Here is a 72,089-nt window from a genome sequence, read left to right as displayed (position 1 = left end):
GTGAAGTTTAAGGGACTTTATGGTGTTGTGAATGACATATGTGTCTATTTATACATATATTGTCAGATGTATTCTATATGTGAACCTGATTGTTTTGGGTCGTAGTAGAGAAATCCTTTAGTTGTGCTGTCTTATTCTGTTGCAGAGGTTGTGATGTCTTCTAAATGAAGGAATTGTGCAGTGTCAAACATAGCTTTGCAATTCAATAAAAAAATTCTTTATTTATAGATGAGAATATTTGTATATAATTATTTTTATATAAAATAATTTTTAGAAACTTTTTTAACTTTTATTTTATTCAGATATTCTCCATTATTAGTGAGAAAGATTCAGTATGACAAGAAAAGTTCAAAAGAAAAGACAAGAAAGAAACAGTAATATTTAAAGGAGAGAGAAAAGTAGAAATTAGATGAAGTTCAAAATGTGACATTGAAGAAAACTAAAGAATTTGTTAAAAGACTTTTAAAGAACGTAATGAATTTTCAAAATGTGGAAAAGAGAAAGAAAGGTCGTACAACCAATCAGAAGGAAATGAAAAAAGGACATATTAATGGAAATCAAGTTATGGGAAAACAAACCATGTTGAAAGAATATAGACATTAGGAAGAGAATGTATAAAAGTAGAGTACTACAACATTTATTGAAAGATTGTAAAAAATATAAAAGATCAGTAGCTTACAAGAAAAAACAACAGATTGAAAGTGTAGTAGAAAAAGCTTTTGAATTGAAAAGAAAATTATTTATATTGGTATTGAAGAGAATGAAAACATTGAATAAAACAATGCACTTTATGAAGGAGAAAAGCAAAAGAAAAAGAGTGGTTAATAGAAATAACTTTTGCAAAAAGATTTCAGGTGAATGGAAGCATACTTCTATTATTGATCCTTTTTTTAATGAAGAAAGCTATTTTCAACAAAATACATTAGTTCATGCAGTTGATTCCAGTGGTCGTTGTTATGAGATAAAAGATGGTTGTACAATTGAAAAACAAAAGATGGTTCCTAGAAGTGTGGAAGAAGTAATAGCTGAAGAAGTTCAAGGGAGACGTGCAGAAGCTCCAGTGTATAAGTGGGATTGTGGGATTGTAGTAGTATTTGTAGTAAACAACAGGAATCTATTGATATATTACGAATTTTCTTACGAGAGTATGCAAAAAAATTGTTTAACAGAGGATTAGGATGTTTGCAAGGAAAAGATCCTTGTAAAATGAGAAAATATATTAAGTTGCATGGTCATTCTCTGGCTTGTCTTCCTAGAAAAGTGTGTTGAAGTACTTTTCATCATTTAAGAATGTTAGCAGTACATCATTCAGAAATGCGAAAGTTAGTAAGAAGATTGTACTACGTAAAAAGTCCTGCATTATATTTAAGTTAAAGAAACACAGCTCTTTTGCATGGTTCAGTATCGGATGTAAAATAAGTTTCTGATGATATACAGTTTTGTTTCTTTGGTTCACAAGAGGAGTGTAGAGAAAGGGAGAGCTTGATAAGTGTAGGTGTTGAAGAACAGGTGGAAGATATTAGTACTGACAAGTTTGCAGAAGAAATTACAAAGTTTAAGATACTTTCATCTGAAAAAGCAAACTATGTTTGTATTTGTTGTCGACATACTCACTATAGAAGTCAAACTAGGAATGTTGATCTATATTCAACAAGTGAAAAGGAAAACAATGATAAGTGGGAACAATTTGGTGCCCATTTGTTGGTGGAAGGTGGTTTTGAGTTTGGTACTGATCAACGTGTTTGTAAATATTGTTACAACAAATTAGAAGGTTATAGTTCGTATGGAGCCTAAAACAGGTAATCTGCCTTCAACAGATTTACAAAGAGGTCTGAAAGGAAGAGTTGTGTATTTACCTTTACAATTTAAGAAAAATATTAAAACTGTTGGTATAGAGAGAGAGGAAAGTGAACCTGTAGGTATTCTAGTTACTGGTGTACCAACAAAGAATCGGAAAATATGGCAAGAGTTAGTAGATGTCACCAAACTTCAAAATGCTACATTATATCTTGTACAAAACAATATTTATTATAAACTGTAAATGTGGAAGAACGGGAAATATATTTAGAAGATGAAGCAGAAATTTCAACTGGCCAAATAGAAAAAGTGGACAACTCCAGGAGTGAAGAATTTTATGAACATTACAATATACATCCTCTACATTCAAAAGAAGAGATAGGAACCACTATTGAATTATTTTGAGTAAAGAAAGCAAAGAGAACTCCCATGAGTGTATGGGAAAAAAGTTTAGAAGCTTGTTGTTTTCCACAGCTCTTCCCTACTAGAAAAGGTGGACGATATGATGAACGACCAGTACAGATTCCTTCTTCAGAATACCGTTCAACAAGATTGTACTCAAAAGATCCAAGATTTCGACAGTGTATTCCATATATATTTCATCTTCTGTTTGAAAGTGATTTGTCTGGACTTACATATGCAGTGAACCACATATTAAAAACAGGAGTACATCTAACACATGTTAGGAAAGGAATTTTTGGACAAAGTTCAACAAAGAGACGATCATTTAGAATTTCAGTTAATTAATTTGATGGCGTGTCAACCTCGTACTAATGAGTATTGGTATCATCGTCATAGAGAACTTAAATGTGTGTCAAGAAACTTAGTTACCCCTACGTGGTTTGTTACACTTAGCTGTGCTGAATATGTATGGGACGATTTACTTGGATTTCCATGACAAGCAAATTCAAATGTAAAAAACATTGAATTGAAGACAGCTGAAGAATTGTATTAGTTGGATCCTGTAAATGTGTGCAGATATTTTAATCATAGGTTTCAAGCTATGATGTCTTTTTTCTGCTCTTTTCTGCAATAAAAATAATCAACCTCTTGGAGAAGTTACTGATTTCTTTTGGAGAAAGGAGTACCAAGCTAGAGGTGCTACTCATAAACACATGCTATTATGGATCAAGAATGCCCCTAAATTTGGAACCGATTCTGATTAAACAGTTTTGTCTTTCATTGAAGAATATGTTACCTGTGCCATTCCAAAAAAGAGAGGAAAAAACAGATTGAGACAACAAGTTTTAGAGTTTCAAAGTCATCGATGTGGAAAATATTGTCGACGAAAATACAAGTCAAAGGGAAAATTGTATACAAAATGTCGTTTTGGATTCCCACTTCCAAAATTTCAAAGGAAGAGTCAATAGTTTTATGTCAACAGTAAGGCATACCATAACTCGAAAATCTCCAAAGAATACATGCATCATAAAAAGAACTGAAGGTTCAAAGTATATTAATGACTACAAACCAGTGATTTTGACAATTTGGAATGCAAACATGGATGTCCAGTATGTTGCAGATAATTCAATTGCTGTTGCTCGCTATGTTACGTAATATATAACCAAATCTGAAAAGACGGAGTTGAAAGAAATGTGAGAAGACATTTCACAAGAGAAGAGTCTTAGTACCAAATTGTACAGCTTTAGTTTGAAAATGCTTTCCCATTGAGAGATTGTATCCTATGAATGTTCGGATCGGTTGAGCTCTGCCAGTTTATATTCAAAGTCAAGAGGAATCATTTGGGTAAGTCTAGGTCTTGCGGCAACATGAAATATAGTATTGAAATGTCTACAGGAAATTGAATACTTAGCATTGAATGAACCAGAAAGTACAGATATTGTTAAAACTAATATGTTGGATACGTACTATCCCAAAAGGAGTCCACATCTGGAAACCCTATGTCTCTATGAAGTACTGCAACATTACAGCTTTAAGAGAAATATTACAGAAAATATATAAATGAAGAAAAATATGCAGTAATTGGATGTGATGGATGTTTGGTAATTATGCCAAAGGAAATCTTATTAACCACAGAAAACCCAGTATCAATTAGTTAATTATCTTATGTCCTTATATATTAAGCTTTTCTCATCATTTCTTGATTTATTTTTTATTTTAATTTCCTCCCTCTCTTCCCTCTCCCTTTGCCATTACGCTTTCCTTGTTCCTGTCTTTCCTCCCTCCCCTACTCTGGCTCTACTCTCTCTCACTATTCTTTCATTCTATTCTTCAAAGTTTCTATCTTCCCTTCTTCTCTTCTTCCTTCCACTTTTCATACCAATTTTTTATTATTTCTTAAACATTTGCGTCTTAATCTTACTAAAATTTCTATCTTATATAAAGTTATTCTCTCTTATTTACATTTAGATTTATTTATATTTTATATCAGTCAGTCAGTCATATTAGCTTTATTTCGATAAAAACATATCTTAAAAGCTGTGGAACACAAGTTAAAAAGCTATATTATAAAAAGTACAAAACATTTTATCAAGTAATAAATGTACCCTAAGTGACTAAATAACATAATTCATCAAAAAATCCTTGTGATGGAATAATTGACAGTAACATTAAAAATAGTATTTACAAGATAAAATATATTTAAAAAATACAGTTCACAGGGTGCAGGTAGCTCATAGCAGCGACAATACTTAGAGATTGGCTTTCAGGGCTCTCGATCTGATGTTCCATGCCCAACTCAGGAATTTGGCCAAACCACACACATGTAGGGCTCGTGCATAAGATCTTAGGATGCGCAACGCCACTAAGTGGCTATGAGTACCCAACTCCCTGCAAAGTGGTTTAAGCCATCATTCCCTTGGCGCTTTATAAGCTGGGCACATGAACATGACATGAGCTATTGACTCAAGATTGGCTTCGCAATTCGGGCAGGAGGCTGATGTCTGATGGGGAGCCTTCCATCGAGCGGTCATTTCACGGGTGAGGAGCGAACCAACCCTGAACTCAAAAAACAGAGCTCTGTCATAAGGTTTTTGTATGACATCTAGGTATGGTTCATAGTAGGTGATATGTTTATGTTGCATGAACTCCTCTGATAACCTGCCTCGTTTAGGTTCAAGAAAACCCTTATTGCGGACCCAGGGCCAATAAGCTTTCTTAAGTTCTGCCTTTGGTGGAGCAGTTCTGTTTATCCACGCCTCTTTAAGGTCAAGGTCCTACAGCAATGTTTTTAGGTCCTTAAGCCATTTGATTCTATGCCATCCATCCATGTTCATTATTTCACTTAACACCGCTGCATACTTTACTAATTCTGGGGTCCGCCACAAGCGGGCCAACAACAGAAGGGGGCGAAGTCTGGCCAGATCTCTAAATGAGTGGCACCCTAGATCCTGCAGTAGGGGCCTAGTGGGGGTCCTCAGGGGCAGCATCATAAGATCTTTTAAAAATGTATTTTCTGACCTCACAATTTGATCTAAGTTAGAAAAACCACAGAGTTCAGCACCATAACGTGCTGAACTCACTCCTCTGGCCTTATATATATCAATTGCGGGAGCAATAGGTTTGCTTGTTGAAGTACGATGCTCTTTGAGTATTGCCCCCACTACCCTTTTGTGGTTCAAAAGCATTTTTTGTATATGGGTACTCCAGAGCATGGAGTCAGAGATGCGGATACCCAGGTAGTCAATTATGGTGACCCTCTCTAACGGGACAGAATTTAATACAGGTGGAGTTCTAAGATTCTTAGGGGGATTCAGCACCAAATACTTGGTTTTCTCAGAGTTAATGATCAACCCTCTATTGGTGCACAATGACTGGAAGCTGTCCAACAAACTCTGCAAGCCCCTCGGGGTCTTGGAGATAAGAAGGGTGTCGTCGGCGAACAGGAGGGTGGGGATTTTTTCGTCTGCCAGGACTGGTGCGTCAGATGGTATTCGCTGCAGGTGCTCCACCACCCCATTCACGTACAAAGAGAATAGGGTGGGAGCTAAAACACAGCCCTGGCGGACACCCCTGTTCACCGGTATTCTCTCCGTCTTCTGCCCCTGGGAGCCCCATCTGACCTGGGCGTAGTTACCTTCGTGGAGACACACCAAAAGATGTAAAATATACTTGGGAACCCCCTGGTCAGCTAGGACCTTCCACAGGCGCTCTCGAGGGACTAGGTCCAAGGCAGTCTTTAGGTCTATAAATGCAAGGTAAAGACTGCCTTTGCCTATCTTGACCACCTTCCAGTAGAGAAGACTTAACCTAAACACCTGCTCAATTGTCCCTGTACCTGCCCTAAAGCCTGCTTGGTAGTCGGAGAGGATCCTATTTTCATCTGCCCATTCCAAGATTCTCTCCAGCACCACCCTCCCAATAACCTTTTGCACTGAATCAATTAGGCTTATTGGGCGATAATTAGCAGGGTCGTCCCTAGCACCCTTTTTATAAATAGGGACCACCCCTGCTCCTTTCCAGGAATCTGGTATCGGAGAGCCGGTATCAATGGCATCAATAAGAATGGTAATGAATTTCGCCCATTTAACGGGATCTGCCCGAAGAAGATCTCCGGGAATGCCATCTGGGCCTGCTGCCTTAGCTGGGACTATACGCCGAATGGCGGTTTCCACTTCCAGTTCGGAAAAAGGATAGCTGTTAAAATCCCCCGAGCCTATTCTGGGATCTGTTGATGTGTCTTCCAATGAGAGATCCTCAGAATTAGAATAAAGTTTCTGAAAGTGGTCGTACCAGATACGACTTGAGATGTTACAAGTGATTGATTCGCTATCAGGCCGTGTCTTGATTCTAATGAGATTCCAAAACCGGCTAGCGTCCTTCTCCAGACTGGCTGTTTTTAAATCTTGCCAGTGCTGCTCTTCCCACTCTTTTTTGGCACTGGACACTGCCTCCTTATAGTCCCTTCTTGCTAGCTGGATCGTAGGGAGCGATTTACTTTTAACTGCCAAAACCAGGGCGTTTTTTTTCCGTCTACAAGTTTTCGTGTACCACGTGTTATTGCTATTGGGCTTCTCGCACATTGGACGGTGACCTGCTCTAGTAGTTGAACAAAAGAAATTCTGAAGAGTACTAATTGTTTTTTCATAAATTTTAGGGATTTTCTCAGTAACATCAGGGTCCATAGAAACCCCTCTCAGTTCGTCTAGAGCCTCTGCCACAGTTTCTCTAATACCACATAATTTCTTGTTGTCCAGAAGAACTCTATGCCATTTCAAATACCTATTACAGTTAGAGGGAGTTACTTCCCTTGTTGGCATTAAATATTCTAGACCAAAATAGGCAGAATTAGGCAAACATGAAGATTTTAAAATTAGAGATAGTGGATTGTGGTCGCTGTCAACTGTCGATGTTATCACCATATCTATTAGGTGCTGCCACAATTTAGAATTCAGTAAGATGTAATCGATTCGCGAGGAGGAACCTACCCTGTTATAGGTATGTGCCCCTTTTACATCAGATAGTGACCTGCCATTGGTTGCCCTTAGCCAGTGTTCTACGGCTAAAGAATTCAACAGGACAGCCAACTCGGTCCATCTTTTTATCGGCGGGATACTCAGCAAGGGAATTCCCCTCTTTGCATCATCCTCTTCAATGCCTAGCACATCCTCGGCAGCGAGAGGCTCAAAAGTGCAGTTGAAGTCTCCCACTACCAGGATGTGCGAGTCATGGGGGCAATTGGAGAGCTCAGCTTCCAAGGATGTGATTATGGGAGATTCTGCTCCTCCCTTTGTTCCCCGGACATAGATATTAAAAATATCCAGAGTTCTACCTCCTTGGTTCTCCCGGATGGTTAATCTTAAGAGATCAGGAGAGATACATTGGATCTGTTTAATTGAGCAATCCAGGGATATGCTGATCCATACCAGTAGCCCACCCGATGGGCGCCCCTTCCCTGTTTGCGCCGGTACCGCTGGGACATAGTAAGACACAAAGCCTACTTTATGATGAGCAATCTGGCTCCACGTCTCTTGGAATATGCAAATGTTATAGCCTTCAATAAACCTGTTCCAATCTAGGAAAGATAGTTTCCTAGAAAGGCCGGCTATATTCCAGGAGAGGATCTTCAAGCTTGCGCTATCCACTTTTAGGGGCCCCTGCTCCCTAGGTAGTTGGGTATGGGCACACTTAAATTCCAGAGAGGAAGTTATGATGCTGGGGCTTATTGCTACCTGGGTAACCAGGGTTTTTTTGGGGGGTGTAGGATGGTTCGGATTGAGGTAATCTAACCTGGTTATGTGTGCTCTGTGGAACAGTAGTGGTGATAGGGACACTATACATAAGCGGTGGTACAGGGTCGCATATGTAGGAGATTGATGATTGGGAGATTCCTGTCAGTCAATCGTTATTAAGATGCGACCCTCTAGAAAGCTCAATGGTTTCATCCCCCATAATTGCATTCCCTGCCAGTGGAGAACATCTAAGTTTAATATCCGAGGTAGCGGGAGGGCAGGTCCTATACTCTAAAGTGTCGGCGGCCTTTGACACCGTCCCCCATGAGGGCCTGCTTGCAAGACTCTTTGAGATCGGCCTGCGGGGGACGGTGCTCAAATGGTTTTCTTCCTTCTTGGCCGGCCGCCGGCAAACGATCTGGACATCATCTGACACCGCTGTAATGCCGCCGTTGGGAGTCGGGGTCCCGCAGGGCTCTATATTGAGCCCGACCCTCTTTAATATCTATATGACCCCTTTGGCGGCGGTGGCGGAGTCTTTCGGTGCCCGGATCGTGTCGTATGCCGACGACACTCAGCTCCTCTTCTCATGTGAGAGGGGCGCTGACTTTGACGGAGAGAGCATCCAGAATTGCCTTGGGGCTGTATTCTCATGGTTCCAACTGCACAGCCTCAAGTGCAATTCGGATAAATCGGAGGTTCTCTTCTTTGGGTGCGACGCGGAGCCTAGCTGGCAGGCCTGGTGGCCCATCGGCATGTTCCCCCCGTCCGGTTCTTCTCCCATGGCTAAAAACCTGGGGGTTAAGATGGACAAGGGGCTGACGATGAAAGCCCAGATTCTTGGGGTAACGGGCATGTGTTTCGGCCTGCTAAAAATGCTGCGGAAGTTTCTGCCCCTCTTATCCGAGGAGCACAGGAGGCTGACGGTACAGGCCCTGATAGGTTCCAGGTTGGATTATGCCAACAGCCTGTACCTGGGCCTGCCAGAGTATCTGCTGCAGAGGCTTCAAGTGGCACAGAACGCGGCGGCCAGGGCCGTTTTTGGCCTGAGCAGACGCGCCAGCGCCTCGGGGTTGTTGGTGATGCTACATTGGCTACCCATCCGCAAACGGATTGCCTTTAAGGCTTTGACTTTGGCCTATAAGGCTCTCCATGCGGTGGGAGCTAAATACCTCCATAAAAGACTCTGTTTTTACCACCCCACTCGCGCGTTGAGGTCGGAATCTTTACTACTGGCGGCTGTCCCGCGTGTTAAGAGGGCTCGCCTTGGGGGCCGCTCCTTCAGCCTGTTGGCCCCACAGATGTGGAATTCCTTACCGCTCGCCCTGCGAGGGGCGTCTACTCTTCTTGATTTTAGGAAAGGCCTTAAAACCTGGCTGTTTTCTCAATAGGTTTGCGTGTTTCCCCGTTTTTTTGTGAATTTTGGAACTGTTTTCTCTTGTTGTGTTATTCTGTAATCTGGTCACCTTACCAAAAGCGCCGGGATTCTCTTTTTGAGTAACCGTTGCGCTATACAAAAACACAAATAACATAACATAACATAACATAAAGCCAAGAGTCCCTCTGCTAAGTGAGGGGATAGCAGGGTAAGCTCAATAGTGTCTAATCGTTGAGCTGGATGTGAATGTCTAGTAGCCTTCACAATATCCTCTCTTATCAGTGAGTAGCAGCCCCTAACATATCTAATCCAGTGTGTAGCCTTGTTAATTAACGAATCCCCGTGTTCACGACCCACCGCCTTAGGAACAATAACCATAAAAACTGTCCGCTTTGAAGGTATAGGGCAGGGAAAGCATCCAGCAGAGGGTACACCTGGCGCTAATCTGTTATATGTGTTTACCTGGGGTGTAGGAAGAATTAAAGCAGGTAGAGCGCTAGTTTGCTTCCTACACTGTGTTATCACCACAGACTAGCTTGGCGGCCCTACCTTATGGTTTGGGACAATGCACGCTGGTTGATTAGATGCGGACAGTGTCCTGCCAATTTGTTTGGGGGTTTTTGGTGATAAATTTGGGGACTTTTGTGAAGTATGGTGCGATGCTAATATTTCCAGAGAGGCTTTTAAATCTATGACTAAGGCTTTTAGATCCCTCACCTCTGCTGTTAATGAGTTAATGGTCGATATCAAAGCCGAAGTCCCGCTACTTATATCCAATCCACCCTCTATTCGGACACCATTAGAGGCTTCCACTGGGCCATAAGTTGTCAAATTGTCTAGGGGAGCTGATTCATCGGCCAAGGCCGCAAACCTATTGGAGCACACTAAAACAGTAGGCTCCAAGTGGCTCGGCCTATGCTGTACCAAAGACTGAGCTGGTGTCTGGGGGGGTGAAGTAATTTCTGGAGGAGGAATATTCTGTTTACTGCTTGGACCAGGGGGCCCGATTCACAGAACAAACTTAAGACAAAATCCTAAACTTAGTACCATTTTGGTATTCACAGAATGCACTTACTACTTCTGGTATTTACAGAATGAACTTACTACTTTTTCGATTCACAGAATAAACTTACTACTTTTGCTATTCACAGAATGGATTTACGACTACTAAACTTACGTCCGCACTCGGGCCGGAAATTCCGGCCCGGAGGCGGAGCTTCCGGCCGGAGGCGGAGCTTCCGGGCCTGAGGCGGGGCTTCCGGGCCGGAGGCGGAGCTTCCGGCCCGAAGGTGGGGATTCCGGCCAGTGGCGGAGATTTAGCCATGGCCAAAATCTCTGCCTCCGGGCCGGAAGCTCCGCCTCCGGCCCGGAAACCCCGCCTCCGGGCCGGAAGCTCCGCCTCCGGGCCGGAATTTCCGGCCCGAGTGCGGACGTAAGTTTAGTAGTCGTAAATCCATTCTGTGAATAGCAAAAGTAGTACGTTTATTCTGTGAATCGCAAAAGTAGTAAGTTCATTCTGTGAATACCAGAAGTAGTAAATGCATTCTGTGAATACCAAAATGGTACTACGTTTAGGATTTGTCTTAAGTTTGTTCTGTGAATCGGCCCCAGGGAGTTTGCGGAACATCTCCGGTATATGTATACGGGCTAGCTTGGAGGATTTACACTGTTCGTCCTTCTGTGATATATTTGTTTCCAAATCTACAGCTGAATCTCCTAGCAGTATACTTTCACAATCCTCAACAAGAGTTTCTATACGGTCCATTACATCAGTTTTAGGCATCTTCTTACTATTTTTCTTTACTTTCTTTGCTTTCCTAGGGCCCTGCATTATATTCGTTCCTAGGCCCCCCCCCCGCCCCCTCCATGGCTTTCCTTTTACCCATAGAGAGACAATGTAACAGATCCGAAGTCCTTCTGAATTTACGAAAGAGTACCTTTAAACACAATCACAGTCTGTTTGTTGCAGTCCTCGATTCGATCCCCCCGATAGCCAATGGCGGACAAGACGTAAAGGGGGTGGCCCTGCCCTGGCTCTTCCTGGCTGTGACGGGCTTGGACGGGCCCACCCTTTGCTCGGGCTTCGCCCGGCGCCTGCCCGCGCTTGTCCCGCGACGCGGGAATTGACAGATGGTTAAATACCTCTGGTGATGAGAGGGGAGGGGCTGCCGGTCCTGTCACGGCCCCTGCTGGCTCCTGGGGCTTCGAGTCCTGCCCCCAACTGCTTGGTGTGTGGCCGCCGCAAAACGCCACGTCTTTTATATATATTATAATATGTGTAATATCAATTTCTTATTCATGTTATTTCTACTATTTATCTATTCATCTATTTAAATATTTAATACATATTGATTCCTTATTTATTAGTTCAAATTCATGATTAAAATATTTATTTCATGTTTTTCTTACCCATATAATATTTCTTAAGTGCTTATCAATGATCCATTGTTTTACTAATTTTGTATTATTATATCTTTTATTGTAAAATGTAATAAAAATGTCAACCCCCAAAAAAAACCCCAGTAGTGAAACTCCAGATAAAAAGGACTTTTTCTATTTAGCACTTTTGCAACTCTTCAAGCCTTGGCGTAGCAAAATGGAATTACCTGGGAGATTTTGACTTCTATGAAGATTCTTTTAATGCATATAAAGATAACATTCAATGCACAATTTTCCCTACTTATCTACAAATGTTAAATGAAGAGATTGACCACTAAACTACTATTGCAGCTGAAATAGCTAGAGACAGCTATCAAGATAGTCAAAGTTCTGCTCCATTAAGTCAAGATCCACTAGGACAACCAGTTATTGAAAATGAGGCAGCAATAGCCATGAATGAAGTAGAAACGGCAATGCAACAAGCACAGCAGGATATTATTGAGTTGGGAAACTTGGGAGAAGAAATAAATATTGACCAAAAAGAAATATATCAGCAATTGACACAACAGATAGAGCATGCTTTGCTGCAAGAGAAAAAAGAATGCCAAAGCACATCATTTAAACCTATTCAAATGTACATCAGTGGTCAAGCTGGAACAGGAAAAAGTTTTTGAATTAAATATTTTGACCAGTTATCTACACAAAACTACTGAATCAGTTCAGTTCAAGTAACTTTATTCGATTCATGTGAATCATAAAAGTATACCATACATACATAAAATAGTTAAATAGTCATAAAAAAGTTTTATACAACAATTAGAATAAAATACATATATTGATTGACAGTTTAAAATGTTCAAAAAAAAATTCTTACATTACAAAAACATTTCCACCTCCAGTACTCTCGATTCCCCTGCACAGATTTTAATGGTATACAACATCTTCTCAGTCTATCCCAGGTTTATGTAACACATATAAAACCTAAAATCACTCGAGACCTAATTTCCATATCACAATTCATACCGTTTCCTAATTACTAAGGCAGTTCTAATGAAGTTAAGCACAGCGCTGCAAATAGCAGCAGTAGACAAGGCTCGTAAATAATTAAAACCTTCATGATAAGAGCAAGGGCAAATTTCCTTCAAAAGAGGCTTAATAAAGCGGGCCCTCGTATCTTTATAAAGTGTGCAAAACAGCATAAAGTGCATTGTGCTTTGTTGGGCTAAATTATTACAAGGACAGGTAGTCAGTCTGTCACACCAACTTGCCTGTTTAGGCCACAAGAAAGAGCAATGTGCAAAGACGAAGCCTAGTCATAAGGAAACGTGATTGTGTATGAATAGTAAAAGACAAGTAAAATTGCTGATAGCATAATGACCCATAAGTTAATATGTCATCGTCCTGATTGGACGTTCTTAATTCATTGTAATATGCATTTTTTATAATCAATTTCATATTAAATTGTATGCCATCAGGATTATCGTATTAGTGTCCTAAACCAATCTTATTAAAAGTATCTTTGACATAGCAAAGCCAAGGAATAGATAGAGCCTTTTCCAAATTAATGCAATTTCTAATAATCACCCTAGAGAATAATAGCTCCTCTGGGGTCCACACTTTTCCCCATAGAATCAGTGGGGCGATATTTACTCTATCTTTAACATAGTCCAGCCCCAATTCCGAGTGGCAACATTTTGTGGGAGAATTTATGGGAATCATCAACAATCTTTTTAAAAATGTATTTTCCAAGATTTGTATCTGGCTGCTTTTTTGATGACCTCATACTCCTGCCCCGTGAGTTGCTACTGACCGGCATTTTGATTTATATAAAGTAAAAATTTCTGCCACTGGCTTATGTCCCAACTTGCACATAAAGCCGAACAGTTCATTTATGATTCTACTGGTTTTTTAACCCTGGCTACGATCAGATGATCCCAATTCAATTTGTTGTTAAAAACATTCCCCAGATATGTAAAATTGGGCACCTTGTCAATGATCTTTTCTTTTACCACAAATGTTCTCGTTTTAGTCTGTTTAGGACCACATACCATGATAAAAGATTTACTCAAACTTACTTTTAGGTCCAGTGCCGTCATAAAATCAGTAAAAGCAATCAATGCTTTTTGGAGGCTCTTGGCCGTTAGAGCCATCAAGACCGTATCATCAGCATATTACAATAAGGGGACCGACTTACCTCCTATACTAGGGAAATCCAACTGCTGCTCTAACAAAAATTTCTCCAACCCATTTGTATATAAAAGAAATACAAATGGGGCCAAAATACAGCCCTGTTGAATGCCCTCTGTAGAGACAATGGGCCTGGTCTTCTCTCCTCCGGGGCCATAACAAATAGAGACAGTGGTGGACGCATGCAACCTGTGCAACAGGGTAATAAAGGCTTCCTCAAAGTCAATTTTTTCCATAAGTGTCCACAACTTCTCCCTGCTAACTATATCGAAAGCACTGGATAAGTCCATGAAAGCCAGGTGGATTGATTGATCCCCCCTTGGCCTTCATGTACTTACCCATGATTAGAGACAGATTAATATAACAAAAAAACTGCTAGTACTGCAACTATACTTCAATCTCAACTTTTTTATGAGAAGACATTGTAAGATGAAACAAAAAATGTAGAAGATCTTTGTTTTCTTTGAATTAATCAAAATGTTTTTTATTTTTCAATTATTTTAAACTTCCATCTAAAAGAATTAATTTGAAACTGCAGTCGTCTATTAATGACTAGTTTTTGAAGAATTTTTTCCACACCATTCAGTGAAACATATCAATTATACTTCTCAAACATCCCATTCATTCATGAAGTGTTATTGTGCGCATACGTTCCTGACACGTTCTGAACAAACAAACATATACTATGACAATTAAATGAACAAATGATCAAATCTTTCTAATTGGACCACAGAAAAAATTGTTTGACCAATTAATCTCAAAGTTGTTTCATTTTAAAGTTATTCAAAATTTAATGTGGTCTCTTGGCGAGGTCTACGCGTTTCGAGACCCATTCTTTTCTGGGACTCTCATCAGGACCTGTGAAATTAAAAACAGATCCATACTCCAAAAGTAAATCGGGGTTAGAAAGAAGTACAGTATCTTCGCCCGAGTCACCATATAATGCTCCAAAATGGGATTCCCACACTTGGGATGCTATGTTTGCAGCTGGGGTTCAGCCTCCCACACCAGAACTCACAATGGCCCAGAACGCCTTAGAATCCCTTCGAGAGAGAGCTAATCTAAGTTCCTCCCATCTATGTTCCTCCCAGTCCTTCTTTCCCCTGAGGATGGCCTTTTTATACTCTAGGCGGGATTTCTTGATATTGACTCGATCTTCATCTTTTATTGCGGAAAGCAAAGCTTTTTTTGCTTTTCTACAGGAGGCATCATACCAGGGATGTGTCCGATCCAACTGGCATTTTGCCTTTCCCACTGGATTGAACACATCCGTCAGCATGACAACCAGCTGCTTGTGGATTTCAACGGGAATGCCCTGGGAATCCACACCTAGATTTCCTACGCTAATATCCCCCATATCAGACAGAAATGGTATGGCTGTCTGGTATATTTTAGCAAGTTTAGAGGGGAGTTCTGAAGATGGGGCCATTTAATCCTCTGCCTATTGTTAGATATCGACAGGGGAAGCGGTGGACCAATGGGATCAGAGGCAGGATTAATTAGCCCAAAACTTCCCGGTTTAAGAGTTAAGACAAGGGCGTTGTGGTCACCATCTTGTCTGGGATATACCATAAACTCCAACAACTTATCCCAGTGTCTGGTTTCAATCAGTATATAATCAATAATGGAGGTTTGCCCGGGTCTATTGAACGTAGCTGACCCCGGGCAATCTGGATTCAGCCTCCCATTACAGGCCCTTAAAGACATTACAAGGGAGAAAGGCTTAAGTTGGAGAGCCAGAGGGGTCCAGGCTCTAATAAAAGGAATTTGAGGATCCGGAACATGCCAGAACTGATCCTCATCGTCCAACTCTCCCTTGTCTAAGCTCTCAAGGGGCTCAAATTGACAATTAAAATCGCCTCCAACCAACAAAGCAACTGAGGGGTCAAGTGTCAATATAAAATGCTTTAGTATTTCAATAGTACCCGATTCTTGACCATTCTTAACTGGTCTAGAATAGATGTTTATTATGGCTACCTGTGACATATCTTTAAGTGTTAAAAGTACACATTGGACGTCAGGGGAGCTAGTTGGTATTTGAACTGCCTGTACGCCCAAATGCGTACCCACCCATATTGTCAAACCACCCGAAGGCCTCCTCCTACCCTTTGTAGTCGCCAATATGTCAAAAGTAGCAAAACCAGTCCATACATTCTCCTCCAGTGCCCAAGTTTCCTGCAGCAGACAAATATCATGCCTGCGTATAAAGTTGCCCCACTCAGGTATTGATAATTTATTCTTAATCCCAGCCACATTCCAGGACAAGATCTTTATTTTCCCATCTTCCGCCCTAATACTAGCCGATAAATCACCCTCATTTTGATTGAGACTAGTTCTTCGTGTTCGCATATTAGATTCTAATATCGTTTCCCTAGCCTCATCACTTCGCAGCACATCAGATGAAAGGGAGGCCCCCGGATGTTCGGTAGTTTTTCTTGCTAAAATCCCTCCCTCGTCCGTACTCGGAGAGAGGGGTGTTAGTATATATTCAGGAGTACTACTCCCACCATTACCCAGCACTGTCACTATTTGAGTGCTCAAAATGCTATCAATGTGCGATACAGAACTCTGTCGCACATATGGTCAATCAATCTCTTCTAACATACTGAACCTATTCTTTTGGGGAAATAGTGAAAGTAGGGGGGTAGTTTGCCACCAGTCCTCCCAAGTTGACTGTCCCTGTTGTGCTCTGGCCTGTAAGGTATTCTTGCCCCCCACACACCAAACATCTCTATTCAGCCCTGTTCTTGTTTGGGATGCCGGGTAGAAATATGACAAATGTAGTGGAATAATTTGGGTGTTAGACCTAATCGGTGCCCTGCTGCAAATATAATCTACAGCAAGTGTGTGCCTAAAGTTGATAATTACACAATTTCCTGCGATGGTTTTAGGTGCGGTCCCAATCCAGTCTACTCTTCTTACACCCAATATTTCACCAGAGATGTTGGAGGGAAGAGGCCTATTGGAATTAAGCCAGTGTACACATTTGTTTTTTAATTCAGAATAGTCCTCCTTTTTTCCTTGATTTAAGGGAGGAACACCAGCAAACACCACAACATATGGTAAGGACTCTGGTGGGAGATCTATACAGGGCAAAACAGTTTGAGACCCCTCCCTAACAGTATTTCTGCTCACTTGTGGTTGCTTGTTGTTGGACCCGGCCTCGTGGCGTGGTCCTTACCCCCGTGGATTGTGCCCGTTCCCCGCCCCGGCCTTCACGGGCCACCCTTCCAAACTGCACCGAGACCCCTCATCCCGAGCCGCACGAGGTCGCATACCCCTCGGGGCTCCGCCATCTTGTTGGCATCCACGTGACTCTGTGCGCCAGCCGGCGCGACCCCGCTCAACCCGGCCTCGGCCCCAGCGAAGCCCCGACATCGAGGCACCAAGAAGTGGCCAGGGGGTGCCACATGAACCATTCACCGCCCCCGGCGGAGGACAGTATCGATGAGACCCCCAACTGTCCTCCCATCCCTAGGTGTGATCGCCCTGCAACTCTCTTGGGCCTGGCGCCTCTCTTGCTTGGCGTCTGGCCACCTCCACCCGGCCTCTCCGCCCCCCCGGGCGCAAGGGTCCGGACATCAAAGGGCTCCAGACCTATATCTGGGGCGACCCCGCCACAGATCGGCAGTTGTATCCCGGAGTCGAGAGCCCTGCTGATCGAATCGCGGCCGACCCTATGGAGAAGAACTCTTGCTTGAACTACCACGAGCCCTGCAGACTGCGTCGCGGCTCCTTCTTGTGGAAACCTTGAAGCCCCCCGGAACATCGGGGCCCTGCTGACGCTGTCGCGGCCCAACCTCGCTGAAACCTCCCTCGGAGCCCTGCTGACGACGTCGCGGCTCGAGCTGAGCAGAAACCATCTTGAGAGCCCTGCTGACCTGATCGCGGCTCCCCACGAACTGAACGCCAGAGCCCTGCTGACGCCGTCGCGGCTCGACCCCTTCGAGATCCGGAGGTCCTCCAGCTTGAGGATAAGAACTGGGCCCCAGGTACCCTCGTACCGAGCTCCTGCCAAAGACTGTCCCGCTACCCCTACCCTTCCAAAGAGACACTGAGACTTTTGGTGGATCCCTCGATCCCTTTTTCGTGTAAATATTGATTCCGTAACCTTTAAGTGCTGATAAAGAATTGCTCGTCTTGAGACAACCTCCTTGAGTCCTGTGTGGTGGTGTTACTGTGCTAGTACGTGATAGGGGAAGGATCTCTCAGGAGGCTTCTCTGCAGCGCTCGGCTACTTCGTGCAGTGTGAGGGCCCCCCTTGGTGGTCTCGCCGACTCCTCAGGGTCCGCCTTCCAACATTTGGTGGCCAGCGACGGGATCCGAGCCGAACGCAGTACGTACCAGCCAGTACCCACTAGCTACCCATCCAGTCAAACAGTAATCCTGAGCAACCAGGAAAATAACGCGACCATGGAGTTCCAGCCCGAACGGTTGGAGGAATATACGCACAAGGAATTAAAACAGTTCTGCAAGGACAAAGGCATTGCAACCACCGGCCTAGGTACCAAAGAGGAGATGCAGAAAGCCCTGAGGACCTGGCTGGAGGCCGAGGCAGGCTACTCCCAGGAAGAAGGTCCCTTGCCCCTGACTGAGGCCACATCAACCGCACTGACTCCGGCAACCGGAGGAAGAAAGAGCCTAGAAACCGGCCTCTCCGAAGAAGAAATACGAGAGCGGGAGAAGGTCCGGAACCACGAACTAGAGCTCGCACGACTGCGGCTGGACGGCGCACTCCAGCTGGCGGAAAAGAAACTGGCCCTAGAGCAGCTACGGCTACAAGAGGGGATAGAAGAGAAGAGACGGCACCGAGAGTTGGAGGAAAAAAAACTGACCCTTGAGCACGAGCGAAGTCTCAAAGAGCTCGAAATCAAGGCCAAGAACGGGGGGACCAACACCCCCAGTACTAGAGACACCCTACCGCCTGCCGAGGCCAAGGTACATATCCCGAAAGAGGTCGTCAAGGAGTACTATAAGAATGACGACATTCAACAATGGTTCAAGGCCTACGAGGTGGCCATGACCTCTCATCGGGTGCCCCGAAAGGACTGGGGCGCCGGCCTGTGGGGGCGGTTCCTGAGTGAGGGTCGAGACACACTGCTCCAGCTGCCGGAGGAGGTGATGACCTCCTACGACCACATGAAGGAGGCCCTGCTCACCCGCTACGGGCTAACCGCGGAAAGGTACCGCCAGCGGTTCAGAGACCGCAAAAAGATCCCGGGTACCACCTGGGTGGAATATGTGGACTTTTTCAGTCGGGCCCTAGAAGGATGGATCAAGGGTAGCAAAGTCACCACCTACGGGCAGCTGGTCGACCTCATCGTGTGGGAACATCTCTCCAACAATTGCTTCGTGGAGCTGAGGCAACACCTCCTCGACAGCAAGATGACCGACCCACGAAGACTCGCCGTCGAGGCCGATCGATGGGTCAACTCCCGAGTCCCCCGGAACTCAATGGGGGAGTACCAGAGGAACCCCACCGGACCCCCCCGCCAACGCGGTGGAGGGGGAGGGCCGAACAGGAACTGGGACCCCCCCGCCGGGGCCCCCAGGAGCTCCCCTCGAGGGCCACCGCAGCAACACCTCTCCCCGAGCCTAGCCCGAAGGGGGGCGACCCCGGCCAGACCCGGACCTCGGCCACCAGTAACATGCTACGGCTGCCAACAAACCGGACACTATGCCAGCGACCCGGTCTGCCCCCTGAACCGAAGAAGCGGGGCCGGCGGGCCCCCGCCCCGACAGCTGGCGGCCGCCGCCCTGGGAGAGGGAGAAGAGGAAGAAGAAACCCTCGACCGAGGGACCACCGAATGGGAGCCGGCAGCCATGTCCCTGGTCTGCCTGGGTAGCCGAGAAATGGTGCCCCGCACCCCCATCCCAAGCAACACCCAGAAGTACAGGCAGCAGGTCACTGTCAATGGACAACGGGCCGAAGCCCTTCGTGACACCGGCGCCAGCGTCACCGCTGTCCGCTGCCACCTGGTGACCCCCGAACAGATCCTACCCAATGTGCTGTGCCCCGTCCGGACGGCCGACAACAGCGAAAGCCTGTGCCAGATGGCCCTGGTCCCCTTCGAGTGGGGAGGGGTGACCGGCCTGCTAAAGGTGACGGTCCGCGACGACGCACCCGTAGACTGCCTCCTGGGGAACGACTTGGAGAGTTCCCCCTGGGCTCAAGTAGAGCGACGAGAGCACCTCCGAATGCTGGGACTATCAGAATGGGCCTGCGCCATCACCCGGTCCATGACCGCCCCGGCCCCCCGCTCGTCCTTGGCTCCCGGTGCCGCCCAGCCCGAGGGGCTCGCACCACCCCCCGCCGGCGGCGAGGGGGAGGTGGACACCGACCCTGGACCTAGTGAATCCTCCCCCGAGGAGATTGCTTCCCCGTGCGCCCTACCAGAACTTGCACAATGGCGACACGAAGGGGGCCCCACCCGGGAGCAGTTCCAGCAAGAGCAGCAGTCCTGTCCCTCTCTCGAAGGGGTCCGACAACAAGCGTCCGCACAACTCAACGGGGACCAGACCGGCACCCACTGGGTCTACTGGGCCGAGGGCCTGTTGTACAGTGAGCAAAAAGTGGCAGAACTCGGGGCCAGCCGCGTGTTGGTGGTCCCCCTCCGCTTCCGGGAGTTCCTGCTCAACCTGGCACATGACGTGCCCCTCGCCGGACACTTGGGGCAAGACAAAACTTACAGCCGTCTGGTGACCCACTTCTACTGGCCCCGGATGCGGAGAGACGTGGACAACCACTGCCGGTCCTGCCAGACCTGCCAAGCCAGCGGGAAGACGGGGGGTCGGGTCAAAGCCCCCCTCCAGCCCTTTCCAGCCGTCAGCACCCCGTTCGAACGGGTCGGAATCGACATCGTGGGGCCCCTGGACCCCCAGACCGCCCTGGGCCACCGCTTCATCCTGGTCCTCGTGGACCACGCCACCAGGTACCCGGAGGCGGTCCCGCTAAGAACTATAACGGCTCCCGTGGCAGGCCGGGCCTTGATGGGGATCTTCTCCCGAGTGGGATTTCCCCGCGAAGTGGTGAGCGACAGGGGCACGAACTTCATTTCCAAATACATGCGGTCCCTGTGGCAGCAGTGCGGGGTCACGTACAAATTCACAACCCCCTATCACCCTCAGGAGAACGGACTGGTTGAGCGGTTCAACAGAACCTTAAAGGGAATGATCCAGGGCCTGGAAGAACCCCTAAGGCGGAGATGGGATGTCCTGCTGCCGTGCCTCCTGTTTGCCTATCGGGAGGTCCCGCAGAAGTCCCTGGGGTTCAGCCCGTTTGAACTATTGTATGGACATCCGGTCCGCGGACCGCTCAGCCTGGTCAAGGAGGGCTGGGAGACGAATCTCCAAGGCGCCCCTCCTGACGTCTACTGATACCTCCTGACCCTCTGAAACCAGAGCCGCAAGTTCCGAGCCATGGCCGAAGCCAACCTCGAGGCCAGCCAGGAGGACATGAAGCGGTGGTACGATCGGAACTCCTCCACCATCGAATTCGAGCCAGGCCAGAGAGTCTGGGTCATGGCCCCGGTTGAACCCGGCGCCCTCCAGGACAAGTGGACCGGGCCCTTCAAGGTGGTGGAGAAGAAAAGCCCCGTCACCTACCTAGTCGACCTGGAGTCCCCCCGGAACCCCCTCCGGGTTCTACATGCTAACAGGCTCAAACCCCACTTTGCCCGGACCGAACTGAGCCTGCTACTGGCAACCAAAGGACCCACACCGCGGGGGGAGAGGCAGCGCTATATGCACGTTGACACGCCTCCCCCTCACTCGCGTCAGCTGGAGCTGAAGGGTGACACTCTGGGAGTTGTAGTCCTCCTCCCGAGTGCTAGCAGCAGCAGTGCGGGGATTGTAGCCCTGGGACCTCGTCCCACCAGGGTGTTATGGCCAGCAGAAGTTGTGGAAGGCAGTGCAGCAGAAGGAAGACCTTATCGGCAGCGGCAACCAAAGGACCCACACTGCGGGGGGAGAGGCAGCGCTATATGCGCGTTGACACGCCTCCCCCTCACTCGCGTCAGCTGGAGCTGAAGGGTGACACTCTGGGAGTTGTAGTCCTCCTCCCGAGTGCTAGCAGCGGCAGTGCGGGGATTGTAGCCCTGGGACCTCGTCCCACCAGGGTGTTATGGCCAGCAGAAGTTGTGGAAGGCAGTGCAGCAGAAGGAAGACCTTATCGACCTTATCGGCAGCCTTTTTTATATGTCGGCACCACCACTGGCTCTTTGCATGAACTAGGGATGCTGCCCACTATTACTGCTTTAAAATCATTTACCATCAACGGTGCCCATAATTGGGGATTTCCCTTAAACAAATCCAAGGGCACCCTGTCTGGGCCTGGTGAATTTGAGGGAATACCCTTTGCCAATGCATCTTCAACCTCACCAAGAGAGATGGATAAACTAAGTTGGTTCGCAGATTGTGGATTAATTTCTATGTTATCTATTTGATCTTGGGGTGAAACACCATTCAGGTTGAATATATTTGAGAAATGAGTTTCCCAAGCTTCCCCTGTTATTATCGATTCCATGTTCCTTACATCATTTGAAAAAAGGGGACGATTTATAACTTCCCAAAAGCCCTTAGAGTGCTTGAGCGCGCTAGCTTTTTCAAGATCTTCCCAGGCAAGTTTTCTCAATTCATCCTTCCTATGCCCAATTACGCGCTTATAAGTTTGTATCACAATCCTAATTAATTCTTTATCAAGGGGGACTATGTGCAAGGCTTTCTTAAGATCTTTTTGTGCTCTAGAGCACTCAGCATTAAACCATCTTGTTTCCTGTGGTTCCTTTCTTCTCAATGATCTTGTCAAATTATTGGCCACATCATAACAGATTCATTCAAAGCACTGTATGACCACATCTGGGGTAGAATTATCGGATAAACATGTCATAACTTGACTAAGATTAGATTTCACAATAGCCTCCTCAAATTGTAAAGCATTTATTTTGATCTGTTTTAATCTCACCCCCTGGTTGAGGTTATAATTTTAGTGGGCATTCATCACCATTGCCCTCTAATGCCATTACGTGCAAGCAAGCAACAAGAGAATTGTGATCACTAGTACGTTTAGGTTCTACCGCAAAATGTTCTACCAGGTAGGTATATTTTCTAGGTATCAGCATGAATTCAATAGTACTTGCCCTGCCTCCTCCCAGATATGTTGGGCATTGTATGGGTGGGGTAAAGACCAAAGTATCAACAAAACATAGATCATTTACAACAATGATGGTATTTAACGCTTCGCCTTGCGGAGTATGCTGAAAACAGGACTACTGAATTACATTTATCTTGTGTTGTAACAGCTCCAACTGGATTAGTAGCGCACAAAAAAGGTTAACTTTACATCGATTACTCATGCCACCAATTGAACATGAAAATAAATTGGAATATCACAAGCTATCTGGAGAAGCCTGTGATGAAGTTTCAAGAGCATTGAAAGAAAATGAAACTTTTAATCAATGATAAGTTGAGCATGGTCTCAAACTTAATGCTTGCCTTTGTACATTTAAGAATGCAACAGATTTTAAAAACAGATTATGATGTTTGGTTTGGAGGAAAACATGTAATTGCATTTGGTGATCCACTACAACTTACTCCTGTGAAAGGGCAACCAGTTTTTAAAACACTTGTCCATGAAGACACTAGGAAATCTTTGGGAAGTATTGGAAATGTGAACATTTGGTCTCATTTTGAATATAAAGAACTTATTAAGACTATGCGACAAGCAAGTGATGAACATTATGGAAACATTCTTCAAGATACAAGAATTGGTGTTTAGACAAACATGGTAAACAAGCTTTACAAAGTCGGCTACTAAGGAGCTTGTTTGCAAACAAAAACAAAGCACCTGAAATACTGTGCAAATAAATTGGAGAGAAGAAGTCTATAGTTTGCCTAATGCCTACACTGCAAGAGTGTTCTACATTCAATCAAGAACTTTTTAAATTGGAAAAGCAACCAATAGCGAAAATGGAAGCTATTGATAAAATGGAACACAGAGGAGTTACTATTCTCCTTTCAGAGAAATTACAGTCCAAATTGGATTCTTTGGAAAAGACTGTATCTAAGACTGCAGGTTTAGAAAAGACTTTATATGTATGTGTAAACTGTCGAGTCATTTTACGGCATAATTTGTATGTAGAAGAAGGTTTAGTAAATGGAGCAATAGGAAAAGTTGTTGATTTTGTAAATTTTCACAACAGAGATGGAATTTAATTTTTGAAGATTACATTTGATCAGATTGAAGAGGTCAAACAGCTTGGACATTGTGCTGTTCGTTTTTTGCTTGTAAAAGACTTGTATGTTTGTAGAAAACAGTTTCCTCTTTATTTAGCATAAGCATTCATAAATTTCAAGGTTTCAGTGTAGACAGTGCTTTGGTAAATATTGAAAGTACAGTGTTTAAAGAGGGCATGGCATACGTTGAATTGTCTCGATTAAGAACATTATCTGGTTTGTATTTGATTGATTTTGATGAGAAAAAGATTAGTGCTGATGCAAATTGTGTACAAGAGTACAATCGGTTAAGAAGACTTTATGCTCCTAACTTAGGTGAATATCCCGTATATGAGAAACGTATAGTGTGTCCAAAACGGAAATACGACAAACATTCTACTGAGATTCAAAAAAAGGAAACTATTTAAGAGAATCATAAACGTGCATAGAAAATGAATATGGACACTGTTGCTATTGTAGGATACCAGCTAGAAAATAGTTCAGGTATCAACTGCTATGCCAATGTAATTGTGAATGTTGTGTTTTATTTAGAAGACCTTCACCATTAAATTATGGAGAATCGAGAAAAAAGATTCTGTTCTTTACTACATTATATTCATTCGACATCTTTTGGATATATGTACTGGTTCATTGAAATTATCACTGAATATACAACAAGATGCACAAGAATTTCTTATGTTTAGGCTTGGATTATTGGAAGATGAAGGAATAGAAATTGAAAATTTATTTGGACTAAGTTACAGATGGGATCATAAATGTGAAGAGTGTTCATTTTCTTCTACTACTGAAATAGATACTGAAAGATTCATATACTTGACGATACCAGATTGCAAAACAGTATCTTTTAACAAATTAGTAAAAACAGCTTATCAAGATATGAAATGTTCTCATTGTAAATCAGAAATGTTGTCAACATTATATATAGAAAGATTTGGAAAATATGTCATTTTAATACTACAACGTTGTAGAGCAAATGGAAGAAATTTGGAAACCAAAATTAAAACTTTTGTGGCAAGTCAAGTATCAATTTCAGGAAGAACTTTTAAAGCAGTGGCTATTATTTTCCATGATGGACCTACTACAACATCTGGACACTATTCTGTGTTTTTAAAGTGCAATAAAGGATGGAAACATTGCAATGATGCCCATTTGGAATTCAAATGTAGGTTGCCTTACGAATTACCATCTTCATATCTGATATTGTTGATGCCAAAGTTTTAAAAACATCATTCAGCCAATTGAGAAGATGCGGACATGTATTAACGAGTTTAGTTTGGATATTTTCAATGCAAAAGTTTCAGAAATATTATTCAGCCTATTTGGAAGATGTGAATAATTAGTGTATTGACTATTGTTTGTGCTAATTCATATTGCATTTGGAAAATTGTGTTTAGAAACATGTAGTTTATATATTTGTTTTCTACATTATACAAGATGTAAATGAGAGTGTACAATTTACAAAATGTATTTGAGTGAAATAAAAGACTTAATGTAGTTGAATATTGTAATTAAGAAATTGTAGATAGGTAAACACATAGTTACACATGTTCTAAATAATAATGATCAACGCTGATTTTTTTTTTTTACAATCTCGTTGATTGTTTTTTTTCCCGCTGTTGTATGATGATACTACATTGAAATCACTGTGAAATTCAGTAGAATATGAGAACAGCAAAAAAGGTAAACTGAAAATGTTATGTAATTCTAAAGTTATGTTGTGTTCTTAAAAGTATAATATTATATTCAATAACAGTTTTTTTCTTCTTTTTTACAGAAGGTAAAGGTGAAGTTTGAAAAGATTTTAAATTCAGTTTACAACAAAACTACTGTATGATAGTTCCATTGAGTTTTATATCTACATTAATAAAAAGGTAAGAAGAAATAATTTAATATGCATGATAATGTGAAATAATGTTTAGAGCCAGTTTTACTGTACTCATTCATTTCCTCAAACACACACTCATCTATGCACTCAGGCACTATTACAAAACTCATTCAATTTGCCCAGGCACTACCCATATATTGGTACAATTAACCAGGTACTACCCATGCACTCATGCAATCACTCAGACACTTTCAATGCACTTGTCCATGTACTCAGGTACTAGCTCTGTACTCATGCAATCACCCAGGCACTACCCATATACTGCACGCAGGCACAACCCTTGCATTCTTGCATTTCCTCAGGCATTACACATGCACTCCTCCAGTCACATAGACAGTAGCTATGCACTCATGCAATCACCCAGACACTACCAATACACTCATCCATTCTGTCAAATACTAACCATGCACTCATGGATACCCTCAGGTGCAACCCCTGTACTCATGCAAGCACACAGGCAGTAGTCTCGCACTCCTTCAATCGCCCAAGCACTAGCCATTAAGTTAGGCAATCACCCAGGCAGTACCCATGGAGTCATGCAATCACCCAAGAACTACACATGCACTCATCCGTGTACTCAGGCATTACCCTTGCACTCTTGCATTCACTCAGGCAGTATACATGCACTCCTCCGATTACTGAGGCAGTAGCCATGAACTCATACAATCACCCAGGCACTACTCTAGAACTCTTGTATTCATTAAGGCAGTACACATGCACTCCTCCAATCATCCACTCATTACCCCCGTACTCATGCAATCACCCAGGCACTACTCTTGCACTTATCCATTCTGTCAAATACTACTCATGCACTCATGCATGCCCTCAGGTGCTATCCCTGTTCTCATGCAATCTCACAGGCACTACCCATGCACTCCTTCAATCATCCAAGTACTATCCATGCATTCATGAAATCACTTAGGCACTACTCATGCGCTCATACATTCACTAAGGCACTATGCATGCACTCATACAATCTCACAGGCACTAACCATGCACTCATACATGCACTCTGACACCGTCCCTGCACTCATGCAATCATCCAAGCAGTACTCATGCACTCTTCCAATCACCCAGACACTACCCATGGACTCATGAAATCACTCAGGGAATACCCATGCGCTCATTCATACCCTAAGGCACTATTCATGCACTCATGCAATCTCACAGGCACTACACATGCACTCATCCAATCACTCAGGCAGTACATATGCAGTCCTCCAATGACCAAAGTTCTACCCATGCACTGATCAAATCAATCAGGCACTTCTCATGCACTCATCCATGCAGTCAGACATTACTCCTGCACTCTTGCAATCACCCAGATAGTACACATGCACTCCTCCAAACACCCAGGCAATAGCCATGAACTCAGGCAATCACACAGGCACTACCCATCCACTCATCCATGCTCTCAAATACTACCCATGCACTCATCCATGCCCTGAGGTGCTTCTCCTGCACTCATCTAATCACACAGGCACTACCCATGCACTCCTTCAATCACCCAGACACTACCCATGTACTCCTTCAATCACCCAAGCACTACCCATGCACTGCTCCAATCAACCAGGCACTACCCATGCCCTCATGCAAACAGTCAGACACTACCTATGCAGTCGTCCATGCACTCAGGCACTACTCCAGCACTCTTGCAATCACCCAGGCAGTACACATGCACTCCTCCAATTACCCAGGCAGTAGCCATGAAATCACCCAGGCACTATCCATGCACTCAACCATTCTGTCAAATACTATGCATGCATTCATCCATGCCCTCAGACGCTATCCCTGCACTCATCCAAGCACCCAGGCACTACCCATGCACTCCTTCAATCACTCAGGCACTACCCATGCACTCATCCAATCACCCAGGCACTACCCATGCACTCATCCATGCATGCAGGCACTACCCCTGCACTCTTGCATTCACTTAGGTAGTGCACATGCACTCCTCCAATCACCCAGCCACTACCCATGCACTCCTGCAATCACACAGGCACTACCCATGCAGTCATCCATTCTCTCAAATACTACCCATGCACTCATCCATGCCCTCAGGTACTATCCCTGCACTCATGCAATCACCCAGGCAGTACCCATGCACTCCTCCAATCACCCAGGCACTACCCATGCACTCATGCAATCACCCAGGCAGTACCCATGCACTCATTCATGCACTCAGGCACAACCCCTGCACTCTTGCATTCACTCAGGCAGTACATATGCACTCTTCCAATCACCTAGACACTACCCATGAACTCATTCAATAACCAAGATAGACACATGTACTCATCCATGCACTCAGGCACAACCCCTGCACTCTTGCATTCACTCAGACAGTACACATGCACTCCTCCAATTACTCAGGCAGTAGCCATGCACTTATGCAATCACCAGGCACTACCCATGCATTCTGTCAAATACTACCCATGCACTCATCCATGCCCTCAGGTGCTATCCCGGCACTCATGCAATCACACAGACACTACCCATGTACTTCTTCAATCACTCAGGCACTACCCATGCACTCATGCAATCACCCAGATACTACCCATACACTCATCCATGCACTGAGGCACTACCCCTGCACTATTGCATTCACTCGGGCACTACACATGCAATCCTTCAATCACCCAGGCAGTAGCCGTGCACTCATGCAGTAACCCACACACTATCCATACACTCATCCATTCTGTAAAATACTATGCATGCACTCTTCCATGCCCTCAGATGCTATCCCTGCACTCATGCAATCACCCAGGCACTACCCATACACTCCTTGAATCACTTAGGCACTACCCATGCACTCATCCAATCACCCAGGCACTACCCATGCACTCAGGCACTACCCCAACACTCTTTCATTCACATAGGCAGTACACATGCACTCCTCAAATCACCCAGCCACTATCCATGCACTCATGCAATCATCCAGGCACTACCAATGCAGTCATCCATTCTCTCAAATACTACCCATGCACTCATCCATGTCCCCAGGTACTAACCCTGCACTCATGCAATCACCCAGGCAGTACCCATACACTCATCCATGCACTCAGGCACTACCCCAACACTCTTGCATTCACTCATGCAGTACACATGCACTACTCCATTTACCCAGGCACTACCCATGCACTCCTTCAATCACTCAGGCACTACCCATGCACTCATGCAATCATCCAGGCACTACCCATGCAGTCATCCATTTTCTCAAATACTACCCATGCACTCATCCATGCCCCCAGGTACTAACCCTGCACTAATGCAATCACCCAGGCAGTACCCATACACTCATCCATGCACTCAGGCACTACCCCAACACTCTTGCATTCACTCATGCAGTACACATGCACTACTCAATTTACCCAGGCACTACCCATGCACTCCTTCAATCACTCAGGCGCTACCCATGCACTCATGCAATCACCCAGGCAGTACCCATGCACTCATTCATGCACTCAGGCACAACCCCTGCACTCTTGCATTCACTCAGGCAGTACATATGCACTCTTCCAATCACCTAGACACTACCCATGAACTCATTCAATAACCAAGATAGTACACATGCACTCATCCATGCACTCAGGCACTACCCCTGCACCCTTGCATTCACTCAGACAGTACACATGCACTCCTCCAATTACTCAGGCAGTAGCCATGCACTTATGCAATCACCAGGCACTACCCATGCATTCTGTCAAATACTACCCATGCACTCATCCATGCCCTCAGGTGCTATCCCGGCACTCATGCAATCACACAGACACTACCCATGTACTTCTTCAATCACTCAGGTACTACCCATGCACTCATGCAATCACCCAGATACTACCCATACACTCATCCATGCACTGAGGCACTACCCCTGCACTACTGCATTCACTCGGGCACTACACATGCAATCCTTCAATCACCCAGGCAGTAGCCGTGCACTCATGCAGTAACCCACACACTATCCATACACTCATCCATTCTGTAAAATACTATGCATGCACTCTTCCATGCCCTCAGATGCTATCCCTGCACTCATGCAATCACCCAGGCACTACCCATACACTCCTTGAATCACTTAGGCACTACCCATGCACTCATCCAATCACCCAGGCACTACCCATGCACTCAGGCACTACCCCAACACTCTTGCATTCACATAGGCAGTACACATGCACTCATCCAATCACCCAGCCACTATCCATGCACTCATGCAATCATCCAGGAACTACCCATGCAGTCATCCATTCTCTCAAATACTACCCATGCACTCATCCATGCCCCCAGGTACTAACCCTGCACTCATGCAATCACCCAGGCAGTACCCATACACCCATCCATGCACTCAGATACTACCCCAACACTCTTGCACTCACTCATGCAGTACACATGCACTACTCCATTTACCCAGGCACTACCCATGCACTCATGCAATCACTCATGCACTACCCATGCACTCCTACACATATTACACTTGCCGCAATTCATACAACACATAGAAGTTTGTCTATTTTTAACCAAATAGGCGGTTCTACCCAGAAACATTTTTTCTTCTTTGACATTTTTTTAACTCTTTTTTGTATGTTTGGTGTTTTAAAAAAAAAAAGAAAAAATCTATAGAACGAACTGAGAAAACTTTCTCTAGCGTTTTTGCAATCAAAAAATCATTGCAAAAAAAATTAACAATGGTGCAACAACAATAGCATCCACAGATTGCTCTCCATAACAAATAACTTTTTTGCATTTAATGCAGCGTTCTTTACATCTAGCAAACTCTGGTCTAATGTCGGGTCCTTGGGTTGATGCAGAAGAACCTGTCAAGGTGCTAGGCCCTGCGACCTCACCATCTTGCTGTGATTGATGTTCAAGTTCGCGTCGATGTTGTTCTTGTGCTAGATGTGGGTGCATAGTTTGCAGGTGCTTCATCATGGATAAAGTGCCACACGATGATTTTATCTCGATGCCCCGAGATAAGACCCTTTGACACAAAGTGCAGGTCACCTTTCGTGCATTAACCTTCTTTTCGCCGAGCGGAATGGAAAAAAGGCCCATACGACACTCTACTTGCGCTGTTTGGTAGGTTCTTCCAAATCATCTTCTTCTCCAAGGATGTTCTGAGGTGGATTAGAAGATATGATTTTAGCAGTGCTTAAAAAAAAACACCAAAAAAATGCAATCAAGAGCCGAAAACACAAAAGCTAGGTCTCCTGTAGATGAACTTGGAAGAATAAACAAATTGGGTGGGGTCCTATAAGTTCTAGAATAAAAAACTTCTTTACCAATGAAATGCTTTCTATTGAAGTCACATGGGATTCGTGCACCCGATGCACAACTAGCGCGCACCCGACGCGATTCCTGAAAAATATATTTAACGATAATATAGCTTTATTCCAGTTACAAATATTCGATATTTACAATTGTGTATATTAATCTGTTGGTATAATATATATAATAAAGTTATATACATATACACTTAAAACAAAATAACTTGCGGTGGATTCGCGTACTTGACGCGATCCCCGGAAATACGTACGTGATGTTATGCGGGACCGTCTCTGCTCCCGTAACTTTATTATAAGACGTTTAACATCCATATTATCTAAGTAAATATTGCTTTTATAAGTCATACAATAAAGCATATATGATTGATCTAATGAATTTATAGTATATCTCATGTATTTAAAATTATTAAAAAAGAGAAATTTGAACCCCGCACCCTTCGCATACCGTACGCGTATCATACACAACTTAACCAGTATGGCTGTGAAATTCTTGGATTTGCCCACCCACCGTGAGCGGTACACAATCAGTACGCGAATCTCAGTTTATAAAAACTGGAAATGCATATTTTAAAAAGGATAAAACATCATCACATCATTTTTCTAAAAGCTTAAAAATTTAAAAAAGTGTTTTTTTTGTACATTATAGTTAGTATTTAGCATTTAAAAAACCTTTGAAATTCACTGAAAAAAACCATAGGTTTCAGGGATTTTATAGTTAGAAATTAGCATTTAAAAAACCTTTGAAATTCACTAAAAAATACAAGTTTCAGGGATTTTATAGTTAGTTGGACATTTCACCATAGTTAGTTGAGCTAACTATAACTCGCGCCCCCGCAATGCACTGTTGATGACGTCACATATTACATCACTCATGACTTGGTCAGTGACATCACTGATGACATCGCTGATTACATCTCAAATGACATCACTCATGACATCACTCATAACATCATCCATGTGATCATCTGATGCACCTCCTCACACGCTAATATAACCTTTGATACACCCACTCTAAAATACAGACTGCCATTCTCGAAACCATAGACACACCAATACCAGTTAGTACATACCTACTCACTGATTCCTAGATCTACACACACACATCCACTCACTCACCCACACTGTCACTCATACATGCAGTCACTCATCAATACAACCCCTATCATATGCACTCATGTACCTATACAGACACTCACACACCGCCACTCACCCATAGTTACTCACACACCTAGTCAGTCATGCAAAGAATCAATCACACTCCCATTTACTCACCTATACAGTTACAGACACACCACCTCACTTATTCACACATATACTAACATGTACTTACTCTCTTATACAATCACTGGCACAAGCACACACTCATCCATAAAGCCACTCTCATAATCACTCACTCTCACATATAGTCACTTATATACTCCAACACTCACACATACTGCCTTTCACATATGTAATTACTCACACATGTACCACTGAGATATCCATTCACTTACAAACACATCCATACACACACTCACCCACGCATATAGCCCCTCACAGTTGCACTCTTGAACCCATACACCCAGTGAATCACCCACTCACACATCCATGCAGAGAGTCAAATACTGACACTCAAGCACCCATACAGGTACTCAGACAACCAATCAATAACCCATATAGACACTCATGTAGCTAGGCACCAATCTATGCAGCCGCTTACATACCAACTGAACGACTGATACAGACATTCACACAGATTAGTCACTAACCCATACATTCAGTAAAACACATTTAATTACTCACTCATACAGTCAGTCAAGCATCTACTAAATCATCCATTCAGACACTCAAACACCCACTCATTCTTCAATACACCTTGGCATATATATATATATATATATATGTTACCTACTGGCAGTCGCCAGTAGGTAGTTATAGTTAGGACATATTTTCCATAGGAAATCTGCAACATTCTATTCCCAATAACTTTGGCGCTGATTGATGAATCTTCGTGAAATTTTCACAACTTTTGGCCAGCTCTGCTCCGCTCCTATCCTGAAAGTCTTGGGATGATTCGTGTAGCGGGGGCCGAGAAAAAAGGGGGGTCCCAAAACGTGTTTTCCCCATCCAATTTCCCATAGGACCTTTAGCCACAGCTACAGCCTGAACTGCTGAACGGAATTACACCACATTTGGCAGAAAGGTAGTCCTCAGTTCAGACTCATGCCTTTTGCTTAAATGGTGTAAATCCGTTCAGTAGTTCCTGAGAAAATCAAAAGTAAAATCACATATATATCTGGGCGGAGCCTAACCACACATCTCATCGTGAGATCTGATTGGCTGTCAGCACTTCATCCAAGAAGTGTTGGCAGCCATCGTGGGCCCAATATACATGATAGCACCTCATTAAAAAGCATTGCATTTAATAGAAGGTTTTAAGACTTTAGTTACATTATAAATCATTTGTTGATGGTACCATACTCATTTTAGGAATTGTGGTATGTTCTAAGGTGATTTTACCATGTGAAAAAGCCTTCTGCAGGGATATCATGAATCATGTTTGAGAGAAAACTATTTTCTCATGCTTTTCCCACAGAGGTTTGGAAGGCGATCCATAAGCTAAACTGAGAGCATATTTTCTGTAAATTCATATTATCTTTCTCAGTCATGTGAGAATGAAGTCTGACATTCTCAGTAAAACATGTACATCCAACAAGGGCAGAGACTGTCAGTTGATTCCTTTGTGTTCTACTGCAGCTTCCCAGAGTGTTCCAAAGAACAACTAGAGTGCTAACAGTCCAACTTACGTTAAACGTATGGCACACCTGAAGCCATCTTGATTGGAATAAAGTGGTAACTCTTAAAACATTTAATTTAAAAAGGAACAAAATGAGGGGGTTAATTTTGCCATAGAAAGTATGATTAGTGCTGCAGAAAGAAAAATTAGGGCACATTTTGAGTGACTTCTCAAATCCTCTTCTATTTCATTAAAAAATTCTGGCATGCAGACTGAAACATGCACTTTCAATACAAGCAGCAAACTTCCCTGGTGAGCAGTACCTTTACTACAGTGATCTAATGAGCAACTAGAGGGCTAAAACTCTGAATTGATGGCAAATGTGTGACACATCTGAATGCCTTCTTGATGGAATCAAATTAAAAAACTGAAAGTATTCCTACTGAGGAGACTGTAGTAAATGAGGAAATTAGGAAACTTCATAACAAATAAGTCTCCCAAGATGGCCACCAGAGACAAAAGAGCCCAAATGTAGCACACATATCACCCAGATGTAGCCCAAGTATAGCCCAATGACATAATGTCCCAGAGTGGTCTAACGAACAACTGGAGCGCTAACAGTTCTTACTTATGACAAAAGTATGGCACACCTGAAGCCATCTTGATTGGAATGAAGTGTTAACACTTAAAACATTTAATTTGCAAAGGAACAAAATGAGGGGGTTCATTTTGCCATAGAAATTATGATTAGTGCTGCAGAAAGAAAAATTAGGGCACATTTTGACTTCTCAAATCCTCTTCTATTTCATTAAAAAATTCTGACATGCAGACTGAAACATGCACTTTGAATACCAGCAGCAGACTTCCCTGGTGAGCAGTAGCTTTACTACAGTAATCTAATGAGCAACTAGAGTGCTACCATTCAGAATTTATGGTAAATGTGTGACACATCTGAATGCCTTCTTGATGGAACCAATGTGAACAAGCATTGAAAATGCAAAAAGTCTTGCCCTCGTTTAAGTTAAAGCAATTCTGTTTGTAATTAGGTGGCTTTTTAGCTTTGCTTTTTATAGTGTTTTTCAAACTTTCATGTACATAACATGCATATGCATGCATATATGTATATGTATATGTATGCATGCATTTATATTTGTATTTATATAGATATGCAGATTATATATATGTTTATATATGTATGTATATATCTAAATTCACTGAAAAAAACCATAGGTTTCAGGGGCGTTATAGTTAGGAATTGGCATTTAAAAAACCTTAGAAATTCACTGAAAAAAACATAGGTTCCAGGGGCGTTATAGTTAGCTGGACATTTCCCTCGTACAAAACCCTAGAAATTCCCCTGTTATAGTTAGTTCAGCTAATGAAACAAAACAGGGGGGTGTTATTTTTATGTCAGGTTACTACTGAGCGCACTGTAGATCACGTTAATGTATGAGCCTGAATAAATCTGAAACGGTGCCACAGAAGAGGGAAAATTTACCCCTAAAACCCTCTAATGGTGGACCAAAAGCCCACTCGTACGAACAGAATGCAAGCTGTGCACACGTTTGTTGGGTGTAAAATGCGTATTAGCATAATAAAACGACAAACATTCAATGAACAGAGTAGTTGCAAGAACAATGGACCACAGGAAACAGGATTGTATTCAGTCTCTCTGTTTATGTAGAGTTAGGAGATCCAACCAGCCAACACATGTTTCGTCAAAGGGCACAATACCCCAGACTTCTTCAGGGCTGGTGAAAAAACATACATGAAGTACGTATCACAAACATATTCTTTATATGACATTTCAGACATGCCCATTCTTAAATATCCATTTGTGGATGGTGGGAAAAGGCACCAGTTAAAAAGTGATTGCATCCTGTTAGGGAATCCAAAATAATAGGTTGAAATAAAACCCAGTGAAAATGCACAAATGTCTTAGAAAAAGAAAAAAATCCCTCATAACGGGATATCAAGAAACCCAATCAGTGAACAACAGAATTAAGATTAACGTCTGAAAACCTTGACAAAAAACCGAGAGAAGGTGTAAAAATCGACATGCATAAAGTTGCATAAAGTTGCATAGTTCCAAAATGTTATTAAGTGACGGTGGTACAAACTGCAAACACATATCACGATAAGTCCGTCCATTTATTGTGAGTCTATTGTGTGTTTTAAAGTAAAAATGTGTCTATTGTCGTCACGTGATTTGGGGGTGTTTGTAATGCCCCACATATATGAGAAAACATGCGAACGGTTTGTTAAAACCCCTACCTTCTATATGTATAGCAAGTGTATCAGACCTATTGGTCAGGAAGAAAATAAATAACCATGAGGGAACATCAAACTTTAAATGTCCCCAAAATGTTAAGTATGAGACGCATATCTATATCACCAAATAAGGAACTGCATACCTCTTGTGTTTTTCAATACTTCTTAGGAGCATGTATGCATGACCTGCTTAAACAAGCTCCTGATTCCTCTTGTTAAAGACGATGCTGTCATTGTGGCCAGGCCCTGCGTTCATCCCCCTGCATGCAGACAGCCACTGCCGCACATGGAATTTGGACGTGGGTGGCATGGGCTCGGCCGCATCCAAACCCTTGCAGGCAAGTAACCCAATGCCGCACATGGCCTTCAGCCATGCACGGAGTCCTGCACCAGCGGTCCTGACCAGCGGCACAGATCTGCATCCAACCTCTTGTGAACAGCCATCCAATGCCACGCACTGCCTTCTGACAAGCACAGCGTGTGGTTGGTCTCGTAGGTCGTGGCAACACTCAGGCAGTTTTACTGATTTGTCACACACAGTCACAAAGCCAAAATAAACAAGTAGGCCTATTGGCTTTATCAAGGGGTGAGCATATCAATATATATGAAGCAAATCTATCATCTAAAATCACCAATATTTTCAATCAAATGTATATTTCATGCAGTGTTTAATAAGTGATTATTAAAAATTTTTTTAATATTAATAAGTATTATAAAGTGTTAAAAAATTAACATAGTTTTAATTATTGCAGTTTCTAGTCTGAAATACAAAAAGATTCAGCCAAATATTGTATTTTTTTCAAAATACAACCATAAAAAGACGAGAGGCTTGCAATCTAGCTGAAGAGCGCACAGTTCTACCTAGGAGTGTTTTTGAAAAATACGGTAAATTCTCCTGGGATTATGAACTTACTGGTTTTTTTTTATGTTGCTGGGGTGCTACTTCACTCTCTGCAGCTCCCTAACAATATTAAAATAATGTATGGCAGTGCCCCAGTGTCTTCTAGGAGCAACAAGCTGTAAAAAATACATTTAACAAACCCCTGCAGGGCATTATGGGGCACTTTTCTAAAGCATTTGATTATTAATTTTTAAAATAATTTATGTTGGGTTTCCCGGTCTACCTTTTTAAAAAATAAATATTGGGGATGAGGGCATGTAGCCCCACTACATGAGCCTCTACCAGCCCTGGGGACTCCATTCTACAAGGCTGTTTTTGATTTTATGGGGAGGGGGGCCTGAACCCCCCTTTCTGAGCCTACATGGACCTGGGAGCCCATGTCCAAGGCCATTTTCTTTTTTGAGGCAGGGGGGCCGCGGCCCCCATTTCTGAACCTCTTTCGGTCCTGGGTGATCCCATCTGACAACATTGAGGGCTGTGGACTTCCCACGTGCACCCACTCCTGGGTGCAGTGGGAGCCGACATTGCTTAAGACTGGTGGAAGCAGGAATTTTTTACTGCTCCTGCCGGGTGGAAGAAATCCACGGGCAGGAAAAGAGATCTGTGCTTCAACCCATTTTGCAACTCCCGCGAGGTGGGGGTTCTTTGCAAACAGGGAAGTGGTGCCCCAGAGGTAGGCTCCCTGGGCTACCACAGTTGAGCCGACCCCAGGATATTGTGTACTGGGGCTCTAAGAGGCTCAAGGAGAGGGCCTCGGTAAGGGGGGCCACATACCCACTCCCATACCTATTTATGCTGAGCCCCAAGGATGGGGGACCTTGGGGCTGTGATTAGCTTGGGAAGGGGGGCACATGTCCCCTCCCCTGTAAAATGTTTGTTGGGGCCTAGGGTGGAGTGGCGTAGAGATGAGTATCTTAGAATACAGTGGTATACAATCAAATAGTGTATAATGGAGTGGAATAGACTGGAGAGGCATACACTGGAGTAGGTTTCATAGAGTAGAGTGGAGTGGTGTGTCCTACAATAGTGTGGAGTGGAATACAGTGGGGTGGCATAGAGTCGAGTAGTGTGTCTTAAAGCATAGTAAAGTGTTGTAGCATTATATTGCATAGACTGGAGTGGCTTAGAGTGGAGTGGCACACAGTGGAATAGCGTAGAATGGAGTGGCTTAGAGTGTAGTGAAATACAATGGTATAGTGCAGAGTGGAGTGGCTGTCAGTGTGGTGGCATGGAATTGAATAGAATACAGTGGAGTGGCATAGAGTGGAGTGGCATACAGTGAAGTGCCATAGACTGAAATAGCATAGAGTATAGTGGGGTAAAGTGGAAGAGCAGACAGTGGAGTGCCTAGAGTATAGTGGCATAGAGTGGCATTGTATGTCATCTAGAGTGCAGTGGTGTAGAATGGAGTGGAGTAGAGCAGACTGGCATAGAGTGGAATATTATAGAGTGGAGTCGCGTAGATCTGAGTAGTATAAAGTGGATTGGATTGGTGTAGACTGGAATGGCATAGAGTAAAACATCATACAGTGGAGTGTGTAAAGGGGATTGGCATAGAGTAGAGTGGCATAGAGTGGAGTAGCGTAGAGTGGAATAGTGTAGAGTAGAGTCGCATAGAGTAGAAATGGTGTAGAGTGGAGTGGCACAGTGTAGTGGTGTAGAGTGGACTAGCATGTTGTACAGTGGAGGGATGTGTCATAGTGTTAAGTGTTGTGTCATAGAGTGGCATGGTATGGTATGTCGTAGACTGGACTGTCATCCAGTTGTGTACAATGGGGTAAAGTGTCATATACTAGAGTAGAGTGGAGTAGAGTGGAGTGGTATAGTGTAGAGTGTAGTAAAGTGTCAGAGCTGAGTGGCATGACATAGAGTCAAGTAAAGTGTCATAAGTTGGAGTGGCGTGTTGTAGAGTAGAGTGGATTAGAGTGGAGTGGCATTTCTTAGAGTAGAGTGGAGTGGTGTACAGTGGAGTGGTGCATCATAAAGTAGAGTAAAGTAGAGTGGAGTGCCATAAATTGGAATAGATTAGAGTGGAGTGATTTGTCATATATTGGATTGCAGAGTTGTATAGTGGAGTGGAGTTATGTGCCATGTCGTAGAGTCTAGTTTAAACAGATGTATTGTGAAGATGGCTGAATGGAGGTAAAGACATTCGTCAAAAATATGGGTTGGCAAGCGTAATTTTTTGTAGAAGATCTAAAACAGTTACGTAGTGTTAAAGTCCTGAGTCACAAACACATAGGGGCAGATTTCTTAAAATGGTACTGTACGCCAAACAACACAGCAAGACACCGTGCTGCACTGCGTTGCGTGACAGGGAGAGGGAAGGAATGCACCATATCTATCAAGATATGGTGCATTTCTACTCTGTCCTTGCGCTGGCGCACTTGTGGCTGCCTAGCGGCAATACAGCCTCCCCTGCACCATGGTGTAAGGGTGCCTGTGTTGCAGGCAGGATTGTTTTTGAGTAGGAAGTGACACCTTCCTACAGAAAACAATCCTTAGGGGTGTTTTGCTCTTTGTAAGTGTGCTGTAGAATGCAGCACAAGTAGGGCCTGATTGAGAAGTCGGCGGAGGGAATAATCCATCACAAACATGACAGATATCTCTTCCGCCATATTACGATCCCCATAAGATAAAATGTGATCCTAAAATGGCTGGTGAGATATCCGTCACGTTTGTGAGGACGTGTTCCCCTCAGCTGACTTCTAAATAAGGCCCTTCAAAAGAGGAAACAACATGGAGAAATAGAGATTTTTCTCCTCAATGCATTTGAGGCATTCCCAGGTTTACCAGTGATAGTAAATCTGGGAACACACCCACTCTCCTCTCATGGAACGCCCTTCCAGGGCAGAGTAACTCAAGGAACAAGCAACACAGGGCCATGCGTGGTGGACTTGTGTTGCTTGGCAAACCTAATTTGAGCATTGTCCTTGAGGCACCATGCGTGGCACAAGGGTAACACAATACAATGATGAATATGTCCCTTAGTTACATATGCTTGGCCACATATAAAGCGCTAACTTTGCTGCATACCACGGTACATGCCAATGAGGAGCTGTATATGATTGGCTAATGGCTACATTAACAAAAGTAAAAGGAAACCATTTTGTTTTTACCACAATTTGGCTGTGTTCTGGGATTAGGGCCTTAGATGTAGGTAAGTATAGTTTTTGTTGTTCCCTACCTATTACCCCTTTATTAAAGTGGTCATTGGTAAGGAAATGTATTTATATTGTTTTTATATATTTTTAAAAAGAGCTATGGGGTACTACGCTAGTACCTAGAAAGTATTGTGGTATTTACAGATTATTTTTTGTTTAAATCCCAAAAACTAATGATACCCTGTAGTACTCGATAGTAGTGAAATATAATGTAGTACATTATATTATTAATTTTGTAACAAATATAATATTTCTGAATTTCATTTACTTTAAGCATTCATTTTTAGGTATTACCGTGGTACTCTGTAGACTGTTGTTAAGAATTAAATACGTAAAAAAGTGTAAATACGCTTTAGTACACTATATTTGTGAAATATAGTATAGTACAGTTTAGTTGTCTTCATATTTTATTTTTTCATAGTTTTTTAAAGTATTGCAGTACTTTCACACCAGTACTGCAGTACTCTGTATATTATAAAAAAAAGAATATATAGAAACTTATACACAATATTTACCCTACCTTTACAAAACTGGTATTAGGTAGGGGAAAAAACATAAAACCTAACCCTTACCTATATCTAAGCTCCTAACACAGACAAAATGTGCTTAAAACAACATGGCTGCCTTTAACTTTTTTAATGGCAGTCATTGGCCAATCACATAATGACTTGTAATCTGCATGTACTGCGGTGATTTGAGAAGATCTTGCGAAATACCTTTGCCTGAGATGTCACTAAGTTTTAATGCCTTATAACTCTACTTACCCTACTTACATGTACTACCAATAATGATTATTTACACACCATAATCTATTATCCTGCAGTATTTCATAAAAATCAGACTGGCTGTTTGGCCGCTAAGCATGAGTAAAAAGTTAATAGAAAATGCATAGGTGGAAATATGTGCTCTGGGACCCTCCTTTTTTCTTTGCCCCCCTTGACCAATCACCGCAAAACTTTGTATGATCTGCCAATGTTGAAAAAGTTCCATGGAGATCCGACAAACCCGCGCAAATTTATTAATGGTCAAAAATTTGAGGAATTCCTGCCTCTGGATAGCTATAACTACAGAGCTACTGCCACACTGTTGGAAGGATTTTTCTTACCGTAAATATACTTAGCAGGCACAGTAAAGTGATCTGCTTGGTAAAGGATTACGTGATAAAGACTGCGTGGAAAAGACATGCAGGGTAAAGGCATGCATGGTAATATCATACATCAATAATTTACAAATGTAATGCACTGTTACGTCCATGAGACCCTTCTGGTCACAAACATTTATAGTGATTGTTCGTTGTTCACATAACACTCACTACACAGATCCAACAACTCAACTGCAGCATATAATGAATTTATATTGTGGTACGACCATGCAGCAATTAATGGAATAAAATCAAATGAATGAAAAATGGGAATGAATGAACCTATTCATTTTTTGATGTCCCCAAAATACTGTTTAGGAACAGTGGTTATTATTATACTCTGAATTTGGTGTTACCCATACGATCATGGCATTTGGAGAGCATTTTGCAAAATGTACTCTCTCTTGCACACTGGCTTACATGTAGAAACCAAAAATGGAAAGAAAGTGATAATAACAAATGTTACTATTTTACATTCACACTTTTCTCTTAATCTACACAGTACAACATGTGTGGTTAGGCCTTTTACCCCTAACAGGAAAGGCCCCAAAATGCAATATAGAGACATCAAAATTCCTGCCTTGGAAATTTACCCCATCCGGCGATGTAGAAATCTGTGGATTTGGGTCAAGGCTCTCTGCCATCAAGAAAAACATTCCCAACAAGGACAGTTAATAAAACTAGAAACCCCTGGGAGTCCAGGGTGGTGAGACTTGCATAGATGCCCCTACCTTTTCATGCCCAGAAATACCCTGCAAAACTTTTGGCTAAGATCCTGTTTTTCTCACATTTCTTTAAAGGAATCTGCAGAGATCCACAGCATTCCTACCTCCCAGAATTCCCACATTTCTTCCACATATTTCTTCCAATAGAACTAGGACTCCTCTTGTGTGTATGAGCCTATCACCCATAGTACGATAGGCCTGAAAACACAACATGGAGACATCACGTTTTTAACCGATTTTGGGAATGTGGTTAGCTATGATATTTGGGCACAAGCTCATCCACCACCTCAGGAAACCTACTGAACTCAGTCATTTCTGAAAACAAGATACCCACGGGAATCTAGGTTGGTGAGACTTGAGCAGATTCTGCTACGTTTTCCTACAGAGATGCCCTAAAAACTTTAAACATTGGTTACATTAATGTGCTTTTTACATTCTTGTGAGGGAAAGATTTAGAATCTGTAGGAATCCACAAAATTCCTACCACCCAGTGGTCCCACACTTCTCCTGATGAAAACAGTACTCCTATGCTTTGTGTGATCAGGCCTACCGCTCATGCAAGAATGGATGAAAACTATGATTAGAAAAAGCAATGTTTTCTCTAATTATTTGTGCCTGTGTGCAGCAGCAATATGTTTCTGTGCACACAGTTATCAGCCTTGTGCTCAATCAAGAGTTATGATGAGCTAATTAATTGGATGACAAGGTGGTTTAGATGCCTTTGCTTTGGATCATTAATAATAATAATTAATAAAAAGGCGACTGTTTTGGATAGGGCAAATGACATCAGAGATTGGCGATGGCCGTATTGGTGTTCAGGTCGCAGCAAAGAATTTAATGTATGGCGGAACATAGATGCCCACGTGAGCGATCATATGGTAAAAGTAATCATAGATCCAGACCACATGGGCAGTGAAAATAGTGAAGGATACCAAAGTTCTGACAGGACTGCCTTTCTTGGCTGCTGATGCAGGAACCCCATAACTTCCTTTTCTGTTGCCTGTTTGAGAGCCTTAGCAGGATGGCAAAATACACAATCTAATTTACCATGTCATAAGTCTCAGTTGCGCCTGCAGTGTTTTGTAAGCTTTTTCTGGATGGAGACAAGGTTGCACCAAAAACATGAATTATGTGAGCCGAGCTATGGGTTTGGTTTAGCCCTAAAAGCCAAAAATATGCGAAGCTATCAAAAGCTTTAGAATATGACAAAGATTCTTTAAAATTCAGGGAAATAGTTCTTCAACGCTTTCTTTAAATGTAGCAATTCAATGCATTCGATGATATGTCTCTATTTAAAGACATTTATTGAAAGTATTCATTTCTAAACATGAACTAAGAAATATTTATAAATATTTCCTTGCCCTGACAGTGTTGCCATACTCCAGCCATGAAAGATTTCAGTTTGTCATCTGCACCTGACCAATGTTATAGTTAAATGTGAAGCAATACTGTTCTCTAATATACCATGTACGATTTACCTTTTTGTATAGCTCACTTACTGAAGTAAGGTGCTTCACCAAACATTCAGATTACTTCCACAAGGACAATGAAGCACTATGAGTACAGTGATTTGCCCAGGAGCACATGGGAGCATATTTACAGGGAATGTGGAGAAGCGTGTCATTAAGCCTAGCAGGCTAAAAACACGCTCTGTCATTTAAGAAACGCAGGGCTGTACCATATTTACAAGAATATGATGTAGCCATGCGTTTCCCCCTCAGCTGGCACTAAATGTAGCTGCTTAGTGCCAACGCAGGCCCCCTTGCACCATAGTGCAGGGGGGCATGTCTTGAGGGGAGTGAATGTTTATGTGCAGGAAGGTGCCCTTCCTAAACATAAACAATCTTTAAATAGTGTTTTGTAGCTTCTATGTGTGCTGCTTAAAGCAGCACACATAAGAGTTGCAAAACGTAATTGTTTTTAAATGATTCTGTATGTGGAGGAAGAGGCACCTTCCTGCATATTAACAATCATTGGCGTTTTGCTGTTTCCTTGTGTGCTGCACAACGCAGCACATATGGAAACAGCAAAAACAAGTAGAAATTAAACATTTCCCCTCATTGCGCCAGAGAAAGACCAGGTTTTCCGTAGTCCTAATTTTGGCACTGCCCCATATTTACGCCACCCTTGTAAAGATGGGGCAATGTAAAAACCAAAAGGTATTGTGGTAGATCACCCACAGCAACACCCATTTCCCTCCCCTTTCACGCTAAGCATAGATTTAAAGGGTGCCTTATTTACATACTGCCTTGTAAATAGGGTGAAGCCCATATCCCTACAGGAATATCAATAAAAGTGACGTCCTGTGGCGATAGGGGTTTGTAAATATGCCCCACAGTCGTGCAAAGTAAGGAAACAGATGTGAGCACAAGTTCCCTGGTAACACATTGTGCATTTCGGCCTGTGGATGGTTGCCTCCTACCAAATAACAACAGAAATGCTTTGTGTTGAGCTTTTTCGTGAACTTAAGTATATTATTTCAAGTTAAATCATATGATGTTAAATCAAGCTGACACTATGGCCCTAATCACGATGTCTGCGGAATTTGGACAGACAGACGTCTGGTGGGCGCTCCTGACCGCAGCATTACAATGAGACCACAAATGTTCGGTCGCATACTCCCATTTCTCTATGGGAGCTTGTGCTGGGGCCGTAAACCGGCCGTAGCTCAAGCTCCCATAGAGAAATGGGAGAGTCTGTTCATCCCTGCACCACGTGCAGGCATCTCAGGGTGCCTGTCTCACAGTGCAGGGATTAACAGGGGCACGTCTGCCCCCTCAGCCCCAACCAGAGGTCGCACGGTGAAAGGGGTGAAGACCCCAGTGTTGCTTTTCAACAGGCTTTTCATGTCGGAAAGCCCATTATCGAAAGCTTGTCGGTAACCAACGCCGTAATCCCAATGGCGGAAATGCCGTCCATATGGACTACTGGCAGGCCTCCATCCAGCCGGAATGACCTGCCGGTTTCACTTTAGAGCACCTGCATCGTAATGCGGCGGTCGAAAGTGAAACCCGCGATGAGACCTGGAAAACCTCTGACCTATGGTCGGAGGCTTTCCGGGTCTCATCGTGGTAAGACCCATTATGTAAAAAAAAACAGTTATAAAACAGCACACTGATAAGTGAAAAGGAAGGCAGGGTACTATTTTTACATTCACATCCCCGGCTTCCACTGACTTAACATGTCGTTTTAAACTCATTGGTATGATAAAATGGATAAATGCCAAGGGCAGAGGATGTTTTGGGCTTATTTGCATTTACTATTGTTTGAGAAAAGGTGGATTCTTGTACTGAAGGGTACCTCAGCCTTAAGACTATAAACATGGGGTGTGTGTCTTCTGAGCAGCCAGCATCTCTTTACTAGGGAGTCTGGGGACTGGAGCAACAAAAGAAAGGTGTTATTATTGTAGCCCTTTAACAAAATGTCAATCTTTGTCAGTGCTGATAAGAAGATATGGGAAGGAGCCCAAGAGCAGCGGAAGACTGCCAAAATATCCTTTAATGCGTCATGTCATATGAGTCTTTGTCTGAGAAGTCAAATGGCTATCCACCCTAGAGTTAAGGTGATTATTGGTGTGTTTTCAATTGGCTGGTTTCAGGGATTATTCTCAGCCATACAAGTGGGGTACCATTTTTATTAGGAGAAGTGTGTGAACAGTGAGTGGTAGGAACTTTGCAGAGCTTAAATGCACGATTTTAGCTAGAATTAGACATTTGAAGAGCTGATATTAAAACACAGTGAGATTCACTCAAGCAGCTCTACCTTGGATTTGCCTGAGTCTCTAGGTTTCAGAAAGTCCAATGTTTGTAGAGTTTCCTGGTTGCCTCTCAAAAAAGAAAATCCCTGGTCCATTGGGTGGATCCCTGCTTTGGGACACTATTGTTTTGCTTTTTTGTCATCAATAATGAAAATGAGATCATTGAAGTATTGTACTTCGGAATGATTTCAAAAGACTATACAGAGCCAACTTGTATTTTGTAGATATTTCTCAAGGTTATACAGTGGACAACGAACAAATATGAAATACATTTATAAACATGACTCATCATAGTCTAAGTAGCAAGTACTGCTAAACCCAGTATACCTTTTCTTTATTTCTTGACATTGATGCGACAATGCGACCACTAGATATATATTTATAGGGCTAAAGGATTTACCCTTTACAAATTAGCCTCAAGGCTCCAAGACATGACCTTGCTTATCAAAAACAGAACTGTTAAATCCTACTGCAGTCGACTCCTCAGCATGTACCACCACCTGGCCATCCGCAGCTTAGGCCAGGCACAAAGTCATTACATGTTTGGCCTGCAAGGGCCATAGCGCTGCTCGATTGAACCTCAGCAAGGACCTACCAGGTAAGACTAGCGAAGGCAGTGAAGATGTATCATACTGGTTCAGAAACAAGTGTAAATGGGTAAGATAAATATATGTACAATAAATGTGAGTTGTTTAAATGATTGGTATAAAAGACAAGGAATGGCCGAGTTTGTTAGATTGAATACCCTAGATGTTGTGTGTGTACAAGAAACGCATGTTCCCTAGGAAAAAAAGGATTTGATGAGTATGAGAGGATACAATATGCTGGCCTGTACATCCCAGACCTCTAATATTCAGGGGGTTGCGATTTTTGCGAAGGTTGCTATGGGGGAGGCTAAGCGTAAAATAACCAATGCACTTGGGGGATGGTCAAGCTTGAGGTAGGGTACACCATATGTGCAATATACGGCTCAAACTAAGATGACCCAGAGATCTTTGAGGATCTCGAGATAGAACTGGTAACCTGGCCTTACCCTCTAATTGTCTGTGGTGACCTTAATATATCAGCAGAACTGTGAGGAAATCAAAGATACCAAGGGCGTAAACCCAGAGTACATAGAGCACTGACCTCTCATATTAGTAGCCATGGCCTGATTGACATCTGGGGTAGCAAAAAACCCAATAACCCAGGACATACGTACTACTCTTGTCCTCATAAAAAATACACCAGGCTTGATTACTTTCACACTTCAACAAGTCTTGTTAATAAAGTTGGGATCAAAAAGCTTCCGAAAGTGATTTTGGATCACAATCCGTTAATACTGGATATCGATATCAACACGCCCAACAAAATATACAATATACAAAATATACAATAAATGGACATTTGACAAAAGTCTTCTGGTTAATGGACCCTATATAGAACATATCAAGAAATGGGCTCAGGAATTCCTAGATATTAACAGATATAGTGCTAGCCGTAATATAGTATGGGACACTTTCAAAGCTGCCCTAAGGGGAGAGACGTTAGCTTTGTAGCACATAAAAAGAGAAAGTGCCGTCTAGAGAATGAACGACTACTAGCTGAGCTAGCCAGGGCAGAAGAAGATCATATAGCTTTAATAATTCAGGGACGGGAAGCAAAAGAACTCCAACTAAAAATTATCTCCCTAAAAGCCGAATTAAACAGCTGGCTCACGCAGAAATCGGCAGAAACATATCAGACGCAACAGAGTAAAGTATACGAGACCAGGGAACAAGTTGGGAGACTCCTAGCGTTTCATATTAGGCAGAAAAATTTCAAGAATCAAATAGCTGCTAAAAGGAATGATGGCCAAACATATACAGAGAACAGGGATATACTTGGGGTATTCCAGGAGTATTATCAGCTTCTTTATAAAGAAGATGGAGGGAGAGCGCATGAAGCTGTGCTCAAAATACCAGAAACTGAATTGGGGCCCCTATTGGATAGCTAGGCTAAAGAGGAGCTAGACAGGGATTTCTCACTAGAGGAGGTGTTAACAGCACTACATGAACTACCATCAGGAAAGGCCAGTGCAGCCAGATAGCATTCTTCTAGAAATGTATAAACAAATACAAACAGTGGTTGCTCCCCTGCTATTGGATCTGTTTCTAGGGATACAACATATAGGCAAGTACCCGAATCCTGGAAGGAGACAGACATTATCATCTTTCATAAGAAAGGCAAACCATTAGATAACCCACGCCCCCCAGAGCGTGGGTACGGGCCATACACATGTACCCCTACATCACCACTACAATGGTGGTACGGACCGTACACACGCCCCCCAGAGCATGGGTACGGTCCGTACCACCATTGTAGTGGTGACGTAGGGGTACGCGTGTACGGACCGTACCCACACCCCCCAGAGTGTGGGTACGGTCCGTACCACCATTGCAGTGGTGATGTAGGGGTATGCGTGTACGGACCGTACCCACGCCCCCAGAGCGTGGGTACGGGCCGTACACGCGTACCCCTACATCACCACTACAATGGTGGTACGGACCGTACCCACGCCCCCCAGAGCGTGGGTACGGTCCGTACCACCATTGTAGTGGTGATGTAGGGGTACACGTGTATGGACCGTACCCACGCCCCCCAGAGCGTGGGTACGGGCGGTACCACGCGTACCCCTACGGCACCAGTACATTATGGAGAAAAGGCGTACACACGCCACAAATGTCTGACTAAGGCCTGGACCAGCATATTAGCAGTAGATTTGGGTGGGGGTGTATGCCCAGGACAGCAGTGTACTGCACCAAGGGGGTGGGTGGGTGGCTGCAGAGGACTCCCAGCAGTGTCCACACATATGAGGTGTGGGTGCATATCACTCCCAGCAGTGTCCAGACATATGAGGTGTGGGTGCATATCACTCCCAGCAGTGGACAGAGACATATGAGGGGTGGGTGCCTATCACTCCCAGCAGTGGACAGACCTATGAGGGGTGGGTGCATATCACTCCCAGCAGTGGACAGAGACATATGAGGGGTGGGTGCCTATCACTCCCAGCAGTGGACAGAGACATGTGAGGGGTGGGTGCAGAGGACTCCCAGCAGTGGACAGACCTATGAGGGGTGGGTGCATATCACTCCCAGCAGTGGACAGAGACATATGAGTGGTGGGTGCCTATCACTCCCAGCAGTGGACAGACCTATGAGGGGTGGGTGCATATCACTCCCAGCAGTGGACAGAGACATGTGAGGTGTGGGTGCAGAGGACTCCCAGCAGTGGACAGAGACATGTGAGGTGTGGGTGCATATCACTCCCAGCAGTGGACAGAGACATATGAGGGGTGGGTGCCTATCACTCCCAGCAGTGGACAGACCTATGAGGGGTGGGTGCATATCACTCCCAGCAGTGGACAGAGACATGTGAGGTGTGGGTGCAGAGGACTCCCAGCAGTGGACAGAGACATGTGAGGTGTGGGTGCATATCACTCCCAGCAGTGGACAGAGACATATGAGGGGTGGGTGCCTATCACTCCCAGCAGTGGACAGACCTATGAGGGGTGGGTGCATATCACTCCCAGCAGTGGACCGAGACATATGAGGTGTGGGTGCCTATCACTCCCAGCAGTGGACAGACCTATGAGGGGTGGGTGCATATCACTCCCAGCAGTGGACAGAGACATATGAGGGGTGGGTGCCTATCACTCCCAGCAGTGGACAGACCTATGAGGGGTGGGTGCATATCACTCCCAGCAGTGGACAGAGACATATGAGGGGTGGGTGCCTATCACTCCCAGCAGTGGACAGAGACATGTGAGGGGTGGGTGCAGAGGACTCCCAGCAGTGGACAGAGACATGGGGGTGTGTACCTCATTATCAGATGACCACAACTCCATGGGTGTATGTACGCATCCCTAAATTTGGACCATGTTGATAGTGCCATAACACCACATCACTGACAGCAGTGTCCCACTCCCATGAGGATGGATGTCTTTCCCCCACTGCATGACACACCACATGTGGGTGTGAGGACAAATGACACATGCATACCCACCCCTGGCGGATGCAGCACAATACACACACAGAGATCATGCCACAAGACTGTATAGTCATGTCAATGCCCAATACACTAAGAGAGCCAAAGGGAACACACACTGTCATGCATATCCCAGGACTGATAGGGATGTACAGGTGCTGGGACAGCCACCAAGATGTTGTCTCTCATGGAAGGAATAGTGTGGAGTTCCCACAGATACAATGCCCACAATTGTGAGTCAGGTGCCCAAATACCCTGCAGAACAAGTACCATATGTGTGCTAGGCTGGGATTACACACATGCATTGTGCGGAAAAGTGACAATTTCTCCATGAAGGCATGGCAACAAACTCAATACACAAGTACAGTGAGTAGCAAGGATGGCACAGATGATGCAGCCGGAGACATTGATGAGCAGGCATGGCCATAGTTGAAGGGATCCGTCACCAACAAAGGAAATGTAGACACAGGTCAGCACAACAATTGTGCAACTCCTGTGGCACAGAGGAAGGAACACTCCTTGGGACAATGTGTCCAAACACCAAGAGCATACACGACCAAAGATTACTTTCAGAGACCTTGTGATGGCACGCAGATACCAGGGTCCACCCCATGAGCAGCAGACTACAACATTTCCCAGACACCTTACACATGATCACCACCCCATTTCAATGAGCATCAGCACCAACATCAATACCTGAAAAACTATAGCGGTCAAATGAAAAACAAAATGCTTTATTCAGCATGAAAAAAAGAGTATGAAAATGTCAATATGTACATTGGCCACAGGCCACTCCATAGGTGTAGTCCTGGGGGGGGGACACATGTGAGCGCATCTCCCCGAGCTTGCCTGCACATACTAAACCTCTGGTTCAGTGACTGGGGGGGGTGCATCATGTGGGGAAGGACCAGGCACCGCAGGGACAGGAGGGGGAAGGGTAGGTGTTGTGGGTGCAGGGACAGACGATTCCACCACAGGGGGTGGGGCAGCATGAAAGGTGGAGGTCAGCATGGCGCTGCACACGTCCGCAAGTTCCTCCAGTGTCTCCCCTGCACCTGAAGGAACCACAGGCCCCAAGGAGGGGGGGGGTTGGAGGGATGGGTTGCAGCGCTACTGGGGGGAGGTGGTGGACAGGGGTGGGGACTCAACTCCCCTACCCGTGGAGTGCCTCACCCGTTTCCGTGCTGGTGATGCAGTGGGGCTGAGGCCCAGCCCAGCCAAGTAGGCCTCCTTCTGGGACTGTGGGGCAGGGGAGCCGAGGGGAGTCACATCGGAGGGACTGGGGAGTGAGGCATGCAGACTTGGACTCTGGCTGCGTGTCTGCCTGTGTGCCCTAGACCCAGTGGGTGTGCCTTCTTCCCCTGGAGTGTGGGTGACAGGAGGTGTGCGCTTACCCTTCCCTGTTGGTGTGCTGCCTGTGTATGGTGGGGTGTGTGCCTGTGAATGTCTGTGTGTGCTTGGGACAGGCATGGGAGTGGGAAGTGTGGATGGTGCTGGGGTAGGGGGGGACGCAGCGCTGCAGGAGACTCACTGCTGCCGTCAGTGACGAGTCCATGGACCTCAGCAACATGCGTTGGTCAGACATCACTGATGACATGCCCTCCATGTACGACACCATCTGTGTCAGCAGTCTGGTGTGGCCATGGAGGACAGTCAGGATCGATGTCTGCTCAACTTGTAACTGCCGCTGAATGTCCACAGACTCGGCAGTGAGGGCAGCAGGGGGACAGGGGCAGGGGGTGCGGTGCCTGGCACGAAGGAGACACGTTGTTGCCTAGCACGGACAGAAGGGACCCGAGCAAGTGGGAGGGCGGTGATGGGAATGGAGGGGGCGGTGACAGTTGGAGTGTTGTTGCCAGCTGTTGTAGCAGCCTCCGCCCCCTCAGGGAGCTCAGCTTCGGACCCGTCAGCGTCGCAGTCAGTGTTAGTACTGGACAGGTCCTCCGCCTGACTCCCCTCGCCCTCCGTGCCACTTGATTCCGCCGACACCTCAGCAGTGGTGGCACCGGTGCCCGATCCCTCCTCATGGTCCGTGCCGGTGTCTCCCTCGGTGTCCCCCGATGATGCTGTGTGCAAGGTGAAGAGACATGAAATAATCAGTCACCTGTGTACATCTGAAACATGAGTCCAAACAAAATAGGTCACAGTGCATATCAGGAAATGCATCATGAGTAACATCTAGAATACTCCGCACATATGTAAGCCCTGCACTCCCCATTTGGTCCACCCACCATGCCACCTGAAAAAAAGAACATCATGACACAACAGCAAATAACTCGATATCCAATTATACTGAGAAGCTAGTGTCTGGGAACAGTGGAGCATAGACAGACTATTAAGGCATGCCACCTCTTCTTCAATGGAAAGAAACAGTGTTGGTGCACCCAAGGTCAAATAACAGACGCCAATGCTGAAGGTGTCCCCACACTCAGAGACCTGTGAGTACTTTTGAACCCCTAAAGAAATACATAGTGATCCCTTGGGAATCACAACACTTTACACAATCAACATGTTTGGAATGTGTGAATGTGCCACTTTATGAACAGAACACACATGTACCTGGATAACAGAAGACACACAAGGAGGTGCACAAATAACGACATTTACACAGTCATTGCATGAGCTGACAGCCTAATGCAAATAAGCCACTATTAAGAAGAAATGTGGTATCAGGAAGTACATATACATGGCACCACGGTGGCCTGGATGACTTGACACCCGTAAGTTGGTATCAGCAACAATCGAGGACTAACCCAAATGCAACCACACTGTGTGAACATGTATATGTATAATCTCAAATCAATTTCGTGTACAGAACTGTGCCTTTGTGTGAAATGTGCCTGCGTGTCCACCAACAGTGTAATGGCGGTTTGTTGTGCACTTCCTTTGGAGACATCAGTCATGCAGGCACATTATTGTCCTTCAGATCCAAAAATCTAAGTCAAACATTAAAACACTGGGACATGTTGACAAGTGTAGTGAGTGCCAAGGCACAAGACATCTTGACTAACAACTTGAATCATGCCACCTGTCACATGGCCATCCGTATCATGATGACACAGTTGGCAACACATCTGACCCACTACCCGTCATGTGGAGTGGCACACATGTCCAGACACAGGACAATGCATTAGCTAATGGCCCTACAATTGTGTTGGAATAAGGAGCACCTGCACTGAGGAGACACCCACATGGGAACCAAGAATGTCCACAAAGATGTCAGCACACACAGACGAAACTACGTAGCATCAGGAGCACAAACCGGTGCAAAAAAGGTATGAGCAGGAAACATGTATGTTCACTTTTGACACATGCTGCAAAGCACAAACATTACACCCTGCACAACATGCTTGGGTCACTGCCCGTTGAGTGTCTGTCCAGACAATTATCACACACAGGTCAGACCTGGCAAGGAGACAATAAGGTTTGGACATGTAGGCCTTTCCTGCACAAACACCCCCTACCTGAGACAATGTGATTGAGACAGAGCAAGTAGTTACACCTCTTAATCGGGGTTCACCAATATGTGCATCAAGAAATGCTATATGTACTCAACATCAGCTCGTGAGGCTGACCACACATATTTCTGACAAACAACCATCAATAGATAGTTGTACATAGCCACACAGGCACTGCCCAGTGTGAGGATGCACAAGCCTAATGGGGTCACCTTGGACAGTGGACACATGTAGCACACTTTACGTGAATAAAAATGAGGCCATGGAACAATGCCACAGAGGCCAACCTATGCTGAACACACAGAGAATGGGCACAGTGTTTGATGCCACACATGATTCCTAGGAAAAGGTGTCTCAGGGGACTGTAGTGGGCACACTGCTCCATGGTCCTGGAATGATCTGACTGTAACAGGAGCAACTGTCCCGGCACTATGCATATCTCCCACTCATGCACATCATGTCTGAGGCCACTACATCTGTCATGCATGCTGCAAGTCTGTTCATTTGAAACCTCACACTCCTATGTTGAGACTCAGGACAGTGCCAACAATTATGGACCCCAAAATGAGTGAACAGGACAGGGCACAGGCAAGGTCACAGACCCCCCCCCCACATGATGCTGAAAGCATTGTGCACCTTGATTAACTTGCAGCCTAGATGACCATGTGCAATAGTGATTACACACAGACCAGGGAACACATGTCAAGGAGGAGAAGGGAGGAAGAAAAGCACTGGTTGACTTTGAGGAACAGGATATGCACTGCACAAATAAACCCTGGCAGTGTATCCAGGCGACTGAGCACTTCCAAAAGCTGCTGACACACACCAAACACACATGTACCTACCCCCTTCCTGCTGCTGTTTCTCCTGTAACCGCCTATCCATCTCAGGGAAGACCACTGCCCGGACACGCTTCATTTGGTGGGTCAGTTGCCGGCGCCCGGCCGTGTTTTCGGGGTGGTGAGTCGTCCGGCAGGACCCGGGCGATCCTCCTGGTCCAGCACCGGATGTCCTGCCAGCGTTTCCTCACTTGTGGCAGGCGCCGACTGCGACCCTCAACTGTATTCACGGCCCTGACAGCCCTCTTCCAAATCTTCTCCTTGTGGGAGGCGGTCACCTGTGAGGATGAGAAAGTGAGACTACATCACTACACCTGCACCATGTCACAGAGACACAGATTTGCACATCTTTGAATTGGTGAACAGGGCATAGTATGCTGCCAACTAATAGCACCTTTGTCATAGTGACATTTGCCCCTGTGTAATCCCCAATGTACTACATGGCAATGAAAGTACACAGGTGGCATGAGGGGTTCGACACACTCCCTGATCATGGCACACACTGTGCATCACAAGCAACACCAGGCTGATGGACAGCACCTCCAAGCAGTCACATGCCCCAGGCCACTGACGCAACCTCAGCAGTGTACACAGACACACACAGGCACAGACCAATCACCTGCCATTGGCAACAGCGGATACAAACCTCACTCTGCACATGTGCCACTTTCCCGGGGGGTGTCACAGGCGTGGGGCTAGCTCAGCAAGTCAGACACACAGCATGGCTTACTTCTCACATCAGATGGGTAGAGCTGTTGCCTCCTCCATGCAGCTGTGGTGCAACACTCCACATAGACACTCACCCACATGACAAGGAACATTCACACACATCAATGTCCAGGGGGCGTACACATCATTTGGACACTCTCACCACAGCTCCACTTAACTCACACACATCTGTGGATATAGTCACCTGTCACACCGGGGGGACCACTGATTCACCTCAGGACTATAGAACAAGAATGCACAAGAGGATTAGCCACGCTGAACGTGCCATGCACCATGCAGTGAATGTCACAGTAAGCACAATGCAAGTGAGGAGTGCACACATGAACCACATCATGCTCTGCATGAGAGACATGAGCCATTCCCCCCCCCTGGGACCCACTCTAAACAACATAGCATGTCTGTCACACTTGGACACAGTGCCAGAAGTGACAGTCACAAAAAAAGGGGCACAGTCAAAGCTAGTGGAGTCAGCACTCACCTGCTCCCCTGGTCTCCCATACAGGCTGGAGTACTGTGGGAGGATCCCGTCCAGCAACACCTCATTCTCCTCGTGGGTGAAAGGCTGGGCCCTCTCCACAGACCTGGACATGGTGCCAGAGGAAGCAATGACAGCAGCAGTGTTCAAGAATCAGAGGTTGTGCAGGCAAGTGCCCTCTCATGGGTTCTGCCTGCCTTATATCTGCCTTGCTGGCCTATTTCATTTACAGGAGTACAGAGTGATTGGTCAGACTCTTTTGCATGCTACGTTTCCTCCAATCCCTTTAAACATACACCAGTGACAGCAGTAGCACCTTTCAAATGTGCAGCAGCATCTCAAGTCAACAACCACTTTGCAACAATGTATAATGTGGCCAACTCCTTTTTCCAGACCACATGATGGAACATTTTGAACTTGAAACTCGGTATCCATGACAACCAGCATGCATTTAGGCCATAATCCTTGTCTCTTCTGTGTCACCATAGCAAATTTCTAATCCCCACACAGGTACGGTGCGTTTCACATGTACCCCTAGGGCACCACCACTATAGTGTTACGGCCCGTACACACGTGTGTACGGGCCGTACCACCATGGCATACACCTACGCCAACACCACTATAGGGATACGACCCCTACACACGTGTGTACGGGTCGTATCCCTATAGTGGTGTTGGCGTAGGTGTACGCCATAGTGGTATGGCCCGTACACGTGCGTGTAGGGGTCGTATCCCTATAGTGGTGTTGGCGTAGGTGTATGCCATAGTGGTACGGCCCGTAAACACGCGTGTACGGGCTGTACCACTAGGGCGTACACCTACGCCAACACCACTATAGGGATACAACCCCTACACACGCGTGTAGGGGTCGTATCCCTATAGTGGTGTTGGCGTAGGTGTACGCCATAATGGTATGGCCCGTACAAGCGCGTGTAGGGGTCGTATCCCTGTAGTGGTGTTGGCGTAGGTGTACGCCATAATGGTACGGCCCGTACACACGCGTGTAGGGGTCGTATCCCTATAGTGGTGTTGGCGTAGGTGTACGCCATAGTGGTACGGCCCATACACACGTGTGTATGGGCCGTACCACTATGGAGTACACCTACGCCAACACCACTATAGGGATACGACCCCTACACGCGTGTGTACGGGCCGTACCACTATGGCATACACCTACGCCAACACCAGTATAGGGATACGACCCCTACACGCGTGTGTACGGGCCATACCACTATGGCGTACACCTATGCCAACACCACTATAGGGATAGGAACAGTGTGTACACGTACATGTACACACTGGTCGTACATGTACGTCTGTACAGTCCATACACACACGCGTACTCCTACACAACCCCAATATAGTGATAAACGGTGCGTGTCACAGCGTACACTGGTGATATGAGGCGCACAAGCAAGGAATGGAGGTGTCAGACTCGCACAAGGCTGTACATCAAGTCATTGTCAGTGCAGTCCTTCATGTGCAGGACCTAGGTGTGTCAGGCAGTGATGTGGCACATGTCTCCTCATGTTGTGGCACAATAGATGTGTGATGACCAGTGTACACATGTCATGTGTGATGGGGCACTACGTGGCACACTTCCCCTTCACACTTTGCACATGTGTGCATGTAGTACAAACGTGTCAAGCACTGCATCACTGGGATGGCACAGTCACCAACACCCGCAACTGTCCCCTGATGCCAGGTACACAGATAATTACACCTGACATGTAACTACCAGCGTGCCACGATGTGACTATTTCATGTGTGTGTCATGTGTACCCATGAGCCTGCAGTTGGTGTTCCGTCAACTGCATCTGCTGTTGCTGCATCCAACATGTGTCTGTGTGTAGGTGTGCATGGCACACAATTACGCACACCATGCCACATGTCGAATCCCACGTGACATGTGTCTGTATGCATCGAACATGGTATTGCGACCTGAGGACATATCTGCGTTGTCTCAATGTCTGTTATCAGCATTTGACATGTACCCCTTCATGGAAATGTGTGTGATCTGTCCTTTTTAAATGACATGTGACCTGTGCGTCTAGCTTCCAGCCAGCTGTCTGTATGAGATAACATCTTTCAAATGCAGATATGTGGATGTCTGTCACTCCTGTAATGTGTCTGGCTGTTCACTTACACTGGCCCACAGCTCGTTTCATGGCATGTCACGTCGACCTTGCAAATCAACTATTGTAGCTGGCTCTTCGTAGGAGTATCACCTGGCTGGCATACGTGTTCTTGATGTATTGCACAGACCAGACTCTGTATTTAGCAGATGTGTATTAGCTGTTGAACATGTGCTCAGTTCATTGACATTGGTGTTGTGATGTACTCACTCTTGGTTATTCCTTCCAATTCTCTGCAGGGCACCGCCTCTCCCCCGACCAATGCCAGACCTGGGTGCCATGCGTGAACATGACTGCATCCGAAGATACCGCTTCTCGCAAGAGTTGATAGAGAACTTGACCGCCCGGCTGGAACCACACCTCCAACTGCGACACAGGTATCCTACTGCTCTGACCCCCAAGATGAAGGTGATGGCAGCCCTACATTTTTTTGCCACCGGTACCTTTCAATTCACCATAGCTGATGTCGGTGGCATGTCCCAGACAATGTTCAGCCGTGTCCTGCATGATGTTTTAGAAGCCATGTTGGAGCACCTGGATGAATTCATCCATTTTCCCACTCGTGAGCAGTTGACAGGTGTCAAGGGTGAGTTCTATGCCCTGGGAGGGATGCCTCATGTAATTGGGGCCATTGATGGGACACATGTGGCTTTGGTACCACCACAGGCACAGGAGGTAGCCTTTCGAAACCGCAAACATTATCACTCTATTAATGCCCTTGTGGTGTGTCTACATAACATGTTGATTTCCCATGTCTGCGCCCGTTTTCCAGGGTCAGCACACGATGCCTACATCATGAGGCGTAGCAGGGTGCCAGAAATGATGCTGCGGCTGCACGACGAACGAGCATGTCTTGTTGGTGGGTATACTCTGTTTGTCCTCTGCTTAGCGGTATCTTTGTATCTTACGGCATCTCCTGACCCACTTCTTCACATGATGTTTCCATGTAGGGGACTCTGGCAACCCCAACATGCCATGGCTGATGATGCCTCTCCGCAACCCCAAAACAGCCGCAGAACACCGTTACAACGACGCCCATGGGCAGACCAGGCGCGTGATTGAGAGGACGTTTGGTCTCCTGAAGAGCCGATTCCAGTGCCTCCATAAAACCGGCGGGTCCCTCCCATATGCCCCAGTGAAGGTCTGCAAAATCTTCCTTGTGTGCTGCATGCTGCACAACATGGCAGTGGAGAAGGCAATGCCACTCATCCTGGATCCCGATGAGCAGGAACATCCACCCGTGGAGGATGAAGGGCTTGGGCACGAGGAAAGTGAGGAGGAGGAGGAGGAGGAGGACATCCGGAGTCAGCTCATCCGCAACTTCTCATAATGGTGAGTCCCTGTGTCTGAGTGTGCAAGCTTTGAGCCTTGTGTGGCATGTGCTGCAATGTGTGTGTCCAGTTGACTGTGTGCTAAGTGAATTGGAGGTGTGTTCTGATGTGTCATTCAAGTGATGATGTCATTCCACACATTTTAGCTGGGACACTAATTTTTTAATTAGCATGGTGACAACATCATTCCTGTAGAGTACATGTCCATGTCTGCCGATAACTAGCTCTTTGCTGACTTGTGGTGTGTCTGTCATCCACAGGTTCTTGCGCCTGTCGTCTGCTCGTGTCATCGTTGGCCTCCTGCTATTCCTCATGAGTATTGCAACGTGTGCTGAATCAGCGTTCCATGCACGGACATGGTGAAAAGTCATTTTGGGTAAGGAGTGCAGCAAGGCATTTTGTGGGTGGTACGTGTTTGGGATATGTGGGGACTGCTCCTGTGCATGTTGTGTTACCATGCATACCTGTCGACTCACCATGGGGCACATGACATGTACCATGGCTCCCATGAATTGATAGTCACCCTTCCTGACAGTCATCTGTAATGGTTTGTGGATTGTGATGAAGGCATCAATGTGTGTAAAACGTCCCTCAGGAACATACGGGATGCTAATGGTGGACATAGTGTGGTACATCCCCATAAGAGGATCAATGGTGAATTGCAGACTCTCCGTGTGGAGCAAGGGGTGTTTGGCTCACCCACTTCACTTGTGTGCCAGCTCAGTAGGATTTTACACATCTGTGTGTTGCAGGGGGTGTCCAGTGTAGGTCCCACATGGTCAGAGGAATGACCTGTGAGTCTGTTCAAAAGGATGCATTTCCCTTAGTGTGAGCCTGAGTAATAAAGGTGTTCCTCACACTCCAAGGTGCCTCATCTCTGTCAATGCAGGTCTCTTGCCACTTTGCATGTGGCATCTCTGGCATAGTTGTGAAAGATTGTGCATAGGAGTCCATGTGTAGTTTAGCAACATGCATGCAGTTCCTCATGGATTATGATCCCTATTGTGCATGAAGTACATGGTTGTGTATGTATTTTGGCATGTTGGTCCACACAATGGGCCATCAACACCTGCTGAGGGTGTGTCTCCTGTGCGCAGCTCGGCCTTCAGTTTCCTGATCCGGTGTCAATCATCTTTGGTGTTTGTGCATGCATTGTCTCTGGTTGTGCCATGGAAAACCGGACACTCCTTCCTTTACACACGCCTGTTGCAGTTGTCCTTCTAACATCCTAGTCTTTGTGTGCAAATTGTGGAATATTTTCAAGGAAATGCCGCCTGCTGCTACGGACCCTGCAGCAAGGGCCCACAGAGTATCCTGATTTGGCAACACACACGCCTCAAAGATGCTTCTCACTTCCTCCCTCCACCCATTCATTTGGCTGTCCTCAGCTTGTCTATGCCACAGTGGCCGCCACGCGGTGGCAAAGGCTGGACCATCAGCACATGCAACGTGCACATTGCACGACCCTCATGTCCTTGCATAACCCACATCACACTACAGTCTGATGTAGCAGCCACACTCCAAGCAATGTCCATCCGAAAATCTACCGCCTGCTGTCAGACATACCCTAAGCGCACACACAACACGTTTGCATGCTGAGTGTGCAACTCCAACTGCCTACACAGCGCTGCCACGCCTTCCTGGCCCTGTCACACCAACCAGGTCATGTCCCTCCTACTCCCCACCGGCTCTGTACCCCAGCAAGGCCATGGGAGTGGGACTCAAGGCTTCAGCATGTAGTATGGTGTCATCGTCTGGCACATGGCACAGGTATCATCTCTCAGCGTGTCAATGTACAATGTGTTCAGGAACCCCTCTCCACCCTCACCAAAGACGCAGACATTGCCAGTTCCATTATTCAAGAATGCATGAGATCCATTGATGAATGGCTGAACATGAGCCACCTGAGGCTGGACTTGTACAGGACTGAGGTGATCATCTGAGGATTGTCCCCTTACAGCTGGGTCAAGTGCTTGTGTCCCACCCGCAAGAGCCCTGCACAAGCACCCAGTGGCCACACACACAAGATGGTGTGCATCATGTATTGCTCGCACACATTTGCCATGCTAGTCCACAGCATCTGTACCTCATGCTGCAATGCCCTCTGCATGATGCACATGATCCACAGATAGATCCACTCCAAGGAAAGACAGACCATCCCCCATGTCCATGACAACATCCGTGTCAAATACTGCCCTGCCCTCTACGGAGCAAGTACATCCAAACTCCCGGGAAACTTGTCCACATCCAGGGTGCATCTGCACACCTCAGCTTTAACATCCTGCGTCCCAGCCACATCACCGTCCACCATAGATAGCTGCAATGGATCACTGTCTGCAAGATTAGAAAAAAATTATAACAACCATGAATGAAAAAATGCCATTAATTGCCAGGTATATATCTATATGAGGTGAATGCTTTAAATTGAATTGGATTCACAAGTGCAACTGAAACAAATTGAAGTATTTAAAATCATTTATTTAATATTTTTTTTTTATATAAAAATTGTGACATGAATGACAATTAATTGAAAATAGGATATACAACACATATACACATAGAGAGAATGATACTCAGTTCAAAACAAAATTGATGAAAGCAAAGCGGTGGATGGAGACTATGCGCGTTTCGGCAAAGATGCCTTCATCAGGCCACCGTCTATTGCCTTGTTGCTCTAAGAAACAAAGATTATAATTGCACAGAAAAACAAAATATAAAATTATGAGTTTACATTTTGGAAAAGCATTCACAATCATAATTACATGTGATTTTTTCAACAAACCTGGCAGATAAGGTCTATTATATACAACATTACTACATTTATGTAGAAACAAACAGTTACAGCAACTAAATAAGGTTCATACAAAGCAATATACTGTTATTAGACATGGATGCCAACACAGCACATATTTCCTTAGTGATTGAGTTAAGTAAATAGATACATAAAATACTAACATCGACAAACAATGTATAATGAAATAATCCTTTTTGTATTACATTTTATAACGATCAAAGAGAAGAGTAAAGAATAAATAGAGCAAATAAAAGAAGAAATTAATAAGAAAAAAAGACAAATGGGGTATGACATACTGGCTAATGGTTTAAGTAAAAAATGTGTTCCATGGCCAATATTACTTTATATTATTTTATGATTTCAAGATTGATAAAGTATCCTGACTTTATTTCCAAAATTTCAAATTTGTTAGAGACTTCTAAATACCTAAAATGGTATCAGGTAATGTATTTTTTAATGTAGAGGATACGAAACCCTCGCCTCTTATAGTCCAGCTGCCTGTGAATACTGCAAGATATCTATATCCTAAAAGAAAACATATGAATGTTTTAATTATTTATGAATAACTATTAATGAGCAGTAACGATTACCTCATAACTGAACTTACTTTGATAAACTGGAACGAAGACTTAATATAAATTGGGCCCAAGGTTTAAAACCAAACTGGTAATTTAAAGGGAATCTGGATAATAGAAATCTTATCTGTAAGACAACAGAGTTTAATCAGTGGTATAGTGTTGGGTGCTCGCACTACGATTATTACCAAAACGATGTCACAGTATATTATTTACCCGGTAAGGAAAGGATCTAAAAAAGTTTTGTTTCCCCATTGTGAAGACTGCGGTTCTAAAAATACAACTATCACAGTGCATTGTTCAATATGGCCAAAAAATATATCAAGCGGAGAAACATGAAAATATTTTCCCCATTATGGTTCATGCTAAACAGATAACAAATCTCTTTTGTCAAGAAGGAGGAAACAAGGGGGATCGCTCACCAAGTACTATGCCATCCTATCAAAAATAACTGCTAGAGTTCCCATACCAGAGTCGGAATATAATGTTTGATTGAAGAAATATTATGACTAGAATTTTGGCCATTGAATTATGGTACTGTATAGTCGTGAAATACAACTAGTTGAGCGACGCTATATACCAACTTGTAGTGTTAGATCTCTTGCGCTAAGTAGTATTCTGACATTGGATGTTAACTAAACAATGTCTACAGATTGCATAAAGAGTGTTTACTTGCAGTAATCCAACCCTAAATATATTACGGAAGGACCTTCCCCAATATACTTACTAGCAATGTGGTATAAACGTTCTTACACCAAACGTATGATTATGGCTTGTATAAAAGTATTTTCTGATAGAATGGTATCTATGAAAAAATAATAAATAAAGCCAAGTAAGCAACTATATACCTGCCATCTCTACGTTAAAGAAAAAAACTCCCTTAATTAAAACGACTATACAGTACCATAATTCAATGGCCAAAATTCTAGTCATAATATTTATTTAATCAAACATTATATTCCGACTCTGGTATGGGAACTCTAGCAGTTATTTTTGATAGGATGGCATAGTACTTGGTGAGCGATCCCTCTTGTTTCCTCCTTCTTGACAAAAGAGATTTGTTATCTGTTTAGCATAAACCATAATGGGGAAAATATTTTCATTTTTCTCCGCTTGATATATTTTTTGGCCATATTGAACAATGCACTGTGATAGTTGTATTTTTAGAACCGCAGTCTTCACAATGGGGAAACAAAACTTTTTTAGATCCTTTCCTTACCGGGTAAATAATATACTGTGACATCGTTTTGGTAATAATCGTAGTGCGAGCACCCAACACTATACCACTGATTAAACTCTGTTGTCTTACAGATAAGATTTCTATTATCCAGATTCCCTTTAAATTACCAGTTTGGTTTTAAACCTTGGGCCCAATTTATATTAAGTCTTCGTTCCAGTTTATCAAAGTAAGTTCAGTTATGAGGTAATCGTTACTGCTCATTAATAGTTATTCATAAATGATTAAAACATTCATATGTTTTCTTTTAGGATATAGACATCTTGCAGTATTCACAGGCAGCTGGACTATAAGAGACGAGGGTTTCGTATCCTCTACATTAAAAAATACATTACCTGATACCATTTTATTAAGTACAACGAGAAATTAATAATATCCTAGGAATTGGATATACCAACAGTATCTATCATGACCATTTAGGTATTTAGAAGTCTCTAACAAATTTGAAATTTTGGAAATAAAGTCAGGATACTTTATCAATCTTGAAATCATAAAATAATATAAAGTAATATTGGCCATGGAACACATTTTTTACTTAAACCATTAGCCAGTATGTCATACCCCATTTGTCTTTTTTTCTTATTAATTTCTTCTTTTATTTGCTCTATTTATTCTTTACTCTTCTCTTTGATCATTATAAAATGTAATACAAAAAGGATTATTTCATTACACATTGTTTGGCGATGTTAGTATTTTATGTATCCATTTACTTAACTCAATCACTAAGGAAATATGTGCTGTGCTGGCATCCCTGTCTAATAACAGTATATTGCTTTGTATGAACCTTATTTAGTTGCTGTAACAGTTTGTTTCGATTTGGGAAAAAGGGGGTGGTGATGGACAGAGTTTCTGAATGATGCAGAATACTCTTACCAAGTCAAGAGATCATGGTTTTAATCCAACACCGTTTTTTAGCTCACTGCACCATCCCAGCTCAGAACCTGGCTACATGCAAATTAGTCTGTACCTGTCCCAGTGCATGATGGGAACAGGGCAAACCAAACTACCAAGCCAATTCTTATACTGGGAAGGAAACAAGCTTCCGGGGACCGGTTTCTGGCATCACAGCCTTCGTCGGCCCGGCTTGCCTGAATCCTGATGGTGCAATGAGCAAGGGACTCACGTCTGAGCATACCCTCCCACACTGAGTGTGGATAAAATCGATTTGGGAAAAAGGGGGTGGTGATGGACAGAGTTTCTGAATGATGCAGAATACTCTTACCAAGTCAAGAGATCATGGTTTTAATCCAACACCGTTTTTTAGCTCACTGCACCATCCCAGCTCAGAACCTGGCTACATGCAAATTAGTCTGTACCTGTCCCAGTGCATGATGGGAACAGGGCAAACCAAACTACCAAGCCAATTCTTATACTGGGAAGGAAACAAGCTTCCGGGGTTTCTGGCATCACAGCCTTAGTCGGCCCGGCTTGCCTGAATCCTGATGGTGCAATGAGCAAGGGACTCACGTCTGAGCATACCCTCCCACACTGAGTGTGGATAAAATCGATTTGGGAAAAAGGGGGTGGTGATGGACAGAGTTTCTGAATGATGCAGAATACTCTTACCAAGTCAAGTGTAACAGTTTGTTTCTACATAAATGTAGTAATGTTGTATATAATAGACCTTGTCTGCCAGGTTTGTTGAAAAAATCACATGTAATTATGATTGTGAATGCTTTTCCAAAATGTAAACTCATAATTTTATATTTTGTTTTTCTGTGCAATTATAATCTTTGTTTCTTAGAGCAACAATGCAATAGAATGTGGCCTGATGAAGGCATCTTTGCCGAAACGCGCGTAGTCTCCATCCACCGTTTTGCTTTCATCAATTTTGTTTTGAACTGAGTATCATTCTCTCCATGTGTATATGTGTTTTATATCATATTTTCAATTAATTGTCATTCATGTCACAATTTTTATATAATTTTTTTTTATTAAATAAATGATTTTAAATACTTTAATTTTTTTCAGTTGCACTTGTGAATCCAATTCAATTGAAAACATTCACCTCATATAGATATATACCTGGCAATTAATGGCATTTTTTCATTCATGGTTGTTATAATTTTTTTCTAATCTTGTTTAATATTCCCTACGTATAACAACCTCATTGGTTTTGTAGGGGTCCCCTTTTTTTCAAATATATGGATCACTGTCTGCTGCAGGATGACCTCCACACTCCCCACCCACACTCAGGAGGCACTCCACAACCCCAACACAAAACCAACCTTGTACGTCTGTCATCCGAGACCCCGTTGGGCCATCTCCGTGCATCCGACCTTGCCCTGGCCACCATTCTTCACATCCACCGTACTCCAGCATGCAGGACATAGTTCTCCCACCTGCCCACACATACCTGGGACTCCCTCCCCAGGAACCTCCACATGAGCCATGACCTCTACGCCTTAATGATAATCTTCAAAATAGGTCTGTCCGCACAGTATTGCAAGCACCCCCTCAGCAGCTTGTGGCCATCACAGGTGAGTGTTGTGCTCCATGCCTGCATTGAATGATACCTTGTGACCCATGTGTGTCCTGTACCAGACTCAGATCCCAGGGTATGGATGGCTGGAGTTAGTTCAACACTCAGGCATAGTTTGACATTTACACACACATATGTTGTGGAATTATGCAACATGACAGCAACATCTCATGAACAAAATAATATTTTTATTTGCGGTGGGGTACTTGTTTTGGTAGGTGAAATTAGGTGCTCTACCGGGGAAATAGAATCCAAAGTTCACAGGGGGAGATGGTATCCTTGGCATTGGAAGTCATCAGAGTCCAGAGCACAGTGTTGGTCATTATTGGTCAGACTGTGACCAGCAAGTCCATGTGGCAGAGGATGTCATTGGATGAGGTGCTGCTGTTGCGCCAGAGGGCCAGGTGCCAGGCCAGGTGACCTAGGAGATGTGGATGGTCCGCTGACTCTCACTGTCTTTTCCGTGGACGACCCACCTTCCTCCGCGGACCCTCAGATGCAGGCCTTGACGATGTTTGGGACGCTCCGTCAGATGAATCCTCCTCCTTCTCCTCCCTCCCTGTGGCTGGTGCTGGTCTGCACCTGGTGTCACAGGGAGGGTTGCCCATGTTGTCGGCGATCCGACGGAGTGAATGGTTCATGTCCCTTTGCACCGCCAGGAGCTCAGACAGTCTTGCCTCCATCCGTCCTTGGTGTTGTTGTTGACTGGCATGTTGCTCGGCCAGCAGGTTCTTCATCTCATTGAGGGTCGCCCTTACCTGGCTGATGCCCCTGGTGTCACGCCGGTATGTGTCCAGGATGTGGCGTATGTGGGACATACCGGTTCCCTCAGCTGGCTGGTCAGGTTCGCGCCTCCGCCTGCCTCCACTCCCACCACCCCTGCCCACTTGAGCCTGGCCTGCCGTTGAGGGCACATCGGGTCTACGGGACCCATGAGGGATGGCATTTGCGGGGTTGCCTGCCTCCTCCTGGGTGCCCGTAGAACCTTGTCCCTCCTGGTCAGACTGGCTCTGTTGTTCAGTGCGAGCAGGGCTCCTGGGTGTCTCCTGGGATGTGGCAGGAATGGGGGTGGTGGTTGGGACAGATGTACCTGACGCAGGTGCTGCAGGGGCTTGGGCACCAGAGGGGCCAGGTTGGTCGGGGTCATCCACGGAGTGGTGAGAGTCGTCGCTGCCGGTGGGGTCATCTTCCCGCCGAGCCGGGGACTGTGATTGTTCCCCCTAGTGTTGGGGGGAGATCCACGACGTTGCCCTGTGTGTGAGAGAGAAACAATGTTAATGCTGTTTCATGCGACATCCATGTTTCATACATATTCAAGTTGTCACAGTTCCTCCAGGTAGTTGGATGTGCCTAGCATTCCTCTCAATGTCCACTTGGGGATGGGGATGTTGCTGGGGACAGATTGAGATGTTCTCCTGAGTGTTTGACCTGTAGAATTTTGGCTAGGATGCTTTTTTGGCTATGGATTGGTCTTGTTGTGTCACATGTCCAGTGTGAGAGTGTGTAAATCCATAGCCTGCCCCGGGGGTGTGTGCTTGTGTAAGGGGGGTGTGTGTGACCGGGCCTGCTGTTGGGTGTAGTGTGAGTTGGCATTGGGTCTCCCAGGTGATGTGTCTGTCCCCTCATGGTGAATGCTGGCATGACAGTGAGTGTGAGTTCCTGTGCTAGATACCTGTGCTTGTGGAGTTGGTGTTTGAGTGTACATTGGTCCCAGGAAGGCCTTGTGCTGCATACAGCAGGGCTAAGTGTCAGCTACCTTGTCAGTACTTTGCCAGTCCCTGTGCATTGTGCATGGCTATGTACCTAGGCCATATGGGCTGAGGGCATTGGTGTCTGCTTCTCATTTTCACAATGTGTTGTGTGAGGCCCACCCTCCCAGCCTCCCGGACATCCAGTCTTGGGTTTGTGGTTGGTGTAGCCTGGGACATGGCATTGCCTTGATTTGTGAATGGTGCATGGAGACGTTAGTGGCATGAGCGTGGTTTTTGAGTGTGGTTGTGTGCGGTGAGTGCTTGGGGGAAGTTGCGTACATTTGGTGTATTTGTGGTGTGGACCCCATTGCCCCCATGTTACGTAAGTTGTTTGTGTACTCACCAGGCTCTGCGACTCCTTCAACTCCGTGTACTCCCACCGGCGGAAGCAGGGCCATCACCTTCTCCTCCCAGGGATGATAGTGTACGGGTCTGCGGGGCAGCCCACCTCCAGTGATGTTACTCTGGGCGTATTCCTCATTCATTTTCCTCTTGACTGCCCTGCGCAGATCGTACCACCTGGCTTGGCATTCATGCCTGGTCCTTCGGATGGGCGCAACAGCATTCACCTTATCGACGACCCTCTGCCACAGGCTGTTTTTTTGGGCTATGCTGGTCTGTATGACCAATGTTCCAAACAGCTGTCTCTCAACTCTGATGACTTCGTTGACAAGGAGCTCCAGCTCCGCCCTTGTGAACTTTGGATTCTTGTCTGTGGGCATGGTGTGGGGTGTGGGTGTGGATGGTTGTGGGTGAGTGGGTGTAAATGTGACGGTGTGTGTGTGAATGTGAGTGGGGGTGTTTGTGAAGGAGGTTGTGTGAAGATGTGTCAGTTAAGGTGTAGTTAAGGGGTAAGTAAGGTGCAGTTGTTTGTGTGTGGGGTCTGGCAGCAGTGGGTCTGTTGCAAAGGCTCATGGGTTGTGTGTGTGGGCCCTTTTTATTGGTCCATTTTTGGGTGTGGCTGTGTTTGAATTTTGGTGGGTGTGTTATAAGAGGTGGTTGTGATTTTGGGCCTCTGTTTGCCTGTTTGGATGTGCCAGGTCAGTCATTGAGAAGTATTTTGTCATGTAGACGTGTCTTGTGGTGTTGTGCGAGTCGAATTGACCCTCCTTGTGCTGTTTTACAGTGTCCTGGTTCTGTACGAGTCTTTTTTGCATAGGTACGGTCCGTACATACACGATGCTGGGTGAGGATGCTGGGGTACAGTGTTGGGGTGCTGCGCATACATGCAGTGGGGGTACGGCGCGTACAGGTGCGAGCCTGGGGTACCCGTGTACATGGGGGGTGCTGCGCGTACATGCGGTGGGGGTACGGCGCGTACAGGTGCGGGCCTGGGGTACCCGCGTACATGGGGGGTGCTGCGCGTACATGCGGTGGTGGTACGGCACGTACAGGTGCGGGCCTGGGGTACCTGCGTACATGTAGGGGTGCTGCGCGTACATGCGGTGGGGGTACGGCGTGTACAGGTGTGGGCCGGGGGTACCCGTGTACATGGGGGGGTGCTGCGCGTACATGCGGTGGGGGTACGGCGCGTACAGGTGCGGGCCTGGGGTACCTGTGTACATGGGGGTGCTGCGCATACATGTGGTGGGGTACGGCACGTACAGGTGCGGGCCTGGGGTACCCGCATACATGTGGGGGGGTGCTGTGCGTACATGTGGTGAGGGTACGGCGCGTACAGGTGCGGGCCTGGGGTACCCGCGTACATGGGGGTGCTGCGCGTACATGCGATGGGGGTACAGCGCGTACAGGTGCGGGCCTGGGGTACCCGCGTACATGGGGGGTGCTGCGCGTGCATGTGGTGGGGGTATGGCATGTACAGGTGCGGGCCTGTGGTACCCGTGTTCATAGAGGGGGTACGGCGTGCACATGCAGGGGTACGGCGCGTACTCGGGGTGGGTACCGCCCCTACAGGTGCAGGCCTTGTGTACCCGCGTACATGGGGGGGGTACAGCGCGTACATGCGGGGGTATGGCGCATACTCGGGGGGGGTACGGCGCGTACAGGTACGGGCCTGGGGTACAGTGCGGACAGGGGGGTGTACGGCGCTGACATATTGGGGGGTGGGGGGGCTGTATGGCTCGTACACAGGCACAAGTTTACCCGTGTACATGTGTGCTACTGCGTTGGCTCCGTACGGGGCCTTTTACATGCGGTTGTGTATTCGGACGGGCGGTACGAATCGTACTTGCGTGCTCGGACTTCTGTTTTACGATTTGCACGTAAAAATGTCCGGCTCCCTCTCATACACTTTTCCCGACGCTATTCGGATGTAAAAATTTCCGACTACCTCTCGTAGACTTTTCCCTACGCTATTCGTAGGTATTTTTCACGTACGAATCGTACTTGCCCGTTTGTACGGTACTTGTACGATTCGTACGTAAAAAAATACGTATACGAATCGTACGCAAATTTGTTTTTACAGGATCGCAATTGCCACCATAATGTTAAAATAAATTAAACATATACATATAAAAAATAATATATATACTTACTTCACAGAGTGCAACAGTAGGGAAAGTGTTGGATAGCGTAGGGGTAAAAATTACTATTCCCACTCCAGTGAGTGCAACAGTAGGGAAAGTGTTGGATAGCGTAGGGGTAAAAATTACTATTACCACTCCAGAGAGTGCAACAGTAGGGAAAGTGTTGGATAGCGTAGGGGTGAAAATTACTATTCCCACTCCAGCTAGTGCAACAGTAGGGAAAGTGTTGGATAGCGTAGGGGTAAAAATTACTATTAGCACTCCAGTGAGTGCAACAGTAGGGAAAGTGTTGAATAGCGTCGGGGTTAAAAATAACATACTTATAAATTAAATAATTTTTGTAAATAAATAATGATTTATTGATAAATTAAAAATAAATTAATTAAAAACGCCAATAAATTAAAATTAATAATTACTTTAATAACATTAAATTACTTCCCACTCTATTCCCCAATAAACACACAACCCACGCTACATAAAATTTCACACAATTAATATAATGATCAATTAATCAATTAATACACATTAATTGCCAATTAATTAACAATAAATTAATTATCAATACCAATAAACAATAATTAAAAAAAAATACCAATTAATAATTAATTATCAATTCATTATTGTCAAAATACCCATAAATAATAATTAATAAAAATAATTACCAATTAATAATTAATTAACAGCAAATTAATCATCAATACCCAAAAATAAAAAATAATAATTACTTAATTACAATTAAATTACTTCCCATCTTATTCCCCTATAAACCCACAACCCACTCCAATAATAAATTAATAAAATTAATATAATTATCAATTAATCAATTATAAAAATTAATTACCTATTCATAATTAATTAACAATGCAATAATTATCAATAGCAATATATAAAAATTTATAATTACTTAATTACAATTAAATTACTTCCCACCCTATTCCCCTATAAACCCACAACCCGCTACAGAACTAAAATGCAATATTTAATTAAAATAATTATTAATTCCTAAAAATTATTTTTAATTTACTATGATTACATTTTTCCCACCCTTTTATAAACCCACAACCCACTATGCTACTAAAACGCATAATTTACTTAAAAAAAAAAATACTAATTTCTAAAAATGTTATTTATATATTTAAAAAAACAGTACAATACTTTGCAAAAAATATAGAACACATACATATAAAATACATGATAAAATACATAAAACTAATATAAACATCGATATTATTAACATCGGTATTTTTGCTATCGATATTACTAACTTCGATATTAACAAAAACGATGTTTCTTACCTTCAGGTCAATATTCTGGTCGTCGATATTCTTGATGTCGATATTCTGTCCCTATGATATTTAAAACTCGATATTAATGTAGGTCGATATTAACAACTCGATATTATGTCTGTGTACCGTGTACACAACTCCAAGATCACATCAATGCTAACATTTCTAGCATAGTTAGCGATCCAGTGTCAGATAACACCACAGCATGAAGATAGGTACATTACAAAACATCAATACCCACAGAGGTAGGTGAACCTTGTTTCCTGGTATTTCTGGATCTCTCAGCCACCTTCGGAACTGTCAATCCTCCCATCTTCATCCACACCCTAAAATCTCACATGGAATTAACTGGCAATGTCCTACACTGGTTCTTCTACCTATAGAAAAAACATCAATTTATTCAGCTAGGCACCTCCAATTCCCAGAAGATTCCAATCACCGGTGGAGTTTTTAAGGGTTCCATCTTATCCCCTTCATCATCACCCTCCACTTGGAGCTGCTTTGGATTCTACCGGCTGATAAAGGCATCAAAATACACCAACACATGGATGTAGCTGAAAGTCAT

Source organism: Triturus cristatus, chromosome 7 (assembly GCF_964204655.1).
Source record: "Triturus cristatus chromosome 7, aTriCri1.1, whole genome shotgun sequence".
Classification (NCBI taxonomy): Eukaryota; Metazoa; Chordata; class Amphibia; order Caudata; family Salamandridae; genus Triturus; species Triturus cristatus.
This window is presented reverse-complemented; position numbering follows the sequence as displayed.